The sequence below is a fragment of the Scyliorhinus torazame genome, chromosome 7, assembly GCF_047496885.1.
Source record: "Scyliorhinus torazame isolate Kashiwa2021f chromosome 7, sScyTor2.1, whole genome shotgun sequence".
Taxonomy (NCBI): Eukaryota; Metazoa; Chordata; class Chondrichthyes; order Carcharhiniformes; family Scyliorhinidae; genus Scyliorhinus; species Scyliorhinus torazame.
This window is the reverse complement of record NC_092713.1, coordinates 196,194,710-196,266,798: the sequence shown is the minus strand read 5'-3', so window position 1 is coordinate 196,266,798 and position 72,089 is coordinate 196,194,710. Positions and strand designations below refer to the sequence as shown.

The window sequence follows — 72,089 nt, the reverse complement described above, 5'->3', positions numbered from 1 at the left end:
AAGACAGCCATGCAGCTGGCGCGCTGCTGACAGCCCACTGTGAACTTAGGGCCAGGGGCTGCATGGGTGTCATGCCAGTTATGGGTGTCCCGCCAGGCCACCCTCCTACATGCCCTCTGGCCCCAGCTGACCCATCAGCTGTATGGGCATGCTCCAGCACAGCCAGTGCCATCGTGTTGGCTGGGATGTGTTTGTGTGGGGATTGTGGTGCGTATGTGCAGCTGACAATCAGCTTCCTGAGTGTCAATCACGATCGAATGATCGTGTTCCACATGGCACCAGTGCCAGCTCCTCCACAGTCGCTGAATCAGTCCAGACTCTGTGACAGTTTTACTGTCGTGGAAGTCCACGAATTCTGCACCGGTATGAACACTTTGGGCAGGATTCACCGTTCCCTGACGCCAATATCGTGTTTGCCGATCAGATGGAGAATCCCTTCTGATGCCGACATTGGGCCAGCGCCTGTTTGATGCAGGTTTTGCATCCTCTGCACCCTCCAAAATGGTGGCATTGCATTGTGTGCCGGACGGCATTAGCATGTCACCTGAAGGCCCTCCACCGATGCTCTGCCCCTGATGGGCCCGATGCGCCGCCCCTGATGGGCCCCGATGCGGACAGTGTCCAGCGTCGCCACAGCCGAGCTGTAGTGGTGCTGCTGGACAGGGGTGGGGGGCTTCTGCAAGGGCTGGGGGGACTTGTGGAGTGTGGCCCAGGAGGTGGCCAGGGGGGCATTAGCTAGCAGGTCAGGTCCGGGCACAGCTGCGTCATGTTTTCTGGCGTGACCGCTGCAGTTGGTCACCGTGCGCATGCGAGGCCACAGACCCGGTCATTCGCCAGCCGTTTTTATCATGGGAGCCATGGGTTTTACGCGGTGCGGCTCATAGCTCCTCATAGGTCACAGGATCGGTGATGGGGCGGCACTGATTGTTTTGACCTAAAACACCACAGTTCCTATGCACTTAGTCTAAAAATCATTGAATCCAGCCCTTAGTCTCAGAAACAGCGAATCCTTCCCCTTATATTTTATATCTGTTGAGGTAATGTCATTAAAAGCCTGGGTTAAGGTATCCAGACTGTGTGCCTGCTAAAGCTGTATTTAAGAAGTAATAAAATGTAAGGTTATGATTGATTCTAACCATTTACTTGTTTACATATGAAGGGCTAATGCAATATTGTCATGGATTTAGGAGATTCCCTGGAGAATAGAGGGTAGATAATCTATGAGTGGTTTTATTTAGTGCCAGCTAAGAAGGTAATGTGCCATGTGATTAATGGGAGGAGCCAGGTCTGCCTGTAGTTTTGCAGTTTGCCAGAGGATTTTGAGTCTGAAACAGAAGGATTTTGAGTTGAACAGCAGTTTTGCTGCTGGGTTGAGCAGAGGTGTATTGGTTCTGCTCCTGGAAGGGTCTCTCTCTCTCTCTAAAAGTCTCTACATAACCAAGCAAGTAATCTGCTTGTTAACTTTATTTATAAGTGGCATTTGAACATTATTGGTTTGCTTAATTGGAGCTAGTAGCAGGTATAGGTCGTAAGTATATATTTTTCCTTATGTTTAAGAACTGTTTAACTGAAACGTGGTTCTTTGATGTTACTGTAGTTAATTCTATGGTTAAATTAAAGTTTATTTTCGCATAAAATACGGCTATTGGTCAGTGTCATCATTTCTGGGGTGAAGTACGCAGCCCCCCCCCCCCTGCGATTCTCCGGCCCGAATGGGCCGAGCTGCTGTAAAAAAAAACAAGTCCCGCCGGCGCCGTTCTAACCCGCTCTGAGCCGGCGGGATCTCGGCGTTGAAGGGTCGGGTGGCGGCCAGTGGGGGGGAGGGGGGGACCGACCCCGGGGGAGGCCTCCGATGTGGCCTGGCCCGCGATCAGGACCCACCGATCGGCGGGCCGTCCTCTCTGTCTCCCGGCCTCCTTTCTTCCACGCCGGCCCCTGTACCCCTGCGCCATGTTGGGTCGGGGCCGGCGCAGACAAGGGAGACACCGCGCATGCGCGGAAATCACGCCAGTGGGACTGCGCATGCGCGGGTTCGCGCCGGACCCACTGCGCATGCGCGCATCCCCCAGCGCCCATTCCACGGCCAGATCAGCAGCTGGAGCGGCGTAAACCGCTCCATCGCCCTGCTGGCCCCCTGTAGGGGCCAGAATTGCTGATCCTGGGGCCGCGTTTCTCGACGGCGTTTCCGACGGCGTCAACACTTAGCCTCAGGGTCAGAGACGCCCGCCCCCTTTCTTTCGCTTGTCTCAAAATTTGAGCAAGTTCTTTTCAGAAAATTAACCTTGAGCATTCCATCAACATCAGCTCATTAAGTCTTATCATGAGATGCTGCTCTGGGCAATAGAAATCAAATCTCCTGGAAAAATACCAAGGATTCATGTTAAAATAATGCTTTTGTGGAAGATAAGGATGGCTTGTGCCTATGGCTCACTGCTTTATGATCACAGTTAAACCTCTTGTGGGAGAGTACAGAAAGCTGATTCATTTTGCTCCGTTATTCAGGAGCCTAGACCAGAGACTGATTTTTAACCTCACTCTGGTCCAGGAGTTTTGGCATGCTTCCTTCTTCCTTTTCCTTCTGTTTCAAAAACTCTCCTTCGCAGGAGCTGACTCACATTGGGGATCACAGGCACTGGATGTCTCCTAATATTGTGTTCAATATATGCTATCCAAATCAGCTTGTATCCTAACTTGCACCAAATCCTCTTCACCCATTATCCCTGTCCTCGCTGACCTACATTGGCAACAGCTTGATTTTAAAATTATAATCTTTGATTTCCAATAACTCCATGGCCTCACCTTGCACAGAGAGAGCACACACATGCACACAACTGAGCAGACAAAGGCCATTTCTGAGCCCAGGTTTTGACACCGGCGCAGGATTCATGGAGTGCCAAGACAGCAAAACGAGCGCCGCACCTGGGCTGATTCAACTACTGTTAAGGGGCTAGAACCGGCACCACGTGGAACACAATCGATTCCAATGAGAAACGGTGCTGGATTCGCCAGATTTATGATTGACACTCAGGAGGCTGACAAGCTGCAGCCGCAGGTACACACTTCACTCTCCACACACACCATCCCAGCCAACAAGATGGCAGCGAGCAGAGCGGCATCCCGATCCACAGACACGTAGCTCGAGACCCTCCTGGACGCAGTGGAGTAGAGGCGGCTAACCCTGTACCCCGGAGCAGGAAGGAGACTGCCAGCCACTGCCATTCATCGTGCCTGGGCGCAAGTGGCAGAGGCGATGAGTGCCGTCAGCAACACTGTCCGGACAGCCAACAGTGCTAGAAGGAACTTCATGACCTCCCCAGGGGGGCCAGTGTGAGTAGGCAGCACTATGCCCCTGGCAGTGATCCCGTCTCACACACCCGTAACCCTACCCTGCCCCGCCCCACCCACAACCTGGAGGGCGGCCGAACCCCCACCCTGCACCACACGCCGGCACCCATATCATCTGTCATGGTTGTGTGCCCTGGCCACTGAGGACACCAGCTACCCACCCCTGGGCTGCATGCATCGGACTGTTGTAGCCATCTGGGATGGCCACTTCCCGATTACAAAATGGACACTTTGCAAAGATTGCAGGGAAAATGGACAAAACTGAGAAAACAAGCAGGTTCAGGGTTTGTCTGTTTATTGGAGCCGCAGCTCCCAGACAAGACCAAAACTGTAGGCCCATTAGCATACTAATGGCCCATCTCTGGGAACAAAAGAGTAACCGATACTAAGGCAGACACTCCGGCGCCAGAGGAGACTAGAACAAAGCAGGCCAACGGCCACCTGGGACACGACCAGCCATCAGGGCACCCACCCCTTTATTGGATGAAATCGATAGGAACGATCGAGAAACGGACCAATTGATTGGGGCCAAGTTCAAGGCCCGCCCAAAAGTGCGCAAAGCCCCTTTGGGTATAAGAAAGATCCCCCAAGAGAGAATCGTTCTCTTGGATCTGGCTCTCACCGAGGAGAGACCTGTCCAACAGCTGCACCAGAAGCAAGTAAGTACTAGGTCAACGCACGCTGCCAGACAGAGGACCTTAGCTGTTCCCCTTTCACCACTTTGACCCCAGCAACCTCAGATCCGAACAACGGCCATTGTTCCTCTGACTGAGTGGGCGCCCAAAGCTAAGTATAGGCTTTAGCAGTAGTAATAGTATAGTCTGTAGTATTTGTGCATGAGTATATTTAACTGTGTGTATAAATAAATAATCATTTGACTTTGAAGTAACTAACTAGTGTATCGAATCTTTGATCAGTTTGAACCTTGTGGTGGTATCGAAAGATACCTGGCGACTCTAGAGCAAACGTAATTAGAATTAAGGAAGGCGACCATATTGACCGCCATATTCAGAGCCAACGAAAAAGAGAAAACATTCAGCAACATTTACTGGTGACTCAGATGGGGTTCGACCTAGAAGTGGCCTAGTCACTCCGAGAGAACCCAAATTTGAATTGGAATCCAATTGGAAACAGGAAAACCACAAATGTAAGAACGATACTGATCAAACCTCAGAGATTCAGAGGTGTGTTAATGCATGCGTACTAACAGGGATATAAGGTTAACCTGAGAGATTTTGTTGCGTAAAACTGACGGGAGTTTTGTAGGCCAAAAAATTAACGTAAGCCGTACCCGTGTTTACATCACCACTTTATCACCCCCTGTTCCAAATTCAGTAGAGAACCCAGAGATAGAGAGGAAATGGCAATGAAGGCAATGGAACGCCTTATGAACCCCCAAGAATTCGAGGTCGCAGCGACCAGTAGAGTAGGACAGTGTCCCGTATGGGAAGAAGAGATCAGGAAATATCTCAAAGGGAAAGGATGGCCCCTTTGGAGTGAATTCTGAGCCAATGACGAAACAGGTCCCGGGAGTAGAGGACATACTTGGTGGGAGAACCTGTCAGAGATCGACAAGAAGAGCTTAGGGAAAGCTCGCAAGCCGATGGCAATCGTGTCCTGCTTGGCACAATTGTGAGGCACGGAGGAGGTCGTTAGGACGCTTCGTAGAGAGATTGAGGAGAGAGACAGAAATAGTGAGGGAGAGGTGAGTGAATTTGAGAAGGCGAATAAAGAGTTAAGAGAACAGTTAGCAGTGAGGGACAAAGAGGTGGATGATGCCAAGTGGGCACACCAGTCTTGTCTCGCCCATTTGAGTAGTTTTCGGACCCAGTACGATAAGGCCTACCAGGACACGCAACGTGTGGTCTTGGTAATACAAGATACTGAGCAACAGGTAGAGCAATTGCAGAAACAGTGCAATGATTTAAAAGCAGCCCTACGAGCACTCCACACTTCCACGACGGAACAAAGGCAGAGCTCTGTAGATCACGCAAAGTTCTAGAAGCAAATTGCAGAATTGCAATCTCTGCTTTCAGTCCAGAATGGGTTTCAAAGTACATTTGGACCCCAGTGTGACCAGGAAAACGGTCCTGATTGGCAGGAGTTAAAAGAAACTGCCCACAGATACGTACATGGGACATGTACGCAAGAAAAACCACAAAAGAGGAAAGCAGCTCAACCCCCGACTGAACAGGCAGAACACCCCCCAATGAACCCTGTAACCACACACCGCAAGGCCGCAGCAGAAAGAAACGCAGATTTCCTATATACAATCCCGTTAACCGTGACCCAATTACGGGACGCGTGTGGAAAAATGATACCGTTCCTTCCCACATCGGACTCCCACCAGTTTTTCGCTAGAGTTAAACAGCAGGCTACAATGTACGGCCTGGACGAAAAGGAGCAAGTGAAGCTCACAGTTGTAAGCCTCGACCCTTCAGTCGTGGCAGCCCTTCCCAACCCACAGAATGTAGGATGAGGCACACTCCAAGAAATGTAGACGGCGATCCTGGATGCGATCGGCTATAACAGAGGAGACACCATAGAAGGCCTAAACAAGTGTAGGCAAAAGAAAACAGAGCACCCCACAGCGTTTGCTGGACACTTGTGAATACATTTCACAGCAGTATTCGGAGAGTTAGCCCGCGCCCATTTGTCCGCGGATAATATGGCCAAATGGACTCAAATCCTAGTTTCTCATGCAACAGAGGCAGGACAGAGAGCTTGCGCAAATTACGACCCCTCAGACGAGGTCCACAACGAGAAATGGGTTTTGAAAAGATTGTCCCGCACGTGGGAACAATCCGTCCAAGGCAAAACCGCATTTGCAAAACCAGAGGAAGAGCAGGCAGACATGAATCCAGTTAGGATGCACCAGAACCCCGCATGGGTAAATGAGGGCAGGAACAGCCCACAGCAGAATAAATCCCAGGAATGCTACAACTGTGGACTATTTGGTCACTGTGCCCCAAAAGCAGCAGAAAACCCAACAGACAAACACCCTAAATAAGAATAGGGCAAAGCCAATCCATTGTGTTAGCGCCCGTTCAGAGAACACAGACATGAACGGCACCGTCTGACGGTGTTCGGGCTCCCCAACTTGGGTCTGCGACACCCTTTGGGACAAGTCCGGTAGACCGGTCGTAGCAGGCAAAGTCCGGGACACCCCGTAGAATTTCTTTGGGACACAGGGGGGTCCCGCTCCACACTAAATTCCTCCACGATGTTTCAGCGAAACATGTGGCCCACAACAGACACCATCACACTCAGCAGCTTTACAGGTCATTTACAACAAGGACACATCACAGCCCCTGTAGCGATACAAATAGGGAACATTACGACTAAACACCCCGTAGTTTTGGTCGATCTACCCCAGGCAGCTGAACACACCCTAGGAATCGATTTTATGAGCTCCCACAACCTCTCTTTTGATCCGGTTAATAAATGTGTATGGAGAATGGCAAAGGCAGCACGAGCCCCCGCCATGCTCACATTTGGAGAGTATGGTAACAGAATTAGCGCAGTAGGAGACTTCTGGTTAGACCCTCGAGCCATTAGTCAGGCCAAACAGATTAGGGAAGTCCTGCAGCAACACAAAGCAGCATTTGCACAACACAAGCACAACTGTGGCAAAATAGCTGGCTTGGTGAACATTACAGGTCCCGACCCCAGACCCCAAAAGCAGTCCGGTTTTCCCCAAGAAGCAGAGGGAGAAATCTCAAAGGTAATAGAGAGTCTGCTTGATCAAGGCGTACTCAGATCAATAGCCTCCACAAATAACGCATCAATTTGGCCTGTCAGGAAACCCGATGGATCATGGCGACTGACCATTGATTACCGGGAACTGAACAAAGTAACCCCAGTAGCAGCCCCCACCGTAGTCACGAGTCCCGAGACCATGCTCAAACAGGGACTCCAGTCAAAACTTTTTTCAGTTTTGGACATTAGCAACGGCAGTTGGTCCATTCCATTGGATAAAGCGTGCCAATATAAATTCGCCTTTACATTCCAGGGACAACAATATCAGTGGACGTGCCTTCCTCAAGGCTTCCACAACTCCCCCGCCATTTTCCACCGACAGCTGGCAAATGGACTAGCAAAGTTTTCCCGACTGATTGGTCCAGTATGTAGACGACCTGCTACTACAGACAGACACAAAGGGAGAGCAGATTTTGCTTCTCGCCGAACTCCTAGGACTCCTAAAACAGATTGAATGTAAAGTCAACCCCAAGAAGACCCAGATTTTGCAGAAAAAAGTGATTTACTTGGGTACAGTAATCACTCATGGTAAACGCGAGATCGAGCAAAAGAGAATTGACTCGATCGTCAAATTGCCCCTTCCCCATAATGTAACAGCTCTCCGGTCATTTCTAGGACTGGTTGGCTACTGCCGAAACCATATCGACCGTTTCGCCACAAAAGCTGCGCCCCGATCCGAACTTCTCAAGAAGCAGGCACCTTGGGAATGGCTTCCACACACATGGATGCCGTGGATGCTTTGAAGAGAGCCCTCAGCACAGCCCCTGCATTGCAGGTCCCAGATCCACTTTCCCCGTACGCAATCGAAGTAGCAAGCACCGACCGAACCCTTTCGGCCCTGCTCCTCCAGGAACGCTATGACCAATTACGCCCCGTGGCATACGCCTCAAGCGTGTTAGATCCTGTCGAGCAAGGATTTTCTGCCTGTGAAAGGCACCTGCTCGCAGTTTTTTGGGCAGTACAGTACTTCGCCTACATTACAGGACTCAACCCCATCACCATTCTCACTGAACACACCCCGACACAGCTATTATTAGACGGTCGACTTAAAAATGGCACAGTCAGCCAAATCCGCGCAGCCCGTTGGACCCTTCTTTCACAGGGACGGGACATTACAGTTAAAAGAACCAACACCCACATTTTCCTAGCCGATAATTTGCAATATGCAGGTACCCCACATGAGTGTGAGATCATCACCACAAAACACAACACAGGCCCATTTATACCTAAGTCAGCTCCCAGAAATGCAGGTAATACACCCCAGAGACCCCAGCCCACAGACACGTGCGCACCCCTGAAAATTTATGTGGATGGCTCCTCCACAATTTTGAATGGAAAGAGAATCACCGGTTGCGGCATTTATGTAGAGGACGCGCAGGGACGCACCCTTAATGAGAGTTCATTAAAGTTGCCAGGACATCTAGGCTCGCAGGCAGCAGAACTGGCAGCCATAACTTACATTGTAGACCACCCTGACTCGTTTCCGACCCCAGCAGACATATATTCAGACAGTTTATATGTCTGTAATAGTTTAATGGAATTCCTACCCCTGTGGGAAACTAGAGGATTTGTTTCCGCAGACGGAAAGCCCCTACCCTCAGCCCCACGACTCTGACATATCCTGGAGACAGCTAAAGATAGGAAATATGGCATAATTAAGGTTCGCAGTCATCACCGTTCTTCCCCCCTGGTAACGTTAAAGCAGACACCCTAACGAAGGCAGGTTCCAGACATGGTTACTTTTGGAACCCCCTGAGAGCACCCCAGTACATGCGGTTCAGGTCTCACAGACCAACATTCAGGTTCTAGCGAAAGCCCAAAAGGAAGATGAAAAGCTCAGGGGAGTTTTAAAAGGAACCTTCACAGCCCAGTACGATAAGTTTAAGAATGCAATAACCACACATGACGGTGTGATTTTGAAAGACGGCATTTATGTAGTTCCCAGCCAGGACAGGAACCAGATTATTTGTCAGTTCCATGACAATCATGGACACCAAGGCATTGAACCCACCCGAACCCACCTCAGACCTCTCTGCTGGTGGCCTGATTTAAAAGCCGATGTTACTCACTACATTGAAAATTGCTTGATCTGTGCCCAGAACAATCCGGACAGATATGCAAGAAAGGCTCAGCTTAGTCACACCCGCCCCGTTAATGGCCCCTGGACGAATTTGCAGATAGATTACATAGGACCCCTATCCCCCTGCAGAAATGGTTTTAAGTATGTGTTGGTGGTCATCGACACCTCCACAAAATGGGTGGAAGCTTTTCCATCCAGAACGAATACGGCCAAAACAACAGCTAAAATCCTAACACAGCACATCTTTACAAGATGGGGCCTCCCACGCAGTATAGAGTCCGATCACTAGTTTGTCGGCAGTCACCACTCATAGCTACCCTTCTGATTCGATCACGAGAGGCAGCCCCCACGACGACCACATTCTTACCCGTTCTTGCCGGTCGCTCAGGCAGTGGAGAAACGGCACTGGTCCCCACCCTGCCTGAGGATCCCCTCTGGTCAGCTACGCTCGGGTAGAGCACAAACGGCACTGATCACCGTCCTACCCGGAGGTTCCACCTATTCTTACCTGCCGCGGCCCATACGCACCCCATTTTGGCACTTTCAGTTCGAAATTCTTTTGTTTGTTTCTGACGACCCTTAGGTTGCTTCCGTGTGCTATTAACATCCTCAAACACTAGGATGGTAGATCGCACAAGCTGCGAGACGGCTCGCACTGTATCAGTATTTTTCTTGGATGTCTTGTCCACATATTCGGTTTAAAAGAAAAAAATGAGGGAGTCACAGATGGTGACCAATTATAATGGGTAATTGGCAAAAAAGGACAGACAGACAGACATACAAGATCTTAAGCAAGATAATAACAGATATTATGCTTGTGTCCATTGAACTCCGGAACCTCAGGAACCCCAGAGGAAGAAAGAAGAAGACCGACAAAAGGAAAGATGAAGACAACCTTCATCCTTTCACCTGGATCTTAGCGGGATTCCTTCAGTTGCGCGCGGACGCTACCCCCCTGACCCCTACCACACAGGCCGTGAATGATTCCCACCCCTGCCATACACTGTACCCCGAGATAGTTAACCCCGAGATAGTTAACCCCAAGATAGTTACCAACACCCCAACCTGGTATGACAAGTTTATAATCTAGTATTCATTATCTTACATAGTAGAAACACTCTTAGTACTGGCGATACTCTGCAGTGTCATGCAGACACTTAGACTCAGAAAATGGCGAAGGAGAGCCTCCCGCTCTCGCACCCCGGTATACACGTTTAGGTCCCTTATTTTCAGACTTCAACAAACCCTCTAACCCCTTTAAGTGAATTAAAGTGCTTCCGTTTTCTTTTTGTGTGTGTTTTGTTCATTCAATAAAGAAATGTAAACCTCTGTGCTTGACTGCCAAGCCAGAGAAACTTGCGTTGCTGCTATTTTATACAGTTTAAAGTGTTGTAGATTATTTTTGATTGTTTGAGTGAGGATAGTTTATTCAGGATAGTTAGAGGTTCCAGTTTTTTATTTTGTAATGCATGCCTGAATATCATGGCGCCCTGTAGAGTTTTATAATGATGTATGTATGTAAAATGATTTTAGGTAAAAATTGCATTTCATAGGATAGGGCAGTGTAGAGCCCGTGAAGTGCTTATGGGTGCCCCACTTGGTCAGAGAACGAAGACGATGCGGTAATGTAATCCTTGACGCGGCGCATTGAGGATCACAAGGAGGGCTTGTAGCCATCTGGGATGGCCACTTCCCGATTACAAAATGGACACTTTGCAAAGATTGCAGGGAAAATGGACTATACTGAGAAAACAAGCAGGTTCAGGGTTTGTCTGTTTATTGGAGCTGCAGCTCCCAGACAAGAACAAAACTGTAGGCCCATTAGCATACTAATAGCCCATCTCTGGGAACAAAAGAGTAACATTTGAGTAACCGATACTAAAACAGACACTCCGGCACCAGAGGAGACCAGAACAAAGCAGGCCAACGACCACCTGGGACACGCCCAGCCATCAGGGCACCCACCTCTTTATTGGATGAAATCGATAGGAACGATCGAGAAACAGCCCAATTGATTGGGGCCAAGTTCAAGGCCCACCCAAAAGTGCGCGAAGCCCCTTTGGGTATAAGAAGGAGCCCCCAAGAGAGAACCATTCTCTTGGATCCGGCGTCTCACCGAGGAGAGACCTGTCCAACAGCTAAGTATAGGCTTTACCAGTAGTGATAGTTTAGTCTGTAGTATTTGTGCATGAGTATATTTAACTGTGTGTGTAAATAAATAAGCATTTGACTTTGAACTAACTAACTGGTGTATCGAGTCTTTGATCAGTATTCGTGTTTGAACCTTGTGGCGGTATCGAAAGATACCTGGCGACTCTAGAGCAAACGTAATTAGAATTAAGGAAGGCGACCATATTGACTGCCATACTCAGAGCCAACGAAAGAGAGAAAACATTTCGCAACACTGTCTAACACTGTCGTTTTCCACCCCCCCCCCCCCCCCCCCCCCCAGGAGAAGGCCGTCCATAACAGCCGGGAGTGGGAGACAATTGGAGGAAGACTGCCAGACCTGCGGGCCCTGACCTTGGCAGAGCAGAAGGCACTGGACATGGTTGGCGGCCCGGAGGAAAGGGAAGTCGCTGCGGTGGAGTTCAGCCGCAGGTGAGATGCTGGGACCACGCGGATTTGCGGTTCCCCATGACATGTGTGTCAACACCATCCCCGCAATACCACCCCCACACCACCCCTCACCCTCAACCCCACCCTCAACCCCACCATCACCCTCACCATCCCCTCACCCCCACCCTCACCCTTACCCTCACCCCACCCTAACACCCACACCAACACACCACCCCCATTCCCCCCCCCCCCCACCCCACCCCGCGGTCTCATCATGTGTCTTGTCGTGTGTCTTGCAGGGCCCGCTGGAGATGGGGCGGGTCCATTTGGTGTCGCCCTCCCCCAGCCAGTGCTGGAGCCGACTGTGAGCCAATTGTGGTCTTCTTTGTGATGCTGTTTTCAGGATGGATGTTGTAGTGTTCACAAAGACCACAGAAGCTAAGTTCATTACCAAAGCTAACATTTATTTACACAACTTAAATTAAGCTCGAGCACTTACTCCTATAGTAAATAAAAATTATAGTAAACTCCACTCTACTAACACTAGTCTCCACACTCTAACTCTAACTGTACTTTATCCTCTCTATATCTCTCCTATGCACTCTACTCCAGCCTTCACTCTCTCTCCCAGAAGTCTGAGAGTAAGTGCCTTATATCGTACTGCATCTAGCTCCATCTGGTGGTTAATTGTAACATGACATTAACTCTTTGTATAGTGAACATTTCTATAAAGTCACACCAAGCACAGACGATGAGAGCAGCTCGGATGGCAGCTCTCGACCTGAGACTCAGGACACCCCAGAGCTCAAGGCTAAGGATGACACTGACTTTCCGCCACATATATCTCCAACATCGTCCACCATCCCAGAGAAAATCACCTCGGTTGGACACTTTTGTGAAGAGGTTCCTGGGACTCTATCTGGTGCTCACCACACAGCTGATCCGATTCAGCAGGTGGCGGTAGAAGCACCCGAGGGGGGGAGACTGTCGGAGAGCGGGCTGACCCCAGATGTGGAGATGCAACCACAGAGCCAAGGACTACGTGAGGGGTTGTCGGGGAGCATCCAGTACCTACAACCCAACCGCATGCAGGAGCAGGAGTTGGTGCTGACCATGCATGCCACTCAGGCCAACACTACACAGGATGGACGCTTTCTGGGAGACGGCTTTGGCTATGGGTCAACATGTCCAAGGCCTGGGACATTCTGTGGAGGTGCTGGCCGAGGCCCAAGACAGGGTTACCGCCTCACAGGCAGTCATGTGCCAAAACCACGTTGACATCGCTGCGGCGCATCTGAGCATGGCCCAGTCACAGCAGCCCATGGCTGGGAACGTCGGTGGCATTGCACATGCGCTGGCAGATGTGGTGCTGACACGGAAGGAGGTGGCCCAGACACAGAGGGAGATGGCGCCTTCATTGGCTGATGTGACATAGACACAGGAGGTGGTAGCACAGTCAATGGGTTGAACCCAGGGAAGCTGTGAGGCAGCAATGCTAACCACTGTGCCACCACCATCCACTGTGCCACCGTGCCGCCCCTTTTGTATTGAAGCAAACACAGTCTGGACCTGCACTCCGGCTGAGCCCTGGTGTTTCCCTCTGCCTGCTCGGACTCTGCGCATGTTTATCCCAGTCTCACTTTTTTCTCCTGTTCTACATTCACTGGCCTGCTGTTCCGATTCTCAACACTGCCAGACTAGTTTTACCACCCCCCCCCCCCCGCCACCTCCCCCTCACCCCGAAAAGCACTAGCAAACTCCTGCCCAGGATTTTGGTGCCCCTCCAGTTCAGGTGCAACCTATCCTTCTTGTACAGGTCCCACCTTCCCCAGGAGACATTCCAGTGATCTATATATCTAAAACCCTCCCTTCTACACCAGCTCTTTAGCCATGTGTTCAACTATACAATCTCCCTGTTCCAAGCCTCACCAACACATGGCAGGTAGTAATCCTGAGTAATTACTACCATTGAGGTCCTGCTTTTTAGCTCCTGTCCTAACTCCCTGAATTGTTGTGCACTAGTGTAAATGAGCCAGGCAGTCATCTTGTCACCTAATAACTCCCTTCTGGTCTCTGGTGGTGGTTCAAATACAGATGGCTTAGATGGCTGCCGCAGGATAAAGGCATCAGGACTGTTGCCAGGACACCGAGCTTTGACCAGCAAGATGTGCCATGCAGACATACAACAGCTGGGCATTGAGGGAGTAAAATCCCTTCCGGTTGCAGTACATCTCAATTGATTTGACATCCAGAGTCTGCACAGAGACATGTGTGCAGTTACTGACACCCTGCACTCTAGGGGAAGCCTGCAACCCTCACAAAACACATGCTTGCACGCTGCCTGTTTCTCTTTCGCTATAGTGAATGAAATTTATACAGCTCTCTCGGGACACACAGAGCCTCAGTGACCTCCTTATGTGACAGTGGATGAGGAATGAGGAGACAATGAAAATATTGCCCACTGCAGCCTAGGAGGAGCCCGACATACAAATGTTCATGGCGACAGTCACCTTCACAGCCATCGGCAACACCACCCTCGCCCTGTTCTGCGGCTGCAATCTCTGCTGCACCAGATGGCAGATTTCAGCAACCACCTCTTTAATGAAGTGGATATGTCTGATACACTGTTCCTCACTGCGTTTCAAACAGGACAACTGCTGCCTGAACACTTGAGACACAAAAAGCCTCCTGCTGACTGTCTCCTCCTCCTCACTCATCAAGCAGCTTGCCCACCTCTCTATTGCCTGAGCTCATGATCCCTGTCATCCTGTCGGTCAAGAGATATATCTCGAGCAAGTGGTCTGAACAGGAGGGATCCTTGAGGGCAAGACCAAGTCCTTCAGCGCCTGCCATACCAGTCCTTGTTGACTTTAACAATTTTAAATCACAATACAAATCACTAAAGACTTGAACAAACTCAGCAAGAGCCAGTCGAAATCAATCAGCAACTAGCTGATGGTCTCTTTAAATAGTAATGGTGACCACCTGTGCAGTTCTGTGCAGTTAAGAGATGGTATGAGCTGGACCATTAAGCTCTAATGTGGCAGTTACGAGTACGCCAACTGATATCATGATCGACCCACGCTGCATGCTTCTGCGCCTTGGGACCTGTTTAGCTCAGTTGGCTAGACAGCTGGTTCATGATGCAGACCAACAGCACGGGTTGAATTCCTGTACTGCCTGAGGTTATCTATGAAGGTGCCACTGTCTCAACCTTGCCCCTCGCCTGAGGTGTGGTGACCCCAAGGTTAAATCACCACCAGTCAACTCTAAGCGTCCTATGGACGTCTGCGATTATGGCAACATTATCTTTATTTCTGCACCTGAGCTAATATGCTACCAAAGATATTGTACTGTGCAGCTCAAATCAGAAATTTCCACGTGCTGCCAACGCCACTTTAGAATCAAAATGGCATCCGAGTGGGAAAAATAAGAGGGATAGGCAACCAAATTTTGCAGCTATGGTTTCCACGGGTATCTTTAGGGACAACATGAACAAAATTATTTTTCAAATCTTGTCATAACCTACCTTGTTCGCTTTACAGGCTCTGCTTCATTTGCTACATATTTTTATTATTTTGTTTTTATTTGAAAATGACATTTTCCTTGGTGCCTGAGGTGACAGCCAGCACAGCAGTTTTGCTCTTGTTGGCCTGTACACACTTTCCCAGCTCCTGGAGTAAATACATGGGTTAGAAACATAATCGTAAATCGAAGTACATTTTCTGTGGTCATAGTTGCTGTGATAGATACCTTAGCAGAAACAGGGTTGTTGCTATTGATGCGCTAAGCGTCAAGAACCACAAAGACATGTGAGACTTTAACTCAGGCTTTAATATACTACATGGGAGGCTTACCCGACACAGACGACCCCAGGCAGAATGGGGCCTGTCCCAGAAGAGGTTCTTATACTGACTCCCGGGGGAGTGGCTAAGGCGGAGCTCTCCGTGGCCAGGTCGGGTTACCTACCAGTGACCGAACCTCTGCAGAGTTACAGTACAATACACAGTATTACAGGGCCACGTTACGCACAACTATTATATACTATGTACAATGGTAGGGAGGTACAGTGGTGTATCACCACATTCACCCCTTGTTTAGAAGGAAGTCCGGGGTGAAAATTTGGAGCAGTGAACAGAGTCCATCAGGAGGTTCCGTGTCGTCAAAGGTCGAGACGAACGATGGGTTTGGTCGATCTCTTTGAACGTCGGAGCTGCGGCGCTGAGGTAGTGTCCGGTGGTATCCGTGCGGTCGGTGGTGCTGGGTCGTGAGGCGGCATGACTTCCCCCACCGCTTCGGCTGGCTCGAGGCGAAACTGCGGGATGACAGCGGCTGGCACGGAGTAGTAACAGACCGAGGGATCGACGGGAGCAGAGAGGGAGTGGGGTGGAGGCTGCGGGGCGGGGGCGGCAGGGGCCCCAGTGGGGGCCAGGTCCTTGATGGAGACGGTCTCCTCACGCCCGTCGGGGTACGCTATGTACGCGTACTGTGGGTTGGCGTGGAGGAGATGGACTCTCTCCACCAAGGGCTCCGCCTTAGAGGTCCGCACGTGCTTGCGGAGCAGGACGTCTCCCGGGGACAGGAGCCAGGGTGGAAGCGATGTCACGGATGCCGATCTCCTGGAGAAGAGAAACATCCGCTCATGAGGGGTAGCATTCGTTGCAGTACACAAAAGAGACCGGATGGAGTGGAGTGCGGCCGGGAGGGCCTCCTGCCAACGGGAGACTGGTAGGCCTTTGGACTTGAGGGCTAGCAGCACGGCCTTCCAAACAGTCGCGTTCTCCCTCTCTACCTGTCCGTTCCCCCGGGGGTTGTAGCTGGTCGCCCTGCTCGAGGCAACGCCCCTGGCGAGCAGGTACCGACGCAGCTCCTCGCTCATGAAGGAGGAGCCCCGGTCACTGTGAATGTAATTGGGATAACCGAACAGCATGAAGAGGTCGTGCAGGCGTGTAGGACGCATTATTGTCGTAGGCTGCCTGTTGGGCCTCTGCCATAGTGACTGCCGTGTCCAGAGTCAGGGTAGTTTGTGCCAGAAGGAGTTGGCGAATTGGGACGGAAGCGATGCCAGCTACAAAGGCATCAAGCGCCAGGGCCTCAGTGTTCTGCTCAGCGGAGACTGCTGGCGCGTTGCAGGTGAGCGCGAGGGCACGGAGGTCCCGAACAAACACGGATAGGGGTTCACCCGGCTGCTGGTGCCGGGAGGCGAGGCGGTGGCGGGCATAAATAGAATTAACAGTTCGTGCATACCGGCTTTTGAGCTTCACGATGGCGTCGGCGTAGGTCGTAGTTCCCGTGATGAGGTCGAAAAGCCCGTAGTCGAGCTGTGAGTACAGGAGATTGAGTCGGTCGGCGTCCGTTTTGGCGAAGGCGGAGGATGCTTCCAGGTAGGCCTCGAAACACCGGAGCCAGCAGTTGAAAAGGTGGTCCGCGCGTGGAGCGTGGGGGTCGAGCGAGAGCTTGTCGGGTTTCAGAGCAGCCTCCATTATAACTGTAGTATATTAAATTGATGCGCTAAGCGTCAAGAACCACAAAGACATGTGAGACTTTAACTCAGGCTTTAATATACTACATGGGAGGCTTACCCGACACAGACGACCCCAGTGTAGAGGGTGCCATCTCTGCTACTCCACTACTGGGCCGATATCTGGGGTTTGAGTATCTGTGTGTGTCTCTCTCCAGCTGGCACTGAAACTTCAGAGGCCAGGGGATGCCGCACTGGGACACTTCCACTGAAGAGAGCACTGAATCAAGCCTGCCGTTTATCCCTAACCGGCAGCCTGAGGCTTATATCACACAGATCTCCAGACCCCTACCAATACCCAGGTGATTCTCTCTCTTGCCGGTGGTGCAACACCCACCCGGTTCCTACTTCGCTGGAGTAGCTTTCCCAAGAGAGAGAATAGGACACTGCTGTTTATTCCCTAACCAGCAGCCTGTCCTGAGTGAATCGCTCAAGATGACCCTTGATTCTTGAACCCGGAATTAAGGTGAGGAATATTTTAACAATGACTTGGTCAGAGATCGCTGGTGAGAGATTGAAGAATTTAAACGACTCCAATTATCAGCAAATCAAGGTTTATTGCAAAACCCAGGTCAAAATCATCAACAGAAGAAAATATAATAAAATCTTAAACTCTAACACAAACTAAGTCTATTCAGAAAGTACTATAACGGACACAACGAAAAATCTTATGGTTACACAGTTTTAGCAATAGCACAAAACACAAATCAAGTCCCCTTCCCCAAAGCCTCAACCACTATTAAAGTCAAGGGAGTTTCGCAAGCTGCTGCAGGGTACTTACGGTCACAGGCTGCAGAGGTCAAGTCAAAGGTGGAGAGGTCGAGCCACGAGCCAAGAGAGCCTCAATCGAAACACAGCCCCTTTTATATTGTTTTACCTGGCTTTGTCCTGTGTTCGGCCAGCCCCTTTTGCATTGAAAAGGTAAGGTTTAAAGTTCCCGCTGGTCCCGCCCCCTTTGAGCCGGTCAGAGCTGTTTGTTTCCGGGTATTCCTCGCAGGTCCGCTCCTTCCAGCTAGGCAGACCTGCGCGATTTGAATTTGGCGCCGACTCCGCCCCCTCCTTCCAGTGAGTTCCTGCCGGTAGCTTCTGTCAAGATTGGAGTACCTCCCCCAGGTCCGCCTCCAACTTGGTTTTTTCTACCGTCCGCGATTTGAATTTGGCGCTGACTCCGCCCCTTCTCCCAGTGAGTTCCTGCCGGTAGCTTCTGTCAAGATTGGAGTACCTCCCCCAGGTCCGCCTCCAACTTGGTTTTTTCTACCGCTTATCTTCAAGGGGCTTTTCCAGCGCAATGTACTGAGCCCAGACAGTCTGTTTTTTAGGATAACGAGGTTAAGCTCTCTTGTGAAGAATTTCAGTGTCTTCCAGCTGCTCCGGAGATGGCTGCTATTCTCACCTCGCTATGTTGATGGGGTGTTAATTGGATTCTGCTCTGGTGGAGGCCAGGTCATTTACATTTGCATGGGGCTATGACCATCCCATTGTCCTGCTTGCAGGCAGGCCCCCTGTGTATTCCCGTGCCCCTTTGTCTGTGTTTTGATCTTATCTCGTTGTCTGGCTCCTTCTTCCTTGTAGCTCCTAGGGGGGGGGTTTGTAAATACTTATGTCCCTACTCAGCTCAGCGGACCAAGCCTGCTGGGAAATCTGGTTACGTTCTCTTGGCTGAAACGTCAGTTTACAGTCTCTGAGTTTTATTCTTGGGCAGTTCCAAAAAAAAGCCGAATTGCCCGAAAACCTTACACCAGACAGAATGGGGCCTGTCCCAGAAGAGGTTCTTATACTGACTCCCGGGGGAGTGGCTAAGGCGGAGCTCTCCGTGGCCCAAGACAGGGTTACCGCCTCACAGGCAGTCATGTGCCAAAACCATGTTGACATCGCAGCGGCGCTTCTGAGCATGGCCCAGTCACAGCAGCCCATGGCTGGGAACGTCGGTGGCATTGCACATGCGCTGGCAGATGTGGTGCTGACACGGAGGGAGGTGGCCCAGACACAGAGGGAGATGGCGCATTCATTGGCTGATGTGACATAGACACAGGAGGTGGTAGCACAGTCAATGGGTTGAACCCAGGGAAGCTGTGAGGCAGCAATGCTAACCACTGTGCCACCGCCATCCACTGTGCCACCGTGCCACCCCTTTTGTATTGAAGCAAACACAGTCTGGACCTGCATTCCGGCTGAGCCCTGGTGTTTCCCTCTGCCTGCTCGGACTCTGCGCATGTTTATCCCAGTCTCACTTTTTTCTCCTGTTCTACATTCACTGGCCTGCTGTTCCGATTCTCAACACTGCCAGACTAGTTTAACACTCTCACCCCGAAAAGCACTAGCAAACTCCTGCCCAGGATTTTGGTGCCCCTCCAGTTCAGGTGCAACCTATCCTTCTTGTACAGGTCCCACCTTCCCCAGGAGACATTCCAGTGATCTATATATCTAAAACCTTCCCTTCTACACCAGCTCTTTAGCCATGTGTTCAACTATACAATCTCCCTGTTCCAAGCCTCACCAGCACATGGCAGGTAGTAATCCTGAGTAATTACTACCATTGAGGTCCTGCTTTTTAGCTCCTGTCCTAACTCCCTGAATTGTTGTGCACTAGTGTAAATGAGCCAGGCAGTCATCTTGTCACCTAATAACTCCCTTCTGGTCTCTGGTGGTGGTTCAAATACAGATGGCTTAGATGGCTGCCGCAGGATAAAGGCATCAGGACTGTTGCCAGGACACCGAGCTTTGACCAGCAAGATGTGCCATGCAGTCATACAACAGCTGGGCATTGAGGGAGTGAAATCCCTTCCGGTTGCAGTACATCTCAATTGATTTGACATCCAGAGTCTGCACAGAGACATGTGTGCAGTTACTGACACCCTGCACTCTAGGGGAAGCCTGCAACCCTCACAAAACACATGCTTGCACGCTGCCTGTTTCTCTTTCGCTAGAGTGAATGAAATTTATACAGCTCTCTCGGGACACACAGAGCCTCAGTGACCTCCTTATGTGACAGTGGATGAGGAATGAGGAGACAATGAAAATATTGCCCACTGCAGCCTAGGAGGAGCCCGACATACAAATGTTCATGGCGACAGTCACCTTCACAGCCATCGGCAACACCACCCTCGCCCTGTTCTCCGGCTGCAATCTCTGCTGCACCAGATGGCAGATTTCAGCAACCACCTCTTTAATGAAGTGGATATGTCTGATACACTGTTCCTCACTGCGTTTCAAACAGGACAACTGCTGCCTGAACACTTGAGACACAAAAAGCCTCCTGCTGACTGTCTCCTCCTCCTCACTCATCAAGCAGCTTGCCCACCTCTCTATTGCCTGAGCTCATGATCCCTGTCATCCTGTCGGTCAAGAGATATATCTCGAGCAAGTGGTCTGAACAGGAGGATCCTTGAGGGCAATACCAAGTCCTTCAGTGCCTGCCATACCAGTCCTTGTTGACTTTAACAATTTTAAATCACAATACAAATCACTAAAGACTTGAACAAACTCAGCAAGAGCCAGTCGAAATCAATCAGCAACTAGCTGATGGTCTCTTTAAATAGTAATGGTGACCACCTGTGCAGTTCTGTGCAGTTAAGAGATGGTATGAGCTGGACCATTAAGCTCTAATGTGGCAGTTACGAGTACGCCAACTGATATCATGATCGACCCACGCTGCATGCTTCTGCGCCTTGGGACCTGTTTAGCTCAGTTGGCTAGACAGCTGGTTCATGATGCAGACCAACAGCACGGGTTGAATTCCTGTACTGCCTGAGGTTATCCATGAAGGTGCCACTGTCTCAACCTTGCCCCTCGCCTGAGGTGTGGTGACCCCAAGGTTAAATCACCACCAGTCAACTCTAAGCGTCCTATGGACGTCTGCGATTATGGCAACATTATCTTTATTTCTGCACCTGAGCTAATATGCTACCAAAGATATTGTACTGTGCAGCTCAAATCAGAAATTTCCACGTGCTGCCAACGCCACTTTAGAATCAAAATGGCATCCGAGTGGGAAAAATAAGAGGGATAGGCAACCAAATTTTGCAGCTATGGTTTCCACGGGTATCTTTAGGGACAACATGAACAAAATTATTTTTCAAATCTTGTCATAACCTACCTTGTTCGCTTTACAGGCTCTGCTTCATTTGCTACATATTTTTATTATTTTGTTTTTATTTGAAAATGACATTTTCCTTGGTGCCTGAGGTGACAGCCAGCACAGCAGTTTTGCTCTTGTTGGCCTGTACACACTTTCCCAGCTCCTGGAGTAAATACATGGGTTAGAAACATAATCGTAAATCGAAGTACATTTTCTGTGGTCATAGTTGCTGTGATAGATACCTTAGCAGAAACAGGGTTGTTGCTTTATAACTTGTTATTCACAGACCCATAGTCTAAAGCAGTTCCTCAGTATAAATACACCTCGCCAGTATATATTTTCCATCTGCATTTGACCCATTTAGCCCTGCTGAAATGTATCTTCCCCATATCAGGTAGTTACGATGCTAGAACAGCAACCCATGGAAAACCTTTTATTGTTCAAACTGTGTTGGTCAAAAGCTGCATCCAGGTGGCTTTCTAGCTGGTAAGTAACTTGAGCCATTTTAATCTCCTGCCTTTCGTCAGGCAGATGGGATTCAAATCCTGCCCTCCATCTTTGTTTTTTCCCCAGTTGTTTTCAGTCAATATGCTGTGATGTAATATTAATCATGAGTGGGGTTGGAACTTTTTCATTGTATGAAATGGAAAGATTATGCACACTTACACACACTTCTCCAGACTAATGTAAAGCATCCTGAGTTGTGTTTAGTCCTTTGTACTTCATGAAGGAACTCACCAAACACTACAACTTGTCCAAACCAGAATCTTTTATTAAGTCTTGTGTGGTAAGATAGCAATCTGATTCAGAGCACGTTATCATGGAGTCTGCTAACTACTCCTCTGGAACGTACGCCTAGCACTGACTATTCACATGTACATCTTATTACCCTCTCAACCTTCTTCTCAAGATGGCCGGATGTGTCTCCCTTTATATCCGAGTTACACGTCACATGACCTTGGTCTAGAACTGCATGGTGTGTCTGTACCGTCACCTGCTGATTGGAGCTTGCACATCATCCAACTATGAGATAGCCCATAGGCATATCACCACATCCCCTTTCCTCACAAAACATTGAGATAATTTTTTCTTACAGGTAACATTCAACATTACACTTTATACATTCATTATATGTAGCTGGTACAGTGAGCAAGTTTTACTAAAGTGTCCATAAGTATGCTGTGCTGGACAAGTGTCCATTTTCTTTGTACAGATCTCAGTCTTTTGAGTTGTTGCCCACCTCGTCAGAGCCTGGTTTATTTGCCAGCATCTTGCTTCCATCACGCTTTGCCCTGTGTCTTTGAAAGGGCTGTGTCCAAGGCTGCCACACTTGTGTTACCAGTCGCTTTCTCTTCCGTTTTCTTGCGTGCTACTTGTGACTGCTTTCATTGCTGGTTGACTGGTGGGATGAGGTAGTTCTTCCAGTTTGCTCCTCTTTTTTGTTTTTATTTTTTGGACACGGCGATGTATTTTGGTGTGTCTCTTGGTTTTGGTTAATTTCTTTGTAGCAGCCTCTGGTGTGGCATTGGTTGTTATTGTGTGTTGAGTTGTTTGCAGAGGTTTAGGCATCACATCATCTCTGGTTGGTGTTACCACGCACACTTCTGCAGCCTCATTGACATGCTGGATCACCTCGGTTCCTACTGCCGGCATGAAGGATGGGGTTGTCAGTTCATCTCTTCTTGGCATGCTGGAGCATTGGTGACTTGCTCGTCATCACTGCAGATGACTATAGTTTCTGGCTGAGCTGATCCAGGCACTGGGCCTTCTTGATCAAACTCGCAAATGTGCGAGTTGTCTGTGGAGCTGTATAATGAGATAGTCATGAGGGAGGGACCTCCGGTTGCGGCTCTGCTGAGTTAAGTTGCACGTTCAGCAGCTCCCGTCAGAAACGGACTTCTGGGCTCTTTGGGGGGGGGGGGGGGGGGGGGGGGGACTGGTTTGCTGCTGCATTGGCCAAAGGGTCACTGGGGTTCGGTGAGAGAGTCGGGGCGGGGGTCCGCCGCCTGGGGGAATGGAGGGTGCAGGAGGCGCGGGCATGTGGCTGGCGTAGAAAGGGAGATGGCTAGTCGGCAGGGGGGGGGGGGTGGGTGGGGGGGGGGGAAGCCCCCTGATCCAGCTGATAACTTGGAATGTGAGAGGCCTTAACGTCAAGAGGTCAAGAGGGCCCATGTATTCGCGCACCTGAAGGTACTGAAGGCAGATGTGGTTATGCTCAGGAGACGCATTTGAAGGTGGCAGATCAGGTTAGGCTGAGGAAGGGGTGGGTGGAGCAGGTTTTCCACTCGGGGTTTGACGCGAAGAATCGAGGGGTGGCGATCCTGGTGGGGAAGCGGGTGTTGTTTGAGGAGCTGAACATCGTGGCAGATAATGGAGGTCGGTACGTGATGGTGAGTAGTAAGCTGCAGGGGGCGCAGGTGGTACTAGTGAATGTATACGCCCCGAATTGGGACGATGCCGGATTCATGAGGTGCATGTTGGGTCGGATTCCGGACCTGGAGGCAGGGAGTTTGATAATGGGGGGGGGACTTCAACATGGTGTTGGACCAGCATTGGACCGCTCCAGGTCCAGGACGGGTAAGAGGCCTGCGGCAGCCAAGGTGCTTAGGGGGTTTATGGACCAGATGGGGGGAGTGGACCCCTGGAGGTTTGCCAGGCCTGGGGCCAGGGAATTTTCCTTTTTTTCCCACATCCATAAAGCCTACTCCCGGATAGATTTCTTCATTATGAGTAGGGCACTAATTCCGAGAGTGGAGGGCATGGAATATTCGACCATACCTATCTCAGATCATGCCCCGCATTGGGTGGAGCTGGAGTTGGGGGAGGAGAGGGACCAGCGCTCGCTGTGGCGCCTCGATGTGGGACTGTTGGTGGATGAGGAGGTGAGCGGGCGGATCCGGGGGTGCATTGAAAAATATTTAGAGGCTAATGACAATGGGGAGGTGCAGGTAGGGGTGGTCTGGGAGGCGCTGAAAGCGGTGGTCAGGGGAGAGCTAATCTCCGCAGAGGTGCAGTGGAGGAAAGCACAAGGGGCGGTGTACGAATATGGGGAGAAGGCCAGCCGGATGGTGGCACACCAGCTGCGGAAGCGGGAGGCAGCGAGGGAGATTGGGGGGGGGGTTAGGGATAGAGGGGGGAACACGGTGCGGAGTGCAATGGGAATAAATGGGGTATTCAGGGACTTTTATAAGGAGCTGTATAGGTCTGACACCCCGACAGGGGAGAGGGTTTTTTTTGATCAGCTGAGGTTTCCGAGGGTGGAGGAGGAGCAGGTGGTTGGGCTAGGGGCACCGATTGGGCTGGAGGAGCTGGTTCAGGGGTTGGGGGCATGCAGGCAGGGAAGGCCCCAGGGCCGGATGGGTTCTCGGTGGAATTCTACCGGAAGTACATGGACCTGTTGGGCCCACCACTCATGAGGACTTTCAATGAGGCGAGGGAGGTGGGGGGCCCTGCCCCCAATAATGTCCAGGGTGCTGATCGCGCTGATCCTGAAGCGGGACAAAGACCCATTACAGTGTGGGTCGTACAAGCCGATTTCGCTCCTCAAAGTCGACTCGAAGTTTTTGGCGAAGGTGCTGGCTACCAGAATTGAGGACTGTGTCCTGGGGGTGATTCACGAGGACCAGACGGGATTTGTGAAGGGTAGGCAGTTGAACACCAATGTGCGGAGGCTCCTCAATGTAATTATGATGCCTGCAATGGAGGGGGAAGCGGAGGTAGTGGCGGCTATGGACGCGGAGAAGGCCTTCGATAGGATGGAGTGGGAGTATCTTTGGGAAGTGCTGAGGAGGTTTGGGTTCGGGGAGGGGTTCATCAGTTGGGTTAGGCTACTTTATGAAGCCCCGGTGGCGAGTGTGGCCACGAACCGGCGGAGGTCGGAATACTTTTGGCTGTACCGGGGGACGAGGCAGGGGTGTCCCCTATCCCCCTTGTTGTTTGCATTGGCAATTGATCCTTTGCCATGGCACTAAGGGAGTCCAGAAACTGGAGGGGACTGGTTTGGGGGAGGGGGGGGAGAGGAACACCGGGTGTTGCTGTATGCCGATGACCTGTTCTTGTATGTGGCAGACCAAGTGGAGGGGATGCCGGAGGTTATGCGGATCCTCAGGGAGGTCGGGGACTTTTCCGGATATAAGCTTAACGGAGGGAAGAGTGAGCTCTTTGTGATACACCCAGGGGACCAGGGAAGGGAGACAGACGAGCTTCCGCTGAAGAGGGCGGAAAGGTGTTTTTGGTACCTGGGGATCCAGGTGGCTAGGAGTTGCACAAGCTCAATTTGACGCGGCTGGTGGAGCAGATGGAGGAGGAGTTTAAAAGGTGGGATATGTTGCCACTGTCGTTGGCGGGTAGGGTGCAGTCAGTGAAAATGACGGTCCTTCCGAGGTTCCTCTTTGTGTTCCAGTGCCTTCCCATCCTGATCCCTAAGGCCTTTTTTAAATGGGTCAGCAGGAGCATCATGGGATTTGTGTGGGCGAATAAGACCCCGAGGGTAAAAAGAGTGTTTCTGGTGCATAGCAGGGACAGAGGAGGGCTAGCGTTGCCCAATCTATGTGGGTACTACTGGGCTGCCAATGTGGCGATGATCCGTCAGTGGATAATGGAGGGGGAGAGGATGGCGTGGAAGAGGCTGGAGATGGCGTCCTGTGTGGACACGAGTCTGAGAGCGCTGGTGATGGCACAGCTGCCGCTCCCGTCGACAAGGTACACCACGAGTCCGGTGGTGGCGGCGACTCTGAAAATTTGGGGGCAGTGGAGGCGCCACAGGGGTGAGGTAGAGGCCTCCGTTTGATCCCTGATCCGAGAGAACCATCAGTTCGTCCCGGGGAGAATGGATGGGGGGTTTCTGAGCTGGCATCGGACAGGAATTAAAAGAATGGAGGACCTGTTTATAGATGGGACGTTTGCGAGCATTGGGGCGCTGGAGGAGAAATTTGGGCTGCCCCCCGGAACGCCTTCAGGTACATGCAGGTGAGGGTGTTCGTGAGACGGCAGGTGAGGGAATTTCCGCTGCTTCCAGCACGTAAGATTCAAGATAGGGTGCTCTCGGGGGTGTGGGTTGGAGAAGGCAAGGTCTCGGCGGTCTATCAGGAGATGCAGGAAGAGGAGGAGACCTCGGTGGAGGAGCTAAAGGGTAAATGGGAGGAGGAGCTTGGGGAGGAGATAGATGAGGGTCTGTGGGCTGATGCCCTGGGTAGGGTTAATTCTTCCTCCTCTTGCGCCAGGCTTAGCCTGATACAATTTAAGGTTCTTCACAGAGCGCATATGACAGGGGCGAGGTTGAGTAGGTTTTTTGGTGTAGAGGACAGGTGTGTGAGGTGCTCGGGAAGCCCAGCAAACCACGCCCATATGTTCTGGGCGTGCCCGGCGCTGGATGGGTTTTGGAGGGGCTTTGCGAGAACTGTGTCTAAGGTGGTGAAAGCCCGGGTCAAGCCGAGCTGGGGGTTAGCATTATTTGCGGTATCGGACGAGCCGGGAGTGCAGGAGGCGAAAGAGGCCGGTATTCTGGCCTTTGCGTCCCTGGTAGCCCGGCGGAGGATTCTGCTACAGTGGAAGGATGCGAAGCCCCCAAGCGTAGAAGCCTGGATCAGCGACATGGCAGTGTTCATTAAATTGGAGAGGGTAAAGTTTGCCTTGCGAGGGTCTGTGCAAGGGTTCTTCAGGCGGTGGCAACCGTTCCTAGACTTTCTAGCGGAACGTTAGGAGGTGGTCAGCAGCAACCCAGGGGGGAGGGGGGTGGTTTCGGGTATGTGTTTATTATTGTTTCATGGGGGGGTTTGTACATTGGGGGAATTCGCGATATAAGCGTCCAATGTTAATCTGTGTGTTTTATGCTTTTCTTTTTTCTGTAAGGGCGGGGTTTGTTGAAAATTTGCTAAAATTGAATTAAAATATATATTTTTTAAAAGAGATTGTCATTAGGTCGTCCTCAGAGTCAGAGTTGCCGACTATTGCAACCTCCATGTCACTGTAATCAGCAACTTCATCTATGTCCTCCCATTCGTCATTGGTGTCGTCAACTGCTTGGGAGTAAATTATTGGAGCCATTCCACAGACTTGGAACGGGTCACCACATACCTCCGAGGCCGGTTTGTCCAAGTTTTGGATGATTTCTTGCAACTCTGGCTCAATCAATAGCTGATCTTCGGTTGTTTCATAGAATTTACAGTGCAGAAGGAGGCCATTCGGCCCATTGAGTCTGCACCGGCTCTTGGAAAGAGCACCCTACCCAAGGTCAACACCTCCACCCTATCCCCATAACCCAGCAACCCCACCCAACACTAAGGGCAATTTTGGACACTAAGGGCAATTTATCATGGCCAATCCACCTAACCTGCACATCTTTGGACTGTGGGAGGAAACCAGAGCACCCGGAGGAAACCCACGCAGACACGGGGAGGATGTGCAGACTCCGCACAGACAGTGACCCAAGCCGGAATCGAACCTGGGACCCTGGAGCTGTGAAGCAATTGTGCTATCCACAATGCTGCCGTGCTGCCCACTTGTATTAGCAGCTTCAATTTCTACATGCGCCACCTCCAAAACCCCCGCTCTCCACAGCGCCCAGCGCAGTCTGGGTGTCCCCCATGACCACCTCGTCATTGCTTGCAGACCAGCAGAGCTGTGCGGCTGGAGCCTCATCTGTGCTGCTGGAGAAGAGATGTACAAGCAGCTCATACTGTTTGACATCTGTCTCACCTTCCATGTCATCACTTTCTGCATCATCGTCTGTCTTTTCATCTGAAAAACACAACTTTGCATACAGAGTTATGTGTTTGCGAAGTAGAGAGCCAAGTTCAAAATCAGCCTTTTGATTGGCCGCCAAAGCTTGGCTTAAAATTCCACCCTGTGGAACTTCATTGGGACTGAAAAAATTGAAGAATAATTCATTGAATATGGTTCTTGTCGCTGTACTTTGGTTTTGTTTGAATTGTTCTTCCTGTTACATTCTTGCCCACCCTCCAGTCGATTGTGTAGCCTGTGCAGCCGATGATTTGTGGTTCAGCAAAGAACGATTTCAGCGGCTGTGAGTCCAACTTTAGTGATCACCTCATTTGTGAAATACTCATTAGGCCCGAATGTAAACTCCACAGTGAAGCTCCACTTAACCCGTAAGATCTTGCAGATGCTTTACTATGGGTTCACCATGTTCTCGTATCATGCCATTGAGCCTGTGCACGTTCTTCAAGACTGTTAAACAGAATTGCGGAATGCTCACCGGTAGTTATCGTAGAATTAACAGTGCAGAAGGAGGCCATTCGGCCTGTTGAGTCTGCACAAGCCCTTGGAAAGTGCACCTCACCTAAGCCCACACCTCCACCCTATCCCCGTAACCCAGTAACCCCATCTAACCTTTTTTTGGACATTCAGGGCAATTTAGTGTAGCCAGTCAATCTTACCTGCACATCTTTGGACTGTGGCAGGGGACAGGAGCACCCGACGGAAACCCACGCAGACACAGGGAGAATGTGCAGACCCAACACAGACAGTTCCGTCCCTTGTCTGGTTTGTTGTCCTTCACTAGGATTTCTTCTAAGTCCTCATACACCTTGCACACCATAATGCCTTGCAGTGATTCACTGTGCTCAGGTGACCATCTATCTTCCAGGATATTTAGCTGCTCGACTAGATTCAGGGATTCATATGATTTAATCCCAAGTACTGAGTCCACATCCATGTCTACAATGTGAAAGAGTATTGTGTGCTTCATGCCTGCCACTGAGAGCACCATTTCGCAAACATCGAAGGTCTCCAGAGTTTTTGTTCCGAAGTCTATCATCAGCCCTTCTTGATCAGCAAAGTCCCGCTGCACATCATGTCGACTCATGAGGTTGGCTGTCGCTTTAGGATCAAAGTCACAGTGAATGAAAGCATCATTGAGCATTACCTTTGATTTGAGTATAGACGTAAAGGTTTTCGGAGTGATCTTATTATCTAACTCTTTGTTTCGATTTTGCTTTCATCTTTGTTTCTGAGAGTTGTCTGGTTTCTTGCATGATGAGATCGATAAAACGCTGTTTTTCCGTGTTTATCTCATCTACTGCATGCACCGCACATGCACGGTCCATGGTGGAACACGCAAAACATTGTTTTGCAAAGTGCTCAATACGGCCACATCTGGAACAAACTTTTCCATAGGCCGGGCATTGCCATGGGGCATGTCGAGTGCCACATGTTTGGCACAAGATGGCGGTGGCGACTCCTGTCGGCCATTTAAAATGGCTTCCCGCACTGAAATCATGTTCCTTCATGACGTGCGTCACAGCACTAATGGCGCTGGGTTCTTCTCCCATGTTGGCTCCAAGATTCTTTGAGCAGAGTGCGCCTATGCTTTGTACAGCAATCTCGCTCGTCTGGCAATCTTCACTGCCTTTTCCAGCACTAAATCTCCCTCCCGCAATAATATCGCCCAAAGCTTATCATCAAAGACAATTTGGTGGTGGATTAGCGAAGATTTCAGGTCACTGAAGTTGCATGACTGGGCCTTTAGCCTCAAGTCTGTCACAAAACTCAAATGATTCATCAGGTCTCTGGTTACGCATATGGAACAGATAGCGCTCAAACATTTCATTCTTTTTAGGGGAACAATGCTTATCAAAGTGCTTTATCACTTCATCAAATTTCTTGTGATCTTCCCCGTTATCAAACACAAACAAGTTGTACAGTTCGAATCTCATGTGGTAAGATAGCCATCTGATACAAAGCACGTTATCATGGAGTCTGCTAACTATTCCTCTGAAACTTGCATCGAGCACTGACCATTCACATGTACATCTTATTACCCTCTCAAACTTCTTCTCAAGATGGCCGGATGTGTTTCCCTTTATATCCGAGTCACAGGTCACATGACCTTGGTCTAGAGACTGCAATGTGTGCCTGTACCGCCACCTGCTGGTTGGAGGTCGCACACCATCCAAGTATGATATAGCCTACAGGCATATCACCATACTGAACAGTCTGGAAAATTACACGTATCATGTAACTTTTGTGACAAATGTCATAGCCTTGATTTCCCACATGAATCAACTCCTTTAGCTAAGGTGTATTACAATTTGCTGGGAGAGCTTAAAGCTCTCACAATAATAGGGCATCACTGCAAACAATTGATAGAAATTGAGAGATGTTCTCTTTCATCATTTGTGAACAACACTCCACCATAGTGCCTTATGTTGATTCCTCTTGGTGTAACTGTGCAGCGTGTGCTGTCCCATAGCAGCATTGTATTTTTAGCGGGCTTCTCATTGCAGTGCACGTGAAATAGCTGGCTTCCATTTTATTTGTAAATGTGCCTCAATGGACTGAGGGGGCAGCTAAATTCTGAAGAACCTGCTGTTAGATGCATTTCTTCCGATGTTTAACAGGTAACCCGATCCTGTCTCTTTCTGACGATGAGGGGTTTGACAGAGAGGTCAACAGGTGCTGCTATCCTGACACACAGCAGCAGCATGTGAGTACATACCGCGAGAAACTGGCTTTGCAAGGCAGTCATTGGCAAGAAAGCAGCGCAAGTAGCACCAACGCAATTGTAGAAGCCCAGAACAAAACCTATCCATTTCCAATAGTCCCAACCTGCCATTCATCCTATTGCTGACTTCTATCTTTATTAATAATGTGCGAGTGTGTTCCGTGTATTGGACAAATGATCACACAAGTATTTAGTATAATCACAGTTTATTATTGAACATAGGATTAGTTCTATACTTAATAAATTACACGCTACTACACATTAGACTATATCTAGCAGTTTAAACAACCTTTATTTAACTTCCACGTGATCGGCGCTGTGCAGGTTAGATAAGGCCTTTATCTTGCTCCCCACGTGTGACGGCTGGAGGTTGTCTACTAGGCTGAGTGTCGTCTTCCAGGTGGAGATCGCGGGTCCTTGAACTTGGTTGGTCGATGTGTTGCAGTTGGATGACAGAAGCTGGTCCCCACAAAGAGGCAGAATGTTGGTTGTGCAGTTCTTATCCTCCGATCTTTCGCGCTCCTTTTGAGTGGTCCCAGGTAGGGATCCAATGGATCGATAGGCTTTCAATCACCCTAATCAATTCTGGCCAGTTAGGGGCGTGTACCTTAATGGCTGGGCGAGTCCTAGTCAGTCATGGCCGTTAGTGTCCAAGGCACGTAGGCGCTCCCAAATAAGGCAAACAGGCGACCCTGAGTCTGCCACTTATGGCAAGTTTCAATCTGGAGCTCATTGTCTGGGGAAGACCTGTGAGTGGCCTTGAGCAGGTGTGAGTTTCTGTATGAGCCTGCGTTGTTGTTTGTAATATACACAAGTTGTGTTCTGTCTGTGACCCAACCTGATCACAATTCCCATCATCCTTTGCGGGCGGCCATTTTAGATGGCCACAATCCAATGGCACAGAGTTAGACTTTGTACACTATGTTGGAGATCTTTGGTTGATAGAGAGTTCATATCACCTGCAGAGAAACTGAATAAAACTGAATAATTTCTATGAATCATATTATAGCGATCAAACAATTGTTCAGATATATTTAAAAATAAAGGCACACAACCACAGAATTCCTAAAGTGCAGAAGGAAGCCATTCGGCCCATCGAGTCTGCACCGACCCTCTGAAAGAGCACCCTATCTAAACCCACTCCCCACTCAATCCCTGTAAACGCATAACCCCACCTAACCTGCACATCTTTGGACACTAAGGGGCAATTTTACCATGGCAATCCCCCTAAGATGCACATCTTTGGGCTGTGGGACGAAACTGGAGCACCCGGAAGAAACCCACACAAACACGGGGAGAATGTGCAAACTCCACACAGACAGTCACCGGAGGCCAGAATTGAACCCTGGTCTCTGGCACTGTGAGACAGTAGTGCTAAACACTGTGCCACACTGCCACCCAACCCCAGCTGCAACAAGTATTAATGAAAATAGCGTCATATCAATTATCCTTAAATTAAACCAGAAAAAATTAACAGATCCATCCAATAAGATTTCTGCATTTTTTACAGGAAGATAAATTATCAGCAAGTGAAGACACATTTTGGAAGATTATTCAATAGCAGTGTACAATCATGTTATTAGCCAGATAAAACTATTAGTTAATGCTTTCATTTCCTCATTATTTACAGAGAATCACCCAAAATAACATGTTATTATTTCAGATGGCCGCTGTACACACTTGTCATACCCTATGATAAATCACCATACACCAGTGGGTTTATCTGTTGGTTAGACTTCATTTTTAACATTTCGAAGTGCGTGAAATACTATTTTATATTCCTCAAATTATTTTCAATTGTTACATATTTTGTAACAGTTTGAATTAAAAGTGATCAAGGCTTGAAAACTGGCATACCATATTACAATGCAAAAATTAAAATTTTGCACGCCAACAATTTGTGGTATATTCACTGGAGGTTAGAAGAAATGCTTACAGTATGATATTTGTAATGATATATTAGGTACTGCTTAGTCACAGAAATTAAATATATCACACAATGGTCTGAAATTGTGATATTACAGTTGAAGCCTGTTATAGTGCTGGGGGGGGGGTGGAGCACAGGGCATCGCGATATGGGGACGATCTGTTACTTTACGTATCGGACCCATTAGAAAGTATCGGAGGGAATCATGGATGTTCTGGTGGTATTTGGTCGGTTCTCGTGGTATAAACATGGGAAAGAGTGTGGTCTTTCTGATCCAGGCGAGGGAGCAAGAGAAGAGGTTGGACGAGCTTCCATTTAAAGTAGTGGAGGCGAGTTTCAGGTATCTGGGCATGCAGGTGGCATGGGGATGGGAGCAGCTACATAAATTAAATCTGCAGTGGTTGCTGGAGCAGTTGAAAGGGGATTTTAAGAGGTGGGGCGTGCTCCCGCTGTCGTTTGCTGGACAGGTGCAGTCCATGAAGATGACGGTACTCCCGAGGTTTCTATTCGTATTCCAGAAACTTCCGATTTTTATTTAAGAGGGCATTATATGACTTTTAAATAGAAACAATCAGCTAGTGTACGGGGAAAAGGCAGGAGAATGGCACAAAGTCATAATGCGTATTTGGAGAGTGAGTGCAGACATGAGGGACCAAATGGTCTCCTTCTGCACCAATACAATTCTGTGATTCATACACAAGTAATTAACTAAGTCATTAATAAAAAGAAAATCCAGTTATTGTTCCAGTTAAACAGAAACTACAATTATGGTTAGCACTGCTGCCTCATGGCACCGAGGACCTAGCTTCGGTCCCAGCCCTGAATTACTGTCCGTGTGGCGTTTGCACATTCTCCCCATATCTGCGTGGGTCTCACCCTCACAACCCAAAGATGTGAAGGATAGGTGGATTGGCCATGCTAAATTGCCAAACTGTCCCTGGCCAGGCCCCCCCAGTTGGCAAATCTGGAGGAGATCAGAGCATCCCTTGTGCATTGGCCCTGGTACACACGTCATGCGGTCTCCCCTGTCTGCCTGGGTCCCATGTCCTGCTCACCCTCGCCCTCCCCTGCATCTTCCTCATCGGACTGGGCGTTCATCCTCTTCTTCTGGCACGTCACCACTCTGCTGTGTGATGTTGTGGAGGATGCAATAGGCTGCCACGATGTGAGCGACCCTCTCAGTGTCATACTGGAGGGCCTCGCCCCAGAGGGGTCCAGGCACCTGATGGATTGGCCACGCTAAATTGCCCCTTAATTGAAAATAAAAAGAATTGGGCACTCTAAATTTATGAAAAGAAATTACACTTATTCCTTTCTCACAACTGCTTTAACTATTGCTGTGGTTTTGATTTTAATATAGGTCTGTCTCTGCTATCCACAGTTTTCCCTCTTGTACAATTTACAAAAGTATGTTCAAAACCTGAAAACATTTCGAATCAGTGATGGTTTCAAGTGTTTGAACTGTCCTCTCAACACCTTGTTTTTGGTGCACTAACTCTCTTGTTTTTTCTTAAACATTCATTCGTGTCCTAATATCTTGATGAAATTGGTTTCTGTAACCTCTTGAGCTTCAATCATGCTAGGTTCAGGTTCGGGATTTGCTGACACAACAAAGCAGTCACACGTTTCTGCACAGCTTGAAATTTAGGGCCTGTTGATTCCGTCACCACATCTCCTAATCTTTTCAATTAATAATCTCAACAGATGTGATTTAGCAGCCTCATCGTGCCCGACTCGGTGTGTGGCGCAGTCGTGACGCTCGAAATGTCTTGTGGGATTCGATGGAATTGAGAGGATTTTAAAAGTTTTTTTTTAGCCTCTCGCTCCCCCTCAACAGCCATGACGCCCACCCCCTACTTGAGAATTCCGACCCCAGTCTCAGGGTGGCATTCATCCTCACCCACATCCAGCATATGAGTGTGAGGCGAAAGAGAAAATGCTGGAAAATAACAGCAAGTCTGGCAGCATCTGTAGGGAGAGAAAAGAGCAAATGTTTCGAGTCCGATGACTCTTTGTCAAAGCTAACAGACAGAGGAAGTGGGAAATATTTATACTGTGGAGTGAGAATGAAAGATGAGTCATTGCCACAGAAACCCAGGGAAACCGGGTGCTAATGGCCACAGAAACCAAGGGGAACTGCTCTTCTCTCTGACAAGATTTCTGTAAGTCCCTCCCTCACTATCCAACTTCACTGCTTTCCATTTCTCTCTTAGTGTTGGCATTTTAACTGTCTTTTACCATTTCTTTCTTTCTTAATGTACTTTTAAATTCCCCCCCACCCCCACCAATCTTATCCACCTTTCCTTCACCTCTCTCCTCTTTGCTCCCCCCCCCCCCCACACACACCTACAGTTCATCCTCTGATGTTAGTTTCTCTGCTGTTTGACCTTTCACATCTTTTGTTCTCTCTGGGGACTGCCATTAGCACTCTTTCCCCTTGGTTTCTGTGGCCATTAGCACCCGCTTTCCCTGCGTTTCTGTGGCAATGACTCATCTTTCATTCTCACTCAACAGTATAAATATTTCCCACTTTCTCTGTATGTTAGCTGTCATAATATACACCAGTACATTATGGTGCAGACACACACACACTCACTGATGGACATGCAGTGGGACCAATCAGCATACTCAACACCGCAGCCAATTACCAGTGAGAGCACATGCACTATAAAGACAGGGGACAGGAGAGTTCCCGCTCATTCTAGTAGCAGCCAGCTCGGAGCACAGAGCTCACAGCCTGCAACACAGACATTCACCATGTGCTGATTGCATCACCTGGTTAGGACTAGGCAAGGGTCAACAGTTAAAGCTGGTATTGCATTTACCCACAGTTCAAGTATGTTAATATAGTTAACCTTATAATCAAATAGAGTTGCACCACTTCAAGTGTTGGTGACCTGTTTGTGATCCAGAACACCCAACACATCATGATACCAGGAGTGAACTGGTTCAGTCCAGATAGCCATACTTCAGTGTACAGTGACAACCAGCAACGATACCCAGGCAAGATGTTCAAGATCCGGGTTCCGCAGCAGCTCCAGTGCCACGGCGATCTCCGCGAAAACTGGCGGGTATTCCGGCAAAAGTTTGAAATCTTCCTGCTAGCAGCCGAACTAGAAGACCTGGTTGATCCTGAAAAAAACAGAGCTTCTCCTCACCATCGCCGGTGCCACAGCAGAAGAAATCTTTTTAAAATTCAAGTTCTCCAAGGGGCAAAACAGGAGCGACTTCCAGGAAGTCCTGGACAAATTCGGCAAATACTGTGAGGAAACCATACTCCCACCAACAAGGAAAGGTAAGAGAAGCGCCAGTACTCACCTCGAGGCTGAAATCCCGGAGCAGAGAACCATTTTGGTCGGCGGCCATCTTTCTAAAGGGACTGCACTTGCGCAGTTGCGCGACGCCGCGCATGCACAATCACGAAAACGGCCATCAGTAAAGGAACCGCGATCTGCGCATGTGCAAACACCTCCTACGTGCTACGTCACGCGCGTCATGATGTCAGAGGCCCCGTACCACGCCCATTTAAAGTGGAAACGTCCCAAATCAAAGAAAAAATATTTTAAAGCTGTAAAACAACCTTCCTTCACCTGGAATGACAGCACAATGCCTCAAATTGAACCAGGAAATGATATAAACCTACGAAGAACCCTGCAACAAGCAGTTACCTACGCCCAAACCGAGTCCGATTCCGACTTCGCGCAGACCAGTGAAACCGAGGACCCGAGGGAGCCTTTTCAAGTCGCTATTATAACAAAGAACAGGCTGTCCCCGAATCAAAACCACCAGCCGCTGTCGGTGCACAGCATTGATTCAGACGACGAGTGGTGTGCCACCATGACGGTCAACTGATCCCAGATATGATTCCGCCTGGACACTGGTGCTTCCGCTAATCTCCTAGCGTGGTCAGCCTTTCAAACCCTTGGGGTTAAACCAACTATTCTTCCGTCGACCTGCCAACTAGTGGACTACAATGGCAACGTCATTCCTGCTACCGGTTCATGCCAACTCGAAGTGATGCACAACTCGCGAAAAGCCATCCTTCCCTTCGAGATCGTGGGCACCTCGAAGGACTCTCTGCTAGGCGCACAGGCGTGCAAACTCCTAAACCTCGTTCAACGAGTACACTCTCTCTCTCCAGAGGACACGTCTGCCTTCCAGGATGCGGACTTCAGGGCGCAACTCAATGCCATCATCGACCAGCACCGCGACGTTTTCGAAGGCATGGGCACGCTTCCATACACTTACAAAATCCTGCTAAAACAAGACGCCATGCCTGTGGTTCATGCTCCTCGCAGAGTCTCAGCACCCCTCAAGGACCACCTCAAACAGCAGCTGCAGGACCTCCAGGACCAAGGAGTGCTCTCCAGATGACGGAACCAACCGACTGGGTCAGTTCCATGGTGTGCGGAAAGAAGCCTTCCGGCGAGCTCCAGATCTGCATTGACCCAAAGGATCTGAATCGCAACATAATGTGGGAGCATTACCATATCCCCAAGCGCGAGGAGATCACATACGAGATGGCTCGGGCCAACATCTTCACCAAACTTGACGCCTCGAACGGATTCTGGCAAATTCAACTGGACAGGTCCAGCAGAAGGCTGTGTACCTTTAATACCCCGTTTGGCAGATACTGCTACAACAGGATGCCATTTGGGATTATATCGGCATCAGAAGTATTCCACCGGATCATGGAGCAAATGATGGAGGGCATTGAGGGTGTGCGCGTCTATGTTGACAACATCATCATTTGGTCCACCACCCCGCAGGAGCATATCAGTCGCCTCCAGCGCGTTTTCAAACAAATACCGGACCAAGGCCTTCGCCTCAACAGAGCCAAATGTTCCTTCGGCCAGACGGAACTCAAGTTCCTCGGAAACCACATCACCCGGTTGGGTGTGCGGCCGGATGCGGACAAGGTGGCAGCCATCACGGCCATGCAGAAGCCAGCGGATAAGAAGGCGGTCCTCCGATTTTTGGGCATGGTCAACTTCCTGGGGAAGTTCATCCCTAACCTCGCCTCCCATACCACAGCTCTCCGGAACCTGGTCAGGAAGATGACAGACTTCCAGTGGCTTCCCAGCCACGAGCGCGAATGGGAGGAGCTTAAGACCAAGCTTACCACGGCCCCGGTATTGGCATTTTTTGATCCCACGAAGGAAACAAAAATTTCAACGGATGCCAGCCAATCCGGCATTGGGGCATTGCTCCTGCAACGCGATGAGGCCTCATCTTGGGCCCCTGTTGCACATGCGTCACGTGCCATGACCCCCACGGAACAGCGCTACGCGCAGATCGAAGAGGAGTGCCTGGGCCTGTTGACTGGGGTCGACTAATTTCATGATTATGTGTACGGCCTCCCCCAATTCACTGTCGAGTCTGACCTTCGCCCGCTGGCCAACATTATACAAAAAGACCTGAATGATATGACCCCTCGCCTCCAGCGCATTCTTCTTAAACTCTGGCGGTACGATTTCCAGCTCCGATACACCCCGGGCAAGTCATGATCATAACCGACGCTCTGTCCAGGGCAGTCAACACCCCATGTGACCCAGAGGGGTTCGTCTGCCAGGTCGACGCCCATGTGGCCTTCACGGCCTCCAACCTGCCAGCCACGGATGAACGCCTAACCCACATTCGCCGCGAGACTGCGGCTGACCCCCTACTACAGCGTGTCATGCGCCACATGATGGATGGGTGGCTCAAGGGCCAATGCCCACAGTTCTACAATATGAGAGACGATCTGGCAGTAGTCGATGGTGTCCTTCTGAAGCTGGACCGCATCGTGATCCCCCACAGCATGCGCCAGCTCATTTTGGAACAGCTACACGAGGGCCATCTTGGCGTGGAGAAGTGCCGACAGAGGGCCCGAGAGGCTGTGTACTGGCCCGGCATCAATGAGGACATCGCCAACACAGTGCTCAATTGCCCCACCTGTCAGCGGTTCCTGCCGGCCCAACCACGGGAGACCCTACAGCCCCATGAATTGGTCACGTCCCCTTGGTCTAAGGTAGGCGTTGACCTGTTCCATGTGCTCGGCAGGGACTATGTTCTCATTGTAGACTATTTTTCGAACTACCCGGAGGTCGTACGCCTGCACGACATCACATCATCGGCGGTCATCCGTGCCTACAAGGAGACCTTTGCTCGTCACGGCATCCCACTCACTGTGATATTGGACAATGGCCCTTGCTTCGCGAGCCAGGAATGGTCCAACTTTGCCAGGAGGTACAACTTTGTGCATGTGAAATCCAGCCCCCTGCACGCCCAATCCAATGGTAAAGCGGAAAAGGGCATCCACATCGTCAAATGGCTCCTCTGCAAGGCTGCCGATGCAGGATCCGACTTCTACCTCGCCTTGCTGGCCTATCGTTCGCCCCCAATCTCCATGGTCCTCTCGCCAGCCCAGCTGCTCATGGGTCGCACCCTCAGGACCACGGTGCCGTCCATTCACGTCCCAGACTTCGACCACGTTCCGGTCCTTCAGCGGATGCAACAGTCTCGTGCACAACACAAGGTGGCGCATGACGCTTGGGCGACTGATCTCCCTGCTCTGGCGCCGAATGACAACGTCCGCATCCATCTTCCGGAGGGTGGCTGGTCTGCAACTGCTGTGGTTCTTCGGCAGGTGTCTCCCCGCTCGTTCCTGGTTCGCCTGCCAGATGGTTCCATTCGCCGCTGCAATCGGCGTGTCCTTTGTCTCGTTCCACGCTCGCTACGTGATCCTCCACCGGTGCCACGCCCTCCTGTTGTCCCCAACCTGGACTATGTGGAGATTCCGAATACTCTGCATCCTCCTCACTCAGCCGTGGCCCAGGCCGTTCCTCAGCCGGTGGCTCCTGACCCACCCTTGAGGCGGTCAACCAGAATTCGTCACCCACCTCAGAGACTTGACTTATGAATTTTACAATGCTGGACTCTTTGATCTGTTCTGTAATCCTGTTTCATCGTTCCAGTAGTTTGTATATAATGTTCATTTCGGTGTTGGTGTGACACCCTGGGCGAATTTCCCCTACCGGCCCCGACACATTTCTGCCCCGAACGGCCGGCGGGAGTCTCCGTAACACCGGCCGATCAATGGGGTTTCCCATTGTGGGGCAGCCCCACGCCGTCGGGAAACCCCCGGGCACCGGCAAAACGGAGACTCCCGCCGGCGGAGAATGACGCCCCCTATTTCTCTGTGCCAAGCACCTTCCCGTGTAAATAGATTAGCCTCATGTACGTAGTCATGTAAATAACACGCACATACATAGTCAGGTCCATTCACTACACAATATTTATTGTCACGCAGGCACATGTTCATTATATAAAAGGGGGGATGTCATAATATACACCAGTATATTATGGTGCAGACACACACACACACACTGATGGACATGCAGTGGGACCAATCAGCATACACAACACCGCAGCCAATCACCAGTGAGAGCACACACACTATAAAGACAGAGGACAGGAGAGTTCCCGCTCATTCTAGTAGCAGCCAGCTCGGAGCACACTAACTAGCTCACTCACTCTCTCTCACTCTCACTCATTCACTCACTCTCACTCACTTACTAACTCACTCACTCATTCTCTCACACTCATAACACTCTCACTCATTCACTCTCTCATACTCACAATACACTCACTCTCTCCCACATTCACACCACAATCATCCACTCACTCTCACTCACACTGAAAACACGCTCACTCACTCTTTCGCACACTTATAACACGCTCACTCACTCTCACACTCGTACCACAATCGCTCAATCACTCTCTCTGACACTCACAACATGCTCACTCACTCAGTCTCTCTCACATTCAAACCCCAATCACTAACTCACTGTCTCCCACAGTCACTCTCTCTTACTCACTCACACAGATGCACCCACCTGCAGCCTCTTGCTCTCTCCCTCCCCTGACCCACCTGCCAGTCAGTCTCTCTCTCCCCATGCCTGCCTGGCAGCTAGTCTCTCACCTCCGCACCTCTAGCCCACCCAGCAGCCAACGTCTCTCTCTCTCTATCTATCTCTTCCCCTCTTTGAAAACCTCCTTTTCTCCATGGACTCATGGCCATTACCTGTGCTCAGGTCTCAGGCTGAGTGTAGTACAATGCTTGCTGCTCCTCCAAGCAGAGTCTAGTGAGTCTAGTAAAGACTGCGGAGCAGAAAACATGGGAGGAAACGGCCTGTGATTGGAAGAATAAGAGCAGCTCCTTGCAGAACCTTCCACTCTACTCTATGTGCTGGCATTGTGAACACTGTGTCCAGGTAGCAGGATAGAGAAGAATGGCAGGCTAGATTTGGTCCATGGGCTGGAGTTGGACAAGCCTATTGTAAGTCAATTATTTGTTCTTCTGGAGACAGCAATACTTGTTGCGCCTGGATATTCAAATTCAGCAAACAAGTTTCAACTTGCAAGTTGAACCATGGCAGAGAAAGCAAGGGAAGAAACCCACTCAAGATTTAAAGCAGTGTTTCAGTTGTTTGTTGTATTTTGCAGAGAAACAAGTGGTTAAACACACAGAGATGTCTTGTCTCATAGACTTCTCTCTCAAACTGTCCAGTGACCCAAATATGGTTGTGGCTGGTGTATTCCAGTTAACTTGGTTAGATTATGGGCGCAATTCTCTGAAAAGATTTCCAAGTTCATTTGTGGCAGGTTTTTCAGGGAGTTTCCCAGCGGCTCTGCCGGTGAGTTCCCCACTACTATTCAATGACACTTAGTGATTTAGTTGGGCACTGGGGAGTTTCTCACCGGATTAACCCACACTTAACAATTATTATTGGCACTGGGGAGTTGAACTCAGAGGTTGGGCCGCCATTTTGAAACAGTGCCCCGATCTCTAAGTGAGCTTGTGGGCCCCCACACACCCCACCCATGGGAAATGTCACACTCCACACACATGGGCACTATCACACACACCCCAAGTGAAGACACTCTACTATGAGTTTTCTGGGGTCCCCCACTTCAGGCCCCCCCAAACCCCCCTCCCTTCCAGGACCCCCACCAGTCACTCTCCCAACTTCCCGGAGGCCCTTACATACCTGCCCTGCACTACCCCACCCTTCAATATCCCCTTCACCCTCATTTCATGGACATGGCCCCCCCCCCTCAGCCCCGACCCATGGCAGTGCCATCCTGGCACTCAAGCAGCCTTGCACTGCCACTCTGGCCATTCTACAACCAGATTGGCAGTGCCATCTGGGCACCTTGTCACTGCCAAGGTTCCCGCGTTCCAGGGGAAGGGCTAGCCTGTACTTAACCTTAATACCCAGTGGTCTCTGATGGCCCGGGAGACCCCCCCCCCCAAGCCCCCACCTGCAACCCGCTTTGTGTTACATACCTGCCCACTATGGGGTGTGCCCTGCATTTCCAGTAACAGCAGGTCTGGTCCATGGGATGGAGGATGATGACAACCCACTCTGCGATGAACTCTGTTGTTCCACATATGTGACAATGTCTGACTCCTGCCCATGGTCGCACTTTACACTGTCCACCTGGGTGATCCCTGCATGCGAGCTGGTCATTCCATCACCAGGTGCCATCCGATCCCTGGGGTGGCGGTGGTGGGGACGGCTGTGGGGTGGGCGAACTCAGCCCACCCACAACGCCTGCCCATCACCCCCCCCCCTCGCCGGGGGCTCCCTACACCCCTTCTCTGGCCAGGCCAGACCAGCCCACCCCTCACACCCACCTGGCAGTGAATCAAGGTAGGTTGTAACAATGTGTTTAACGTGAACAAATATACACAGGTTTGTGCCCTAGCCCCTATAACTAAACTGCACCCTGCACCCATGGCAACCTAATTAGTGCCCGTCTCTCTGGTCTTACAGGCCCTAACACTACGTCTAGGTGGATCCCCAAACAGTGCATCAAGAGTGGAGGCGGCCTGCTGTGATTCCCACTCTGCGATCTGGGTCTCCGTTGGCAGGCGTCTTCTGGATGGGCCCAGCTGCTGCTCGGGTGCCCCAGGTGGCATTCTGCCAACCTGTTCTGCCCGCTGCCCAACAGGTGCACCGGGGACAGAGGGGGGGGACTCCAAGGTGCTGCAGTGTTCCGGCATTTCCACTGCAGAGGTCACCGCACGGGCCCCTTCACCTCCTCCTCGTTCAGAGTGCCCAATGGCCCCCAGGCTACTACATGGGATAGGAGAGGCCCGCTCTGGTCTCGGCCAGGGTTTACATGCTCGCAGCCATGGAGCACAATGAGTGGGCCATCGTCGTCTGAAACTGTGCCACATCACATTGTGACATTGCCATCTCCTTCTGGATCTCTATCATATCAGCCAGTGACTGCGACATCTCCCTCTCGGACTGCGCCACCTCCCTCTGCGTCTGTGCCACGTCGGCCAACGCCTGGGCAAAGATGCCGATGTTCACACCATGGCCTGCTGTGACTGGGCCATGCTCAGGAGCGCCGCTGCAATTTCCAGGTGGCTCTGGACAACCCTCTCCTAGGCCTCGGCCTGCGTCTGCACAGTATGCCTCAGGCATTGCCTGCAGAGAATGCCCCAGGGTGGTGTTGGGGCGGCATGGTGTCACAGGGGTGGCACGGTGACACACTGGGTAGCACTGCTGCCTCACAGAGCCAGGGACCCGGGCTCAATTCCAGCCTCGGGTGACTGTCAGTGTGGAATTTGTACATTCTCCCCATGTCTGCATGGGTTTCTAGTATGGCCCCCTCCCTGGTTGGATTTTCAACATGCTGTATCAAAATGCCCTCCTGGACACATCAAACAAATTGCACTCCATCCGAGCCCTGCCTGTAAGCAATTCTGTAGCCATCTGGGATGGCCACTTTCAGCATATAAAATGGACACTCGCAGAGCATACAGGGAAAAATGGACAATGCAAGGTAACAAGCAAGCACAGAGCCTGAATGTGTATTTAGAAGACAGACTGCAGACAGAACCGAAATTCTTGGCCGATTTGATGGCCCATCTCCGATAAACAAAAGACTAGTGCTCAGGTAGCCGATACCGACCCAGACAATCCGGCGCCACTACCTCAGCAAGAAGATACAAACAAAGCAAGGCCAACGGCCACTTAGGACACGCCCAGCCATCAAGGCACCTACCCCTTTATTGGCTCAGATCGATGGCGCTGCCCAATTGATTGGGACCAAGTTTAAGGCCCGCCTAAAAGCGCGCAAACCCCCCCTCCGAGTATAAGAAGGAACCCCGCCATGTGTTCGCTCTCTTGGATTCAGCTCTCAACTGGAGAGACCCCTCCACCTGCACCACCAGAAGCAAGTTCAAGTTCAACGCTCGCAACCAGACGGACGACCATAGCTACACTCCTGCTACCTCTTCGAACCTAACAGTCTCAGATCCGAACAACGGCCACTGTTCCTCTGACCTAAGTGGGTACCCAAAGTTAAGTATAGGTGTTACTGATAGACATAGTTTAGCCTGTAGTGTTATTGTGCATGAGTAAACCACACTGTGTGTAAATAAAGTACCATTGACTTTGAACTAACTAACTGGTGTATTGGCTCTATGATCGATATTCGGTTGAACCTTGTGGCGGTATCAAGAGATACCTGGCGACTCTGAAAAGGATATTCATAATTAAGATTAAGAAAGGCGACCTTATTAACCGCCATATTTATAGCCACTAAAAGATAGCAACATTACTGGCGACTCTGGTGGGACTCGACCTAGAAGTGACTTTGTCACTCCGAGAGAACCCAACTTTGAATTAGAAACCCAATTGGAAAAAGTAAAAACCACAAGCATAAGACCAGTATCGATCAAACCGCCAAGATCTGGAAGTGTGTAATTTGCATGCGTACTAACAAGGGATATAAAGTAACTTCGATAGATTTTGTTGCGTAAAACTGTCGGGAGTCTTGTAGACTGGAAAATAGCTTAAGCCGTACACGTGTTTGTATCACTGCTTTATTCCCCCCTGTTCCAAATTTACGGTAGAAACCCAGAGATTACAGTAGGGATGGTAATGAAGGCAATGGAATACTTTATGCATCCACAAGAGCTCGAGGTCGCAGTGACCAATCGAGCAGAGCAGTGTCCCATATGGGAAGAAGAGATGAGGAAGTATCTAAAAGGGAAAGGATGGCCCCTTTGGTACGAATTTTGCGCAAATGAGGAAACAGGTCCTGGAAGTATAGGACAGACTTGGTGGGATAACCTGACCGAGATCCATAAAAAGAGTTTAGGAAAAGTTTGTGAGCCGATGGTTGTGAAGACGCTCCGCAGAGAGATTTGAGACAGAGAGAAGAATAGTGAGGAAGACGTCACAGAATGTGAGAAAGTTAATAAGCAACTCAGAGAGCAGTTAGCAGCGAAGGACAAGGAGATGGCTGATGTCAAACGGGCACACCGACCTTGTCTCGCTCACCCAAGCAGCTTTCAGTCCCAGTACGATAAGTCCTACCAAGACACACAACGCGCGGTATTGGTAAGAGACAGAACTTCAAGTCGAACAATTAAAGATGCAATGTAAGGATTTAAAGGCAGCCCTACAAGCACTCCACAGTTCCACCACGGAACAAAGGCAGAGTTCGGTGGACCACGGCAAATGCCGAAAGCAAATTGCAGACCTGCAATCCCTGCTCTCGGTACAAAATGGTTTCCAAGATACATTTAGACCCCCCAGCTAGATCAGGAAAATGGCCCCCATTGGCAGGAGCTAAATGAAACTGCCCATTGCTATGTGCGTGGAGCATGTACTCAAGATAAAACCCAGAAAAGGAAAGCACCCCCACCCCCGACTGCACAGGTAGTGCGCAATCCCATGAAGCCTGTCACCACACAGCGCAGAGCCCCAACAAATGGAGACCCCGATTTTCTGTACACCACTCCATTAACCATCACCCAATTAAGGGACACGTGTGACAAAATCAAACCGTTCCAACCCACATCGGACCCGCACCATTATTTTGCGCGAGTTAAGCAACAGGCAACCATATACGGCCTGGACGAAAAAGAGCAAGTTAAGCTCACAGTTTTGAGCCTCGACCCCTCAGTCATGGCAGCCCTTCCCGACCCACAAAATGTAGGAGGAGGTACCCTCCAAGAAATGCATGCAGCGATCCTAGATGCGATCGGCTACAATAAGGGAGATCCCGTAGAAGGACTCAATAATTGCAGATAGAAAAAGACCGAGCACCCAACAGCGTTTGTTAGACACCTTTGGATCCACTTGACTGCAGTATTTGGAGAGTTAGCCCGTGCCCATTTGACACCAGAAAATATGGTCAAATGGACTCGTATCCTAGTCTCCCACCCGGCCGAAGCAGGACAGAGAGCTTGCGCCAATTACGACCCCTCAGATGACACACATAATGAGAAATGGGTATTAAAGAGATTGTCGCGAGCTTGGGAACAGTCCCTTCAGGGAAGGTCAGAACAAGGAAAAGTAGCGGGAGCGGCCGTGGTCAGCATGAGTCAGCTGACTTGCGGGAGTGCAATGGGGGGATAGGGGGTTAAGCGGATGCTTGACTGGGGTGGGGGGGGTTGAGGGGGGGGGGCGCTGGAATGCTGCTTTGCTGACTGAAGGAGAATCGATTTTAAAGGGGAGAGTCAGGACGGAGAGCCTCCGGCTGGGGGGCTGGAGTGTGCGGGAGGTACATGGCTGGCCTAAAAAAGGAGATGGCTAATCGGTGGGGTGGGGGGTGGGGGTGGGTGGGTGGGGGGGGGTAATTAGCCCCCCGACCAGGCTGATCACGTGGAACGTGAGAGGCCTGAATGGGCCGATCAAGAGGGCCCGTGTGATTTCGCACTTGAGGGGGCTAAAGGCAGACATAGCCATGCTACAAGAAACGCATCTGAAGATCGCGAATCAAACCAGGCTGAGGAAGGGATGGGTGGGGCAGGTTTTCCACTCAGGGCTGGATGCGAGGACCGGGGGGGTCACATTTTGGTGAGCAAGCGGGTGGCATTTGAGGCGGCGGGTATTGTGGCGGATAAAGGGGGTAGATATATTATGGTGAGTGGCAAGTTGCAGGGGGCCCGGGTGGTGCTAGTGAATGTGTATGCTCTGAACTGGGACGATGCAGGGTTCATGAAGCAGATGTTGAGTAGGAGTCCGGATTTGGAGTCAAGCAGGTTGGTAATGCGGGGGGACTTCAATACGGTTCTGGACCCAGCACTGGACCGGTCTAGGTCGAGATCGGGTAAGAGGCCGGCAGGGGCCAAGGTCCTGAGCGGGTTCATGGACCAGATGGGGTGAGTGGACCCGTGGAGATTTGCCAGGCCAAGGGTGAAGGAGTTTTCTTTCTTCTCCCATGTACACAAGGCGTACTCGCGGTGGGTGGTAAGTAGGGCGCTAATCCCGAGAATGGAGGGGGTGGAGTATTCGGCCATTGCGATCTCGGACCATGCCCCGCACTGGGTGGAATTGGGGCTGGGGGAAGAGAGAGGCCAACGCCCTCTGTGGAGACTGGACATAGGACTATTGGCGGATCAGGAGGTCTGTGGGCAGATTCGGCGGTGTATCCAAAGCTATGTGGAGACCAATGATACGGGGGAGGTTTCAGTGAGTGTGGTCTGGGAGGCGCTGAAGGCTGTTATCAGGGGGTGCTAATTTCAGTCAGGGCCCACAGGGAGAAGAGGGAGAGGATGGAGAGGGAGAGTTTAGTGGGGGAGATACTTAGGGTAGACAGGAGGTACGCGGATTCCCCCGAGGAGGGGTTGTTAAAGGAGCACCGGAGTCTGCAGGCGGAGTTTGACCTGCATACCACGGGAAGGCGGAGGCTCAGTTGAGGAAGGTACAAGGAGCGGCGTATGAGTATGGGGAGAAGGCAAGCAGGATGCTGGCGCATCAACTGCGGAAGAGAGAGGCGGCCAGGGAGATTGGGGGAATTAGGGATGGGGGGGTAACACTGTGCTGAGCTCGGCAAGGATCAACGAGGTCTTCAAGGACTTTTATGGCAAATTGTATGAGTCAGAACCCCCGGAGGGGGGGGCAGGGGATGAAGCAATTCCTGGACCAACTGAGGTTCTCTAAGGTGGAGGAGGGGCGGGTAGAGGGATTGGGGGTCCCGACTGAGATGGAGGAATTGGTTAAGGGGTTGGAGGGTATGCAGTCGGGCAAGGCCCCGGGACCGGATGGGTATCCCGTAGAATTTTACAGGAAATTCTCAGAGCTGTTGGGTCCGCTATTGTTGAGAACTTTTAACGAGGCGAAGGAAAAGGGAACCCTTCCCCCGATGATGTCGCAGGCTCTGATCTCGCTTATCCTTAAACGAGATAAGGATCCATTGCAATGTGGCTCCTATAGGCCAATTTCACACCTTAATGTAGATGCCAAACTGTTGGCCAAAATCTTGGCCACTAGGATTGAGGACTGTGTCCCGGGAGTGATCAATGAGGATCAGACGGGGTTTGTGAAGGGCAGGCAGTTGAACACGAATGTGCGGAGGCTCCTGAATGTGATCATGATGCCCTCGGAAGGGGGGGATGCAGAAGTGGCGGCGGCAATGGATGCGGCGAAAGCCTTTGATCGGGTGGAGTGGGAGTACCTGTGGGAAGGTGTTAGACAGATTTGGGTTTGGAGAGGAATTTATAGGGTGGATTAAATTGTTGTATCAGGCCCCAGTAGCGAGTGTGTCGACGAACCAGCTGCGGTCGGAGTACTTTAGATTACATCGAGGAACGAGGCAGGGGTGCCCCCTGTCCCCCCTGCTGTTCGCCCTGGCAATCGAGCCACTGGCCATGGCGTTGAGGGAGTCCAGAAACTGGACGGGGTTGGTTCGGGGGGTGAGGAGCATCGGGTTTCACTGTATGCGGATGACCTGCTCCTGTACATTGCGGATCCAGTGGAGGGGATGGGGGAGGTCATGCAGATCCTTCGAGATTTCGGGGACTTTTCGGGGTATAAGCTGAATGTTGGGAAAAGTGAGCTTTTTGTGATACATGCGAGGGGCCAGGAAAAGAGACTGGGAGAGCTACCGCTTAAGGTGGTGGAGAGGAGCTTTCGCTACTTGTGCCTTCAGGTGGCTAAGAGTTGGGATGCCCTGCACAAGCTCAATTTAGCACGGCTGGTGGATCAGATGGAGGAGGACTTTAAGAGGTGGGACATGCTGCCGCTTTCCCTGGCGGGCAGGGTGCAGTCCGTGAGGATGACGGTCCTCCCCAGGTTCTTGTTCGTCTTCCAGTGCCTTCCCATCCTCATCCCCAAGTCCTTTTTCAAGCGGCTAAACAGGATTATTACGGGATTTTTGTGGGCAAACAAGACCCCGCGTGTTAAGAGACTGTTCTTAGAGCGCAGTCGGGGTTTGGGTGGGCTGGCGCTGCCAAACCTTTGCAGCTATTATTGGGCAGCGAATATATCCATGATCCGGAAGTGGGTCGTAGAGGAAGGGGGGGGGGCGGCATGGAAGCGGTTGGAGGTGGCGTCTTGCAGGGATACTAGCCTGGGGGCATTGATAACGGCTCCGCTCCCGCCCCCACTGACATGGTACACCACGAGCCCGGTGGTGGCGGCGACATTGAGGATCTGGGGTCAGTGGAGACGGCACAGTGGGGAGGCAAGGGCTTCAGTCTGGACCCCAATATGGAACAATCACAGGTTCATTCCGGGTAGACTAGATGGTGGGTTCCTAAGCTGGCACAGAGCGGGTATGAAAAGGATGGGGGACTTGTTTATTGATGGGACTTTTGCTAGTCTGAGGGCGCTGGAGGAGAAATTTGGGTTGCCCCCAGGGAATACCTTTCGGTACATGCAGGTTCGGGCATTCGTGAAAAAGCAGGTGGGGGAATTTCCATTGTTACCTGCCCAGAGGATACAGGACAGGGTGGTCTCGGGCGTGTGGGTAGAGGATGGCAAGGTATCGGACATATACCAGGAGCTGCAGGTGGCGGGGAGGCCTCGGTAGAAGAGCTGAAGGGCAAGTGGGAGGAGGAGCTGGGTGAGGAACTCGATGAGGGCCTGTGGGCTGACGTCCTGGACAGGGTCAATTCCTCCTCATCTTGTGGATAGATTTTATTTGTAAAGGGCAGATACCCCACCTTGTTTTGCGAATTTGTTAAGGTGTTTTCTTAATTATTACTATGCTTTTTGGTGTTTTCTTTTTGTCGTGGTTTGTAAAAATTATTGAAACATTTTGAATAAAAACAAATTTTAAAAAAGGAACAAGGAAAAGTAGAGGAAGAACAGGCAGATGCTAACATGCATCCAGTCAGGACACATCAAAACCCTGTATGGGTAAATGAGGGAAGAAACAGCCCACAGCAGCCTAAATCACAAGAATGCTATAATTGCGGACAGTTAGGACATTACGCCCGAGAATGCAATGCCCCCCAGAAACAGCAGCGAAACCAGCAAGCAAATGCCCCAAATAAGAACAAAGCCAAGCCCATTCACAGTGTTTGCGCCCGTTCCGAGAACGCAGACATGAACGGCACCGATTGACGGTGTTTGGACTCCCTTTGGGACAAGTCTGGAAGACCGGTAGTAGCAGGCACAGTCCTGGGACACCCCGTAGAATTTCTTTGGGACACAGGAGAGTCCCGGACCACGTTAAATTCCTCCACAATGTTCCAACAGGATAAATGGCCCACCACAGACACCATTACCCTCAGCGGCTTCACAGGACACTTGGAGCAGGGACACATTACGGCCCCTGTGGCTATTGAGATAGGCAACATTAAGACGAAACACCCCGTTGTTCTAGTAGATCTACCCCAGACAGCCAAACACATTTTGGGGATAGATTTCATGAACTCCCACAATCTTTTGTTTGACCCCGATAATAGATGTGTGTGGAGAATGGCAAAGGCAGCACGAGCCCCCGCCATGCTCACAGTTGGAGACTACGCACACAGGATTAGCGCAGTAGGAGTCTTCTGGTTTGATCCACAAACCATTAATCAAGACAAAGAAGTTAGAGACGTTTTACAGAAACACAAAGCATCTTTTGCCCAGCACAAGCACGACTGCGGCAAGCACGACTGCGGCAAGATCGCAGGTTTAGTTAATATCACAGGTCCCGATCCTAAACCCCAGAAACAGTACGGTTTCCCCCAACAAGCAGAGGGAGAAATTGCAAAAGTCATCCAAAGTTTACTTGACCAAGGCGTACTTCGTTCAGTAGCCTCAACTAACAATGCCCCAATTTGGCCTGACAGGAAACTCGATAGCTCATGGCGACTGACCATCGATTATAGGGAACTAAACAAAGTGACCCCATTAGCAGCCCTCACCGTGGCCACGAGTCCCGAGACAATGTTAAAACAGGGACACCAGTCGAAACGTTTCACGATTTTGGACATCAGCAACGGCTTTTGGTCCATTCCATTGGATAAAGCGTGCCAATACAAATTTGCTTTCACCTTCCAGGGACAGCAATACACGTGGACGTGCCTACCACAAGGCTTCCACAACTCCCCCTCCATTTTCCACAGACAATTGGCAAATAGATTAGCTAAATGTTCCTGACCCGAATGCCTCGTTCAGTATGTAGGCAACTTACTCCTGCAGACGGACACTAAGGGAGAGCACATTTCGCTTCTCACAGAATTATTAGGACTCCTTCACGAAATCGGATGTAAAATTAACCCCAAAAAGGCCCAGATTCTCCAGGAAAAGGTAATGTATTTAGGCACAGTAATCACCCATGGCAAATGCAAGATCGAGGAAAAAGGCATTGACTCCATTGTTAAATTACCCTTGCCCCATAATGTTACAGCCCTCCGGTCATTTCTAGGACTGGTTGGCTACTGCAGGAACCACGTAGATGGTTTTGCCACAAAGGCAGCCCCTCTTTCCGAGCTCCTAAAAAAGCAAGCCCTATGGAAATGGCTTCCACAGCACACGGATGCCGTGGATGCATTGAAACGGGCCCTGAGCACAGCTCCCGCTTTACAGGTACCAGGCGCACTCTCCCCATACGCAATAGAGGCAGCATCCACCGACCGAACCCTTTCGGCCGTGCTCCTTCAGGAAAGACACAATCGTTTAGGCCCCGTAGCCTACGCCTCACGAGTTCTCAATCCGGTAGAGCAAGGAGCTGCTGCCTGCGAAAGGCACTTGCTCGCAGTTTTTTGGGCTTTTCAGCACTTTGCATACATAACAGGACTCAACCCTGTAACCATTTTAACAGAGCACAACCAACCCAACTTCTACTAGACGGTAGACTAAAGGACGGCACAGTCAGCCAAATTCGTGCAGCACGATGGACCCTACTCCTACAAGGACGGGACATTACAGTTAAAAGGACTAAGAGACACACGTTTCTAGCAGACAATTTACAGTACGCAGGCACCCCACATGAGTATGAGATCATTACCACCAGGCACAACACAGGATCCTTTGTCCCCAAATCAGCTCCCCCGAAACCATGTACTACACCCCAGAGACCCCAGCCCACAGACACAGACGCAGCTCTTAGGATTTATGTGGATGGCTCCTCCACAGTTTTAAATGGTAAAAGGATCACAGGTTGTGGTATTTATGTAGAGGACGCGCAGGGATGCGCGTTAGAAGAAATCTCACTGAAATTGCCTGGACATCTAGGTTCGCAGGCAGCTGAATTAGCAGCCATAGCCTACATTGTACAGCACCCCGACTCGTTCCCGACCCCAGCCAACATATACTCTGACAGCCGATATGGCTGCAATAGTTTAACTGAGTTCCTACCTCTGTGGGAATCTAGAAGTTTTGTTTCCGCAGATGGAAATCCCCTACCCTCAGCCCCATTACTCCAGCATATCCTCAAGACATCTAAAGGCCGTAAATACGGTATCGTTAAGGTTTGCAGCCACCATCGTTCTTCCCCTCCCGGTAACGTTAAGTCAGACGCCCTCGCAAAAGCAGGTTCCAGGCATGGTACTTTTGGAATCCCCCCGAGAGTGCCCCAGTACACGCGGTCCAGGTCTCACTGACCAATATTCAAGATTTCGCCCAAGCACAGAAGAAAGACGAAAGCTCAGGGAAGTTTTAAAAGGTAACTTCCCAGCCCCCTATATGTACAGAAACGCTTTAACAGCACATGATGGCATAATTTTAAAAGACGGTATTTATGTGGTCTCCACCCAAGATAGAAACCAGATTATCTGCCAATTCCATGACAACCATGGACACCAAGGGATAGATTCAACCCTTGCCCACCTCAGACCTCTCTGCTGGTGGCCCGATTTAAAATCCAATGTGACTCATTACATTGAGAATTGTTTGATTTGCGCCCAGAACAATCCAGACAGGTATGCGAAGAAAGGTCAACTCAGTCATGCCCGCCCTGTTAATGGCCCCTGGACGAATCTGCAGATAGATTATATAGGTCCCCTACCCCCTGCAAAAATGGTTTTAAATATGTGTTGGTAGTGATTGACACCTTCACGAAATGGGTGGAAGCTTTTCCATCTAGGACTAACACGGCTAAAACGACAGCCAAGATTCTAACACAGCACATCTTCACAAGATGGGGCCTTCCCCGTAGTATCGAGTCAGACCAAGGCTCACACTTCACAGGACGCGTCATGAAAAATGTCCTCATAATTTTCTGTATACGACAAAAATTACATATAGCCTATCCCCCCAATCCAGCGGGATTGTAGAACACATGAATCGAACCCTCAAAGCTACCCTTAGGAAAATGGTTCAGCAGCATAATACGACATGGGACACAGTTCTCCCATTTGCACTCATAGAACATAGAACATAGAACGATACAGCGCAGTACAGGCCCTTCGGCCCACGATGTTGCACCGAAACAAAATGTTCATTAGGAACACGGTATCGACTTCAACAGGATACACCCCCACACCCTCATGACCGGACAACCCATGAAGGGAACAGACTACTTATTAGGGCTTGATTTGGCAAGCCCCACAGTCACCGCCCTCACCCACGAGAAAGCAGTACAACAAATCCTGGAAAACGTTAAAGCAGCCCAGCTCGCTGCAGCTGTTAGGCTTGGCACACGGAAAAAACAGAATAAAGGATGTTTTGATAAAACGGTACACCCAACGGAATTTTCAGTAGGACAGCAAGTCATGCTCTCCCTGTACAACCCCAGTTCATTTCTTTCCCCCAAATTCGCAGGACCCTACTCAATTTCAGACAAAGTCAGCCCCTCCGTTTATAAGCTCACTTATCCCAATGGCAAGTCAGGGTGGTTTCACATAAACCAGCTTAAGGTTTATGGCACACAGTGCAACCACTCCCACCACATCTCACTCGCAGCAGCAGACGAACATGCCCCTCCCATGAATGACCTATTCCTACCCTCCCCCAACCAGTCCAGCCCGTCCTCGGACACCACTTCGACTCCACCCCCAGACACACGACTCCGCCCCTCCCTTCATTCGATCAGCACCGACAGCGACAGCACTGATACGTTAGACCTCATGGAACCGCCACACAATTTAAATTCTGCACCAGACCCCACTCCCAGCGACTCCGAACAGGATATGTTTGACCCCTACGAGACCACTTATGTAAAAGTCCCTGAACCAGACCCACCGCCCGATGACAATGGGTTGCCCCCTACCGCCTCCACCCTAGACACTAAGCATTGGCACCGCGACAATTCCTACCGACTCATCCGTAACGATGAGATGGACCCCACATCAGCCCTCGCCGCCTTGGCACACCCCCTCCAGTCACCAGTGTGGCAACCGGGAGAAAATGTTGACTCAGAGTCTGACTCCCACCAGACGAGCCCCTTTGCAACTCTTTTTAGGGTAGAACAATGAGGTGTCCAGATGATGAGAAAAAGGAACCGATTGAGATTTACGGTGTCCTTCTTTCCGATGGAGCCTGCCCGCTTTCTTGTTTCAGCTTGTTTTTAAAAAAATGTTGAATGTTTGTATGTTGTTCGACTCACGATACAGTTTATTCATGACCCCACGCCAAAACTTGTTGCAGTCATAACTGCTCTTTTAATGCCACACAGCAGTTAAAGGGACAAGTTTGTCAGCAGACACCAGTTGATACAGTCATAACTATTCTTCTGATTCGACGGCAATCATAAGAACCAGTTTATCCACGGTGAACACAAATTCTTTCCGTTCTTGTCCGGTCACCCAGGCAGTGGAGTAACGGCACTGATCCCCGCCCTGCCTGAGGACCCCCATCTGGTCAGCTAGGCTCGGGTAGTGCACCTAAGGCAGTGGTCACCGCCCTACCCGAGGATTCCACCCATTCTTGCCCCGCCGCAGCCCATACGCACCCCATTCGGAGCTTTTATTCCGAAACTCTTTTACTGTTTCTTAGGATGTGATTTAAAGAATGCTCTTTGCCACAAGTTTTGTTTGCTTTCCGGCAACCCTTAGGTCGCTATCCCCACATGCTATTTACATGTTCAAACACTTGGGTGAAACGATTTGCTGCTGGACGGCGAAATTGTCTGCCCACTCAGCTGCGAGATTGCTCGCACTGTGACAGTATTTTCTTTTTCGGATGTCTTGTCACCAAAAATATTTGGTTTAAAAAAAAAATGAGGGAGTCACTTATGGTGACAATTCTAATGGGCAATTGATGATAAAAGTAGAGACAGACAGACATACGAGATATTGAACAAGGTAATAACAGATATTATGCTGGTGTCGACAGGAAATCCAAAACACCAGAAGACAGAGGAAGACCAAGAGAAAAATGAAGACGGACATAATGACCTACATTTGGATCATCGTGGGATCACTACAGTTGCGCACGGAAGTGACCCCCCTAACCCCCACCACACAGGCCGTGAATGTATCCCATCACTGCCGTACACCACACCCAGAAACAGCCACTGACACACCAACCTGGTGCGACAACCTCATAAAATGATATTCCCTTTCATCGTGGAAGCGCTACTAGTGATAGCAATACTCTGAAGTGTCATCCAGACACTGAGACTTCGAAAATGGCGAAGGAAAGCCTCCCGCACTCCAATATATACACTTAGACCCCCTATTTTCGGACTCTAGCAAACCCCCCACTTTCTCTAAATAAATAAAGTGCATCGATTATTTTTTTGATTTGTTCTAATGAAAGAAAGGATTTGAATTCTCTGTATTTGACCGCCAAGATACAGAGAAATGTAATGCTGCTATTGTATAGTTTTGTACTGTTTGTAAATTCTTTTTATTGGCTAAACAGCCTGAAGATAGTTTAGAGGAAAATAGTTAGAGGTTCCCGTGTTTGAAGAAAGAAATGTAGTGCATGCTTGAATGTTATAGTGCCCCTTAGAATTTTATAATGATATGATGTAAATAAAAGCAATTTAGGTAAAGGTTCAATCCATAGGACAGAGTAGGATAGAACCTGTCCTTGATTGCGGGTGCTCAACTTAGGCAGAGAACAAAGAAGATTCAGTAATGTGATCCTTCATGCTTCGCGTTGAGGATCATAAGGAGGGAGTGCAGCCATCTGGGATGGACACTTTCAGCATATAAAATGGACACTCACAGAGCATACAGGGAAAAATGGACAATGCAAGGTAACAAGCAGGCACAGAGCCTGAATGTGTATTTAGAAGACAGACTGCAGACAGAACCGAAACTCTTGGCCGATTTACACATTGATGGCCCATCTCCGATAAACAAAAGACTCGTGCTCAGGTAGCCGATATCGTCCCAGACATTCCGGCGCCACTACCTCAGCAAGAAGATACAAACAAAGCAAGGCCAACGGCCACTTAGGACACACCCAGCCATCAAGGCACCCGCCCCTTTATTGGCTCAGATCAATGGCGGTGATCGAGAAGCTGCCCAATTGATTGGGACCAAGTTTAAGGCCCGCCTAAAAGCGCGCGAAGCCTCTCCGAGTATAAGAAGGAACCCCGGCATGTGTTCGTTCTCTTGGATTCGGCTCTCAACTGGAGAGACCCCTCCACCTGCACCACCAGAAGCAAGTTCAAGTTTAACACTCGCTACCAGACGGACGACCATAGCTACACTCCTGCTACCTCTTCGAACCCAATAGCCTCAGATCCGAACACCGGCCACTGTTTCTCTGACCTAAGTGGGTATCCGAAGTTAAGTATAGGTGTTAGTGATAGACATAGTTTAGCCTGTAGTGTCATTGTGCATGAGTAAACCATACTGTGTGTAAATAAAGTACCATTGACTTTGAACTAACTAACTGGTGTATTGGCTCTATGATCGATATTCGGTTGAACCTTGTGGCGGTATCAAGAGATACCTGGTGACTCTGAAAAGCATATTCATAATTAAGATTAAGAAAGGTGACCTTATTAACCCCCATATTTATAGCCACTAAAAGATAACAACAATTCCCAGGCAATATGGGGGAATTAAAGTCATCCATCACAACTACCCAGTTTTTTTCACACCTTTTCAGTGTCTGACTACACTACTGCTCCTCTGTCTCCTGTGGGCTATTGGGAGGTCTACAGTACACACCTAACATTGTGATTTCACCCTTCTTATTCCTGAGCCCCACCCATAAATGCCTCACTACAGGATCCCTCCAATGTGTCCTCCCTCAACACAACTGTGATCTGCTCCCGAACCAGCAATGCAACTCCCCACCTCTTTTGGTCCCCTTTCTGCCCCTGGTGTCTAAAACAACGATATCCCAGAAAGTTAAGCTGCCAGTCCTGTACCTCCTTTCACCATGTCTCCGTATTTACAATTGCATCATAGTTCCATGCTGTAATTCAGGCTCTCAGTTCATCTGCTTTACCTGTTATGCTTCTTGAATTGAAGCAAACACACTCCAGACCTACAGTCCCACTGAGCCCTGCGGCCTCCCACTGCCTGCTCTTACTCTGCGCTATGTTTATCTCAGTCTCACTTTTTTACCCAATCTCTACACTTACTAACCTGCTGTTCCGGGGACCATCCCCCTGCCACACTAGTTTAAAGTTTCTCGAACAGCACCAGCAAACCTCCCGCCCAGGAGCAACGCATCCTTCTTGTACAGGTCCCACTTTCCCCAGAAGACATCCCAGTGATCCATATATCTAAAGCCATCCCTCCTACACTATCTCTTTAGCCATGTGTTTAACTGTACTATCTCCTTGGTCCCAGTCTTAGTAGCATGTGGCACGGGGAGTAATCCTGATATTACTACCTTAGAAGTCCTGCTTTTTAGCTCCCGACCTAACCCCCTGAATTGTCCCTGCAGGACCTCTTTCCTCTTCCTACCGATGTCATTAGTACCAATGTGGACAATGACATCTGTCTGTTTACCCTCCTGTTTCAGGATGCCTTGTTGCTGTTTAGAGACATCAGGGCCTTGACACCAGTGAAACAACACACCATCCTGGAGTCCTGTTTGCGACCAGAGAAATGCCTGTCCCGTGCCCCTGACCATCGAGTCTCCTACAACTATCACTCGTTTTTATTAGCCTGACCCTGCTTTTCAGCAGAACCAGTTGTGGTGCCACAGACCTGGCTGCTGCTGGTATCTTCCCCTGAAAGCCAATGCCCCCCCCCCAACAGTATCCAAATTGGCATACCTGTTTGAGAGGGGAATAACCACAGGAGGCCTCGGTTCCATACTTGTAAAAGTAGAAACTGAATTGCAATGCTTGAAAAGTTTGGGTATCATACGCTTGTTCCAATTTATGGAGCGGGCAGCATCGGTGCTCCTGGTGTTGAAACCGGATAAGTCTCTCTGCCCCTGCAGTGATTACAAATAGACAAGGAACAGGTCCTCCTGCCTGTTCCGGTATTCCATGCCACGTGTGGAAGGCCTGTACGAGAAGCTTGCCAGAGCCCACTCGTTCACGAAGCTGGACATGAGCCATGCGTATCTCCAACTAGAACTAGATGCAGCATCACGGAAGTACATTACCATCAATCCCACAGGGTCTGTACGAATATACTCGGCTCCCCTTCGGGGATTTATCCAGGTGTGCAATCTTTCAAAGAGTAATGGAAGGCATTCTCCAGGGACTGCCCAAAGTAGCGGTATAGTTTTGGGAGCCACCGAGAAGGAACACCTGGACAACCTGGAAGAAGTACTCAGGTAGTTCTCCAAAGCGGGCACCTGCCTGAAGAGAGGAAAGTGGGTGGCATCCCTACATGCGTTGCTAAAAAAGAACCAAAACTGGGCATGGAGAGCGCCACATGAGGAAGTGTTTGCCAGGGTAAAGAGGCAGCTACTGTCCGACCAGCTGTTGGCATATTATGACCCTTCTGGGTCACTCGTCTTCACTTGCAATGCTTCCCCTTGTTGCAGTATTGTCCCATCACCATCAGTGGGACGATGGCACAGAATGCCCAATCACATATGCATGTAGGACCCTGGATCATGCGGAACGAAGCTCCATCCAAATAGAGACAGGAGGATTGGCTGTGATTTCCGTGGTGAAAAACATTCAGCTATACGCCAAGGGTGCCATTTTTAAAATCATCACTGATCATAAGCCCCTGCTGGGCATTTTCAAGGAGGACAAGGCGATTCCTCCCGTAGTCTCAGCCCTGATCCAGTGCTGGGCATTGTTACCAGCAGCTTATGAATATTCATTTGAGCATCACCCGGGTGGACAGATAGCAAAGGCAAACACCCTCAGTCAACTCCCGCTGCTTGTGAGCCCCCTCTCCTACAGCAGTGGACAAAGTAATGGCCCCATACCCACGTTGGCTGCACAGATCCATATGTGGACTCAGAAGACCCACATTCGCAAAACTACACAGCATCATCCTTCATAGCACGTTACAAGTAAGACCCCCAGGTGATTTGCAGCCCTACCTCACAAAGCAGCAGGAGCTCAGTTTGGAGCATGCTATCCTCCTATTAGGAGCTCAAGTGATCGTCCCATGGCTGACACACAATCCTACAGGATCTGCATAGTGGACAACCTGGGTACTCGAAGATGAAAATGCTAGCGAGGAGCTATGTGTGATGGCCTGGAATTGAAGGCGACATCAAGGCGTGGTAAAATGGTACTTGACATGCCAGGAACAGCATAAGCTCCCTCCATCAGCCTTGTTTCAGCCAGGTCGCCTCTCTATGCGCTTACGCTCAGATTTTGTCGTTTGAACAGATGATAGACAGCACCTGCCGCAGGAGGCTCCGCCTCAACAAGGGCATGGTGCAGCATCGGTGCTATGTCCTCGCGGACTTGGCACCACATGGAGGAGGACACCTGCTCCTGGTGGCCGTCAAGGTCACCACAGCCCTGAACATTTTTGCCTCGGCATCATTTCAGGGCTCGAGTGGGGCCCGTGTGGCATCTTGCAGGGCACAGCCCACAGGTGCATCCGACAGGTCACTGATGTTCTGTTGCCCGGGTGGAAAAATACATGAACTTTTACATGGATCAGGCCCAGCAAGATGCCCGGGCAGCAGAATTTTCAGGCATCGCCAGGATGCCCAGTTCCAAGGAATAATAGATGGCATGCATGTTGCCCTGCACTCACCAGGCCATCTCGGAGTGATCTACATTAACAGAGAGTGGTTCCACTCCCTCAGCATACAGCACGTGTGCGATTACCACATGAAGATCATGCACGTGTATGCACACTGCCCGGGGAGCATCCATGACAGCTCTACATCCTGGGGCAGTTGGTCATCCCGAGCCTCTTCCAGGACCACCCCAGGATGGGTGGCTGACTCTTGGGGGGATAAGTATTGTAGAAGCCAACTGTTTTCTAATGCACGTGCTAGGTAAAAGATAGCTATTTAGTGTGAAAATTGAGCCCCAGTCTTTTTAAATACCCATTTTACGTTCACTCATAACCTCAGGCCATCTCAAACCATACAGAGACACAAACCAGCATGAAATAGCATAATTCCATTATAGATTAAAACAGCACATTTGCAAGACAGTTTGACACTATACTTGTGCTGTACCATATATCAGATCAACACCGTAACAATGCCATAGTAATATGAAGACACCATTGTTCACAATTCAGATAACAGCTAAGTCAGCAGAAGACCAGTTTAAGGTGGTCGCGATAACAGCACAGAATTGCACTCGATAACATGCACAAGTATTCAAACATGAAACATTTAAAACTATTGTTGCACATTGAAGATTGATAGCTAACTGTCAAGTCAAACTCATTTGATTCTAACCCAAACCAATTAGGATTATATAGGGGTGTAGATAGATGGGTAAAGACTGATATGATTTTGTATAATCGTGAGGGTCCGTACGGCAATCTTTATTCCGGATCATTCTATACTTTGATCTAAACTATTCTCTGTCTCTATACTTACACTTTTCCACTCTAACTCTTGAAGTAAATACAAGCTGTTTGCCGTAAGCAAGAAATCATTTCTGTATCATTTGAAAGGTAAATTGTGTACAAATTACTTCTCTTTGAGTCCTTCTGCATGCCGGACTTATTAGAGAATAAGATTTAAGTGATTCTCAATTGTGATCAAATAGAAGACAATAAACAATTCTTATTTGCACCCGAGAAGTTTTAACTCAAATTTCTACTGAGTTTTAGTGTTTGCAAGTGCCACTAGATCCGCATGGTAGATCTCTTTCAACTGGCGTAGTTCGGCAAAAGAGGAGGAGCCCTGAGACGAGATCGGACGAAATCGGAGAGGTTCAGAAACCTTCAGAACGAGTCAGAGACGATCGGGGAGAATACTTCGGAAGACGAACGATCGTACCGCTAACGGAAACCCAGAAGGACGGAAGTCCCAAAGAAAAACGGCTAGACTGGGGTAAGGAACAAATTTCTCACCCATTAAAAGTCTTAAAGCTGCATCAGGCAGTGCTTCGACCCCTAGAAAGGACATTTTTATAGACTGTGTTAATTCAATCGGGTGCTGGTCATTAAAACTAAAATAAAACGGGGCTGAAAAAATAGTCATGGTAGTGTACACAGATTCCACACAGTTGGCAACCATAACATTGGGTGAAAGGTTGCATTTATGGCGGAAACAAATCCTAAAATAGATTCAGAACCTGTAAACGGCGGAAAACTACTTCCCACAATTCCAAGGGCGGTAGCACTGTACCGGATGTCTCTATTGATGATATATTGGGTGATTTTGGATCTTTGATTCGTAGATAATTTGGAATTTGTGAAATTTCAAGAAAAATTGAATCAAAATATGATATCCCCAGAGGACAGTGGTCCCTCGATAATATCAAGAGGGCATGCGGAAAAACCACACGCTTGCATGGTGAAGAACGTGCAAAATAGTCTCTTGCAATAATGGCACAGCTTCGCAAACAGCAAGAAGTAACTGTTAAAAATAAAAGCGATCATGACCTTAAGTCCACTAAAGATCAACTAGCCGCAGTTGTTGAGGAATTACGAGATGCAAAATCTAAACTTGAGCATTATGATCAGATTAAAACATTGCTGGAAAACAAAACCTTTAAAGTTCAGCAACAATCTTTTCAAATTGGAGAATTGCAACGTAAAGTTACTGAAACAGAGTCAAAAAACCAACAGTTACAGACAAAAACTGAGCGAGTCGAAATTAAAAATTGCAAGTTAATCAAAGAAAGATGTATTTTGGAAGGTGAAATGAATCATTTTAAAGGGTACTGCAAAATCTTGACAGACAGTCTTGCAGCTTATAATTGAAACCGAAGCACAAACGTGAATGTTAGTTCTGATACTGAAGTAAGTACTCAAAGCAATACAGTTCCAAATCCATTTTCACCTCTAAATTCAATTTCACAAACAATTCCTGTTTCTCAAACAGTTGCACAAACAGCTCCAATTCAACAAGCAGCCCCAGTTGTACAATCAGCTCCAATTCAACCAGCAGCCCCAGTTGAACAAACAGCTCCAATTCAACAAGCAGCCCCAGTTGCACAAACAGCTCCAATTCAACCAGCAGCCCCAGTTGAACAAACAGCTCCAATTCAACCAGCAGCCCCAGTTGCACACACAGCTCCAATTCAACCAGCAGCCCCAGTTGAACAAACAGCTCCAATTCAACCAGCAGCCCCAGTTGAACAAACATCTCCAATTCAACCAGGAGCCCCAGTTGTACAATCAGCTCCAATTCAACCAGCAGCCCCAGTTATACAATCAGCTCCAATTCCACAGCCAAGATCAAGTGTCAGGACTAAATCAAAATCTAAATTTCATTTGCCAGTTGAATCAGATGAAGATAGTGATGAAACAAGTTTTCCTAGAATGCAAAATACTAAATTGATTTGATTAGCCCCTTTAAAACGCAAACGGGTTAAAGTTGGAAGCAAAGAAGAAGATGACTAAAACCATATTTGACCATCATTGGGTGCATGATGTAGCAGACTCTGAAAAAATTGACAGATGGTCTAAAGATCTTTAACACCCAAAAAGGGGTGGTATGACCACATGGGATCAACTTCACAGATTGCAATCCATTTACCATTTCCACCCATTTGATGGAGTACAAATTCTGACTATTATGATAGGCACTCGTGCCAGTGCAACTCATGGAACAGAGGTAGAAGTTGCCCTTGGAGATGATTTGCAAAATTTAGAAGCTGGTTGGCTAGCAGTCAAGAATTGGCTCTTAAAATTTTGCCCTCCGAGAACCGATTGGTCTAAAATCACATCTTTAATTCAAAAATATACTGAAGATATTCAGGATTTCGAAGAAAGATTTTTACATGCTTGGATAGAATACTCAGGAATGAGACTAGAACTTGAAACTGACACTTGAACCACAAGCACTTTAGGTCCAATTAAAACGGCTTTTATCGCCGGTATTAGACCTGAAGTTTCTAATGCCTTGAATTTGATTTTACCAACTTGGGCCACAGCTGGTACCTATCACGACATAGGTGACAGATGCATTCAGATAGATCGCAGTATGCATAACCAGGCAATCTATAACACTGTAGCTGCTCAAATGCAGCCTATGTTACCTGACAAAATGCAGCCTGTGGTACCTGCCCAAATGCAGCCTATGTTACCTGTCCAAATGCAGCCTATGTTGCCTGTTGCTCAAATTCAACCTGTGTTACCTGCTGCGCCAGCAGCAACTGTTGCAATACCCGCTGCTCCAGCGGCAGCTGTTTCACCACCTGCAGGAATATCAGCAGTAAGTACAATTTCACCAGAAGTGTCAGGGCAAACATATACCCTTGCTCCATTAAAATCACGTAAGAAAATACCACAATGTATTTTCTGCGGTAAAGTAGGACATTGGATGGCAACATGTTGTCATAAACAATGGATCGAGTCAAGAGATGACAATGAAGTAGGCAGTGGTCACTACAATACGTATCCACCTCGTGGACAATCACGTAATGCGCACAGACAAGAAGCAACTAGGGTTACATTCCAACAAGACACACCCAGACCTGCGTACAGGGATTCTAGACCCTCCCAGCCGTTCCCATGTAGGGACAAGCCGTACCCACGTAAGGACGCACACGATGACGACAATGCTATGAACAAAATGTTAAACGGCTGTACTGCAGCTCAAAGACGTTCTATGTATGATCATTCAAAAAACTACTGAACCCCACTCTTGATGATTCGTTCCATATTTCTCTACATGCTCTTTTGGAACAGAAAAATGATGGACTATATATTTCACTAAGAGTGGGAGGTATTCATATCGATTTCTTATTTGACACTGGAGCTGAACTTACCTGTGTTACTGAACAGTATGCTGCTGTCTTTCCCCTAACTGCAGGAAAAATTAACGCTTTTGCTGCAGGAGGAGATTCTATTACTCTTCGACAAACTAAGCCACTGCTTTAGAATTTGGACCACATCAACTGATGGCATCAATATGGGTAGGTCCGGTAACAGAAGCACTTCTAGATATGGACATCTTATCACAACTAAATTCTTCACTCAATTTCAATAATGGAAAAATCACCTGGTCCATTAGACACATCAAAAAAGATGAAATACAAAATCATCCAATTTGGGCAAAAGATAAAAATGATTGTGGCCTTTTGAAAATGGAACCAATCACTTTTATGGGATCCACGCCACCTTGTACCAAACAATACCCTATTAATAAAACTTAAATTCAAGGCATTCTACCTATAATAAAACAACTTGAAGAAAGAGGCATTTTAATGCGCATTCATAGCTCATCATACAGCCCTGTATGGCCTGTAAAAAAGGCTAATGGCACGTGGCGCCTTACTATTGACTACAGAAGAGCAAATCAATTCATTGTCAGAAAAGCTCCTTTATTAGCAGATCCATCTACAATCTTTAACTCTTTAACACCTGACCTTCAATGGTTTTCAGTCATTGACATGGCAAATGGTTTCTGGTCAGTACCACTAGCTAAGCAAGTACAACCATGGTTTGCTTTTACAGTTAATCAAGAACAGGACACATGGACTAGACTGCCCCAAGGTTTTCACAATAGCCCAACTGCTTACCACATGGCTCTGCAGAATCATCTCAGGCAACTGCCTGATCTGCCTTCCACCATTATCCAGTATGTAGATGATGTTCTGATAGCCTCCATCAATAAAGATGATCATGAGAAAGATCTACAAGTGGTCCTGAACCACCTCAGTACTAATGGTCACAAAGCTAGCTTTGCCAAAGCCCAGATTTTCCAAGAAGAAGTTGTTTACTTAGGTCAGAAAATATCCAAAGGAAAAAGGGAACTTACTCAGGACAGAAGGGCTGCCATCAAAGCAGCTGAAGAACCCTCAACCGTACAGGAAGTAAGATCCTTTTTGGGACTCTGTAATTTTAACAAAAATTGGATTGATTCTTCCACTCAAGTTATCCCAGCCATTGAATGATCTTTTAAAAGGAAACAGAAAATCAAAGGATCAAGTTAATCTCAATTCAGAACTGAAGCAATCATTTCTAAATTTGAAAAAGGTCCTGTGTTCAGCACCATGCTTAGGTATTCCGAACAACGGAAAACCTAATGGCACGTGGCACCTTACTATTGACTACAGAAGAGCAAATCAATTCATTGTCAGAAAAGCTCCTTTATTAGCAGATCCATCTACAATCTTTAACTCTTGTTTCATCTAACAGAAGCATGTCATGTGGCAAGACTTCAGTCGTAATGAAGTGCTTCGAGAGGTTGATCATGAAGCACATCACTTCCATATTCACAGAATGCCTGGATCCACTGCAATTCGCATACCGCTGCAACTGGTCCACATCAGATGCCATTTCCCTGGCCCTACACTCATCCCTAGAGCATGTCGAAAACAAGGACTCCTACATCAGACTCCTATTTATTGACTACAGCTCCGCCTTCAACACCATAATCCCAGCCAAGCTCATATCAAAGCTCCAAAACCTAGGACTTGGCTCTGCACTCTGCACCTGGATCCTCGATTTTCTGACCAACAGACCACAATCAGTAAGACTGAACAACAACACCTCCTCCACAATAGTCCTCAACACTGGCGCCCCGCAAGGCTGCATACTTAGCCTCCTACTCTACTCCCTGTACACACACGACTGCGTGGCAAAATTTGGTTCCAACGCCAACTACAAGTTTGCTGACGATACGACCATAGTGGGCCGGATCTCTAACAACGACGAGTCAGAATACAGGCGGGAGATAGAGAACCTAGTGGAGTGGTGTAGCGACAACAATCTCTCCCTCAATGCCAGCAAAACGAAAGAGCTGGTCATTGACTTCAGGAAGCAAAGTACTGTACACACCCCTGTCAGCATCAACGGGGCCGAGGTGGAGATGGTTAGCAGTTTCAAATTCCAAGGGGTGCACATCTCCAAAAATCTGTCCTGGTCCACCCACGTCGATGCTGCCACCAAGAAAGCTCACAGCGCCTATACTTCCTCAGGAAACTAAGGAAATTTGGCATGTCCACATTAACCCTTACCAACTTTTACAGATGCACCATAGAAAGCATCCTATCGGGCTGCATCACAGCCTGGGATGGCAACTGCTCGGCCCAGGACCGCAAGAAACTTCAGAGAGTCGTGAACACCGCCCAGTCCATCACACGAACCTGCCTCCCATCCATTGACTCCATCTACACCTCCCGCTGCCTGGGGAAAGCGGGCAGCATAATCAAAGATCCCTCCCACCCGGTTTACTCACTCTTCCAACTTCTTCCATCGGGCAGGAGATACAGAAGTCTGAGAACATGCACAAACAGACTCAAAAACAGCTTCTTCCCCACTGTCACCTGACTCCTAAATGACCCTCTTATGGACTGACCTCATTAACACTACACCCTGTATGCTTCATCCGATGCCAGTGCTTATGTAGTTACATTGTATATGTTGTGTTGCCCTATTATGTATTTTCTTTTATTTCCTTTTCATGTATTTAATGATCTGTTGAGCTGCTCGCAGAAAAATACTTTTCACTGTACCTCGGTACACGTGACAATAAACAAATCCAATCCAATCCAAGAGATAAAATGACTCCAGATATGGTTTTGGAGCAGCACATGATTTTGGCCATCTGTGGAGAAAAAGATGATTTTTCACAACAGCAGATACACCTATCTGAAATGGAAAGGAAGTACGAGATCTTCTAGAAGCTATGGCCTTACCAAAATAAGTATCAGTTCTAAAATGTAAAGCCCATACTCATGAGGACACTATGGAAGCAAGAGGAAATGCTCTTGCGGACCAAGCAGCAAGAGAAGTTGCCTTCCTTTGTGCCTCCCAGTGGCATCAGGAATTCAGTCACATTTACAAATTGGGAGTAACCACCTTATTACATGATTTACGTGAAATGCAGATGATTGTACAATGGAAGAAAAATGGACATGGTTAGAATCAGGTATTCAGCCATATGATGACGAAATTTGGAGAGAAGTTCAAACTTATAAACCAGTCACACCACAATCACTAATGCCCTTCTTAGCTCAACAAATTCATTCATGGGGACATCTATCACCTCAACAAATGACGGATCGGTTCCATTAAAGTTGGTGTGGTAAAGGATTCAAAAAACATGCACAATTAGTAGCAAACTGTTGTGTAACCTGTCAAAAGAATAACTTGGGTCCCATAACATCAATGCCTCAATCAAGAGCTCCTGCTCCCGCAGGACCATTCCAGGATATACAGGTAGATTACATCACTCTTCTTAAATGTCAACAATACAATGACATCCTTGTAATAGTGGATAAATTCTCCAGATGGGTGGAAGCTGCTCCAGCTAGAAGAGGGACAGCTGCCCATACAGCCAAAGTGCTATGCAAAGTCATTATTCCCAGATGGGGAGTACCAGTTAGCATTGACTCAGACAATGGATCCCACTTCCCAGGTGCTGTTTGTAAGGAAGCCTGTGGACTACTAAACATTGACTGGAATTTACACTGTCCTTATCATCCACAATCATCAGGACAAGTGGAACGTATGAATCGAACTTTGAAAGAAAGACTGTCTAAATACAACCAGGAATGCATGAACTGGGTCCAAGCTTTGCCAATAGTATTATGCAGTATTAGAGCTACACCAAACAGAACAACAGGCCTGAATCCATTTGAAATCATCACAGGCAGAACAATGTCTCTGCCAGGCAAACCAGTGTCTCTGCCAGGAACTATTGATTTGCGGAAAGCAGACTGTCATTTAATGAGTGATGCTTTGCTCACTTATTGTCAAAATCTAACTTCTCAACAAGTGTTAGCTGCGTGGGGAGATCCTCCAGAAGGTGGGCACGACCTGGTGCCCGGTGAAGAAGTGTACGTTAAAAAGCTGCAGAAAGAACCCTTAGGATCAAAGTGGGAAGGACCATTCGTAATCCTTCTCACCACCCAATCCGCTGTAAAGTTAAAAGGAAAGGAAAGTTGGATTCACGCATCACACATGAAGCATGTGTATAAATATTAAGATCTTGTAAAATGTTTACTGTAATATTCATTTTCAGTTATTTGATTGGCTTTGTAAATGTTGTACCAGAACTGAATAAGAACACATTCCTTTATACATCTAAGATATATGCTAAAAATTTCAACATTTCCAATTGTTGGGTATGCATTGCAACCCCTTCTAACTCAGGAGAGGGTATTCCCTTTCTAACTATTCCCTTTAATGCTTCAGAAACAGTAGAATGGTACATCTATCAAAGCATCCCTTGCTCTATAGTGGTCCGTTCTGGAGCATACTCATGTGAAAAAGGAAGGTACAAGATTTATTTACAGAAACTTATTAACTTGTGGAAATTTGCAGGCTATCCACTAAACACCTTTTCAGGATGGCACCAACTTAAATATAACCCTAACAATAATCCTCAATATATTAGCCTCCCAACTAATATTAAACAAAAAAGGATCAATATGCCTCATTAGTAATCACTCTGAAGGGATGAAAATGGGCAATAGTGTTTGTACTAATTATTTAGATGTTAACACAGCCTATAAATGTATGCAAGATTTATTACAAAGAATTAAATGGCCCTCAACAATAACAGGCATACACAACCTCACAAATAATAAAACATTCTCAGATCATTGGTACTTGGAAGTTACTTACTTATACTCTGCTTATAATGGGACTTATTTTATATGTAATAATAGAGCATATTCCTGGCTCCCAAAATACTGGTCAGGATCTTGCTATTTAGGATACTTAGTACCTGCTATCCGTCATTTTCCTCATCTCCCTTATGTTTCAGAACCAGCCACTCGAAGAAATAAACGTTCCATAACCTTACGAGATGCAATTTATGCTGGAATTATTCCTTTCTATTGGGAAGTAAGGATGGGCAATGATTGAGTAAACTAACGACTATCATACAAAACGTAGCAGATGACACTGCCACTGCCCTAGGTAAAATTTCTGACGAAATGCGAGCAATTCGAACCGTGGCATTACAAAATCAAATGGCACTTGACTATGTGCTAGCCGAAAAAGGTGGCATCTGCGCCCTGATTGGTGTGGAGTGTTGCACTTTCATTCCAGATAACTCAAAAGAAGTTAAAGACCTCGCATCACATATCCAAAAAGAAATCAAGAAACTTGATCCACCCCCAGTTATCCCTCTCTGGGATAAACTTTTCGGGTGGTTGGGACACACTGGAATGTCCACAGTAAGAATAATCTTATCCTCCTGTGTAGCTGGATTCATCATTTACATAACATACCAATGTGGTAAGTGCATCAAAGAACTACTCGCTAAACGTAGCGGACCAAATGTCAGAATAACTCAACTGTGCCACCATTAGATGAAGTAGAAATGAAGTATCATTGTTGAAATGTTACTGATCAATCAATTATTTGACTGTATTATTAACATATTGTTAATATATATTAATACTGAATCAGTAGAATCAAATTTGATTAATTTATTAATTGTTATTTTATAATAATGTTTCTTTAAGAATTATAATAATTTTTGCTGAAATGTCTGTAATTCAATGCTTGCCCACTCTATTGTTTAAAACTGCAATGACAATAGAAATGAATTATTCTTTGCGCTTTTACCTATCCTACCACATTAATGGTGTCTTTTATCTTATTGTGATATATCTCACTTATTCTTTCGATTTGTCAAAAGCGGGGACTGTAGAAGCCAACTGTTTTTTAATCCACCTGATAGGTAAAAGATAGCTATCGAGCATAAATATTGAGCCCCAGCCTTTTTAAATACCCATTTTACATTCACTTATAACCTCAGGCCATCTCAAAACATACAGAGACACAAAACAGCATGAAACAGCATAATTCCATTCTAGATTAAAACAGCACATTTGCAAGACAGTTTGACACTATCCTTGTGCTGTACCATTTATCAGATCAACACCATAGCAACGCCATAGTAATATGAAGGCACCATTGTTCACAATACGGATTGTTGAATCCCAAATTTCTTTATCCGTCAGTCTGGCCTCAATAAAAGTCGAGATGGATTTGCAGGTATAACATTAGTTATTTTATTCAGCTTGCAAGCTAAACTTAGTCCACAGTGATACAGATAACATGTTGCTCTCTGCAGCTCCGGGACTAAGTGAATGTCCCAGACAAAGAGATCAGTACTGATACATTCAAATGGCATCAAGTTTCACATACTCGACACCCATAGGTCATCCTATGTCCCTCCTGACCTGTTTGATCTATTCTGATTGGCTCACTTCCAATCCCTTTCTCCGGCCCTTATCAATTCAGCATCACTCTTATAGACACACCTCTTCCTGCTTTTTTCCATGCGGTCTAAAATCCTTTGTCTCTACTTGCCAGAATCAAAGTGGCTTATTTCTACATTACATTAACGAATATCTCTAAAGTAACTATTTTATATCACATTCGTCATTCCCTCCTTTTATCATTCCATGATAACCGGACTATCCAATCCATAGCTACGGTTCCCCATCTAAAAAGATCCGTCGCTGCATTTCCAATTCCTGTCTTAGCCCCCCCTCATCTGCTTCACCCTCATGGATTTTAACAGTTAAATTTTTTGGGGCTTTGATCTGATCCAGTGCACCCCGCATTCTACCCATCACACATTTAAGGATGGCCAGGCCCACAAAGATGCAGCCGATAGCTACCACTAGATACATGGCCATATTTATCAACCAGTCCTTCCAACCCCCAAATCCCCAGTTACCCCAAGAGCCAGGATCCTGCATCCCGTCCAAGTGATCCCGTATGTGATCCATAAATTTAGTGATGTTAGCGGTCAAGTCTTGAACTCCCATGATACACTTGCCCTGCACTATGGTGCATACCCCACCCTCACGGGCCAGAAGATAGTCAAGAGCATACCGGTTCTGCATTGCAAACAACCGTAGCTGAGACAACTCCTTGGTTATTGCCCCGAGGGCTCCCAAGGTTTACTACCCGGGTTTTCCTCAGTTTGGCCTTTAACTAACTTAAGTGTATCTCCAGGTAACCTACGTTCTAGCTGTACTTCCCTTCTCATACGCCCCATCCTCTCTCTAGTCCCTTTCACTTTCTCATAGCCTCTTCCTACGCTCTTCTGACAGACTGATTTTACCTTTATTGCACCACTCTTAACACATCCAAAATCAAATTTACATGTATTCCAAAAACAAGGCAATGTCCATATAATGTTCCCTTCCCATCGCTGGGACCGGTGCAACTGCTTCATGACTCCTGCATTCTCCTTAACTTTGATGACCTTCCATGAGTCGATACCATGTCCTCGTATATGGGGGCAGCGAAGAACATCACCTTTGCAGAGGTGATGTAACCTTGTAGATTGGTTGGGGCTACACAGATACATAATATTTCCCTTTTCCATGTCCATCGCCAATAACACGCCAAGCGGAGTGAGGCCAAATATCATACAGACGATGCGTAGCCACTCCATCATGCTCCACACCTGTAAAATAGCACGGGGAATGATTTCCCGCATCAAGACTTTAACCACAGTAGCAGCTTTATTATCGATAGTCGGATACGCCTCGACCCATCTGCTGAACACAGCCACAATGACCAAAACATATTTATAACATTGACACCTTTCCAACTCAATGTAATCCATTTGGAGCGTCTCAAAGGGACCACTGGGCAACGGGGTTTGCCCCATCCCACAAGGGATACCTTTTCCGGTGTTATATTGCTGACAAATCAAACACCGATTACTGATACTTTGGGCCAACCCCTGCATTTTAGGGTGCCACCAAGTGTCCAGCAAC

At 48.7% G+C, this 72,089-nt stretch overlaps 1 long non-coding RNA gene across 1 annotated transcript; it reads left to right on the top strand.

The window, feature by feature from the left end:
• The first annotated feature begins 30,699 nt into the window (after nucleotides 1-30,699).
• Nucleotides 30,700-56,748, top strand: LOC140427424 (uncharacterized). The gene is made up of 2 exons (XR_011948481.1): nucleotides 30,700-30,787; nucleotides 55,238-56,748. It is a non-coding gene; the product is annotated as an uncharacterized lncRNA (long non-coding RNA).
• The last annotated feature ends 15,341 nt before the right edge of the window (nucleotides 56,749-72,089 follow it).